A 72,089-nucleotide genomic window follows, 5' to 3' on the forward strand; every position below is an offset into this window, starting at 1 on the left:
GCACGACTCCTGCCAGGACGCAAACGCCTGCCTGCAGCTGGTGATGTGGAAAGTCCGAGAGCGCGCCGGGATCCAGCGAGGCCACCCGTCCGCCTCTCCCGCCGCCCTGGCCTGTCCTCAGACCCAGGCCTCTTCCACAACTGCGATCGCTCCCGAGAGCTAACCCAGTCCACCTGGCCGCAAAGCGACAGAAACCGAAGCAGCCGGTTTTGCAGGAGAGGGCAAAAAGCCAAGACTAACCCCGACCCCGACTCCCAGTCCCCCGGAGTCCCTGCCGCGGCCCCTCGCGACTGTCCCCATCCCTCTGCCCCTCCGAGACCTCTATCCTTCCACCAATCGCCTCCCCCAGCCCCGAGCCCCCACTCCCAGGCCCCCGAGTCCCTGCCGCGGTCCCTCGAGCCTGGCCCCATCCCTCTGCCCCTCCCAGACCTCTGTCCTTCTTCCACCGCTAGCCTCCCTCAGCCCACCTGGACTTCCATGATCTCTGAGAACAAAGCCAGCCCCCTGGCCCCCCAGCCTCCTGCCAGTCTTCCCTCCTGGGCGTCTTCCTCTTCTCTGGGGCTTTCGGAACCTCCCCTCCCCCACCCGAGCTTTCCCCCACCCCCGGGGGCTGGCAAAGAATCAATGTCTCTAGGAATTTCAAAAAATAAAAGAATTTAAAAACAACGGAAAGGCATTTGCTCCTCCATGTGCCCTTACCTATTTTTCTGTAGAGGCACCACGCTGAGGTGGGTGAAGCACTTGGGCTCTGGAATTACACATCTGGCTTCAAATTCAACTTCCACCACTTACTGGCTTTGTCATATTGGACAAAGGACGTTTTTGTGCTTCTACGTATTTATCTTTAAAGCGTGATCATAAGGTCACGATAAGGCATGAATGAAGCAACACATGGCAGGCCTTGAAACAATCGCACATAGTAGGTATTCGATTCATGTTAACTATGTTTCCTTCTTAAAATGGCTTACATTGGGAAATCGTGAACACTGTATCATTAACCCTTGGAACAACCCAATGGGTAGGTAAATAAAGCTTAATTTTATACCTCAAGAAACCATGCGTCTTCACCTGCGCCAAATGCTCATGATTGTAAGGAGCACTGGTGGTTCGTTTATTATGTACTTGGTACTTTGCACCTATTAACCCAGTTAGTCCTCATAATAGTTGTGAGAGGGATAGCGTTCTTATCCCCATTTTACAGATGAGGAAACTGAAGCACAAGTGTTAAGCAGTTTATCTGAGGTATCCTAGCTACAAGTCAGGTGCGGTCAGCCTGGCTGCAGAGCCCTTGCTCTGTCCGCTGCACTACCTGACTTCCCAGGAGTATGTATGGTGAGAGTCAAAGTGGATTCTTCCACACAACCAACCAATTACAATGTCTGAATCAGTCAGGCGACTTCCAACTGGGCTCCAGGAGAGAAGGAATCATCACGCCTGTCTAAATCCATGTTCCCATTTTGAATCTTCAATGAGAGATGAGACGCTAAGTAGCTAGTTTTGGTGGAGTGGCTGATTTTACACGTGTTTGTGTGTGTGTGTGCGTGCGTGTGTGTGTGTGTGTATGTGCACCTAACTAAAGTAAACTGATAGTTTGAATGCTTACAGTACCATTAATTTAATTTGTATATGTGAGCCCCACACACCTATATACAAACACACCCTGATCCAGAACAATGACTTAGTGAAGAACGGGATTTCCACTCTGTCACACAAATTCAGGAAAGCACTGAAGTAGGGCATTTCTGATTGATTTTACCATTGCTGGAATTTTCCTTTACAACATAGACTCCTTCTGTGGAGATTCCATAAATAAAGTCTTTTTTTTTATTGTGCGATATTTCTTTTAATTTTCATAATTTATTTAAATTTTAAATTTTAATTTTAAGTTGAAAATAAAAATTATATGTTCATGTCGTTCAACATGAGGTTTCATATATGTATACGTTGTGGAATGACAAAATGGAGCTAATTAGCATACTCATTTCCTCACATACATATTTCATTGTGATGAGAACATGTTTACAATCTACACTTACAGCTGTTTTCAAGTATACAATGCTTAGTTATTAACTATAGTTATCATGCTGTTCAGTAGATCTCTAGAACTATTCCTATCTGAAACTTTATATTGTTTGACTAACATCTCCCCCATCCCTCCTGGGCCCCTGCCTCGGGTAACCACCATTCTGCTCTCTACAAGCATGAGTTCAATTTTGTTAGATTCCACGTAGAAGTGAGATCATGCAGCATTTGTCTTTCTGTGCTTGCTCTTTACAACTTTGTCACGTATTTATTCATCTTTCCAGACAAGGTCTCACTCTGTCACCCTGGCTGGAGTACAGTGACACAAACACGGCTCACCATGGCCTCCACCTCCCGCGGTCAAGAGATCCTCCCACTTCAGCCTCCTGAGTAGCTAATACCACAGGCGTCCACACCACACCTGGCTAATTGTTGTATTTTTTCTAGAGATGGGCTTCCTCCATGTTGCCCAGGTTGATCGCCAACTCCTGGGCTCAAGTGCTCCACCTGTCTTGGCATGCCAAAGAACCGGGATTAGAGGCATGAGCCACCGTGCCCGGCCTCGGCTTTATTACACTCAGTATAACATCGTCTAGGCTCATTGATGTTACAAATGACATGTTTCCCTTCTTTTTTTTTAAATAGCATTCTATTGGATGTGTATGTCTTTTTTTTTTTTTTTTTTTTTTTTGACAGAGTTTCCCTCCCGTCGCCCGGACAGGAGTGCAGTGGCATGATGTTGGCTCACTACATCCTCTGCCTCCCAGGTGCAAGCTGATCTGGGCACAATGGTGTTCATAGCCACTGCAGGATTCATCTTCAACATCTTCTCATCTCTTCTTAAAACAAGCTGTACCTTCGTCAACAGCTGATTTCTTCGGGGGACTCTCCTTATAAGCTTTACATAAAACATCAATGAATTCTTCATTCCTCCACCCAAGCTTCACCGTAAATTTGATGTTTGTTTTTGCTGCCATTTTAGCGGAATTCGTGTTGCTCTGATAGGAGGCCTTTTCAGTGGGTGTCTCATCCTTCTTAGTGCCTCATAGTGGATCTGGTCCAGAAAGGTTATAACAAGTTAGTATAAGTTTGTTTTAGTGTAAAACAACTGAAATCCATGCAGAGATTTTTCACAACGTCCATTTTCTGTGAACCTTTTGAAGACCCCCTGTGTTAAACGTTGGCCAGGTCCTTGGAGAGAAGTGGATGCCGTCCACTTCCTGTCCTCAAATTGCCCACAGTGCAGGAGTGCACAGAGCAGGGAAAGGCCACCCCAGAGAGGTCCTGCCCTCCAGCGTGCAGCAGACTGCCGGCCCAATCCTGACTCCCTGGTGTGCTGTGTGGGCCAGAGCAAGTTGATGAACCTCCCTGAAGCTCAGTTTACTCCTATGTAGCTCAGAACCAGTAGCCATGATAGGACTGCTTGGCAGGGACGGTTAATTAACTCAGGAAAAGCAACCTAGCTCCAAGGGTAGCAACCAGGAGTTCCAGTTGATTCCATCCGCAGACCCTCTGAGGCGTTCCCAAGCTGCGGTGTGGTGGAATATTAATTGGGTTTAGAGTGATTGGATTGAAGTGCCAATCTAATCAAGGAGAAGTCCCGCCCAAAGGGCAAAAAGCCAAGACTAACCCCGACCCCGACTCCCAGTCCCCCGGAGTACCTACCGCGGCCCCTCGCGACTGCCCCCATCCCTCTGCCACTCCCAGACCTCTATCCTTCCACCAATCGCCTCCCCCAGCCCCGAGCCCCCACTCCCAGGCCCCCGAGTCCCTGCCGCGGTCCCTCGAGCCTGGCCCCATCCCTCTGCCCCTCCCAGACCTCTGTCCTTCTTCCACCGCTAGCCTCCCTCAGCCCACCTGGACTTCCATGATCTCTGAGAACAAAGCCAGCCCCCTGGCCCCCCAGCCTCCTGCCAGTCTTCCCTCCTGGGCGTCTTCCTCTTCTCTGGGGCTTTCGGAACCTCCCCTCCCCCACCCGAGCTTTCCCCCACCCCCAGGGGCAGGCACAGAATCAATGTCTCTAGGAATTTCAAATGTAAAAATAAAAGAATTTAAAAACAACGGAAAGGCATTTGCTCCTCCATGTGCGCTTACCTGTTTTTCTGTAGAGGCACCACGCTGAGGTGGGTGAAGCACTTGGGCTCTGGAATTACACATCTGGCTTCAAATTCAACTTACACCACTTACTGGCTTTGTCATATTCGACAAAAGACGTCTTTGTGAGTCTACGTTTTTTCTTTAATGTGTAATCATAATTGTCACGGTGAGGAATGAATGAAGCAACACATGGCAAGCGTTGAAACAATCGCACATAGTAGGTATTCGATTCATGTTAACTCTGTTTCCTTCTTATAATAGCTTATAATGGGAATTCGTGAACACTGTATCATTAATCCTTGGAACAACCCAATGGGTAGGTAAATAAAGCTTAATTTTATACCTCAAGAAACCATGCGTCTTCACCTGCGCCAAATGCTCATGATTGTAAGGAGCACTGGTGGTTCGTTTATTATGTACTTGGTACTTTGCACCTATTAAGCCAGTTAGTCCTCTTAATAGTTGTGAGAGGAATAGCGTTCTTATCCCCATTTTACAGATGAGGAAACTGAAGCACAAGTGTTAAGCAGTTTATCCGAGGTATCCTAGCTACAAGACAGGTGCAGTCAGCCTGGCTGCAGAGCCCTTGCTCTGTCCGCTGCACTACCTGACTTCCCAGGAGTATGTATGGTGAGAGTCAAAGTGGATTCTTCCACACAACCAACCAATTACAATGTCTGAATCAGTCAGGCGACTTCCAACTGGGCTCCAGGAGAGAAGGAATCATCACACCTCTCTAAATCCATGTTCCCATTTTGAATCTTCAATGAGAGACGAGACACTAAGTAGCTAGTTTTGGTGGAGTGGCTGATTTTACACGTGTTTGTGTGTGTGTGTGTGTGTGCGTGCGTGCGTGTGTGTGTGTGTGTGTCTGTGTACCTCACTAAAGTAAACTGATAGTTTGAATGCTTACAGTACCATTAATTTAATTTGTATATGTGAGCCCCCACACACCTATATACAAACACACCCTGTTCCAGAACAATGACTTAGTGAAGAACTGGATTTCCACTCTGTCACACAAACTGAGGAAAGCACTGAAGTAGGGCATTTCTGATTGATTTTACCGTTGCTGGAATTTTCTTTTCCTTTATAACATAGACTCCTTCTTTGGAGATTTCAAAAATAAAATATTTTTTTTTATTGTATGTTATTTCTTTTAATTTTCATAATTTATTTAAACTTAATTTTAAGTTGAAAATAAAAATTATATATGTTCATGGCATTCAACGTGAGGTTTCATATATGTATACATTGTGGAATGACAAAATGGAGCTAATTAGCATACTCATTTCCTCACATACATATTTCATTGTGATGAGAACATGTTTACAATCTACACTTACAGCTGTTTTCAAGTATACAATGCTTAGGTATTAACTATAGTTGTCATGCTGTTCAGTAGATCTCTAGAACTATTCCTATCTGAAATTTATTATTGTTTGACTAACATCTCCCGAGTCCCTCCACGGCCCCTGCCTCTGGTAACCACCTTTCTGCTCTCTACAAGCATGAGTTCAATTTTGTTAGATTCCACGTAGAAGTGAGATCATGCAGCATTTGTCTTTCTGTCTTTGCTCTTTACAACTTTGTCACGTATTTATTCACCTTTCCAGAGGGGGTCTCACTCTGTCACCCAGGCTGGAGTACAGTGACACAAACACGGCTCACCATGGCCTCCACCTCCCGCAGTCAAGAGATCCTCCCACTTCAGCCTCCTGAGTAGCTAATACCACAGGCGTCCACACCACACCTGGCTAATTGTTGTATTTTTCTAGAGATGGGCTTCCTCCATGTTGCCCAGGTTGATCGCCAACTCCTGGGCTCAAGTGCTCCACATGTCTTGGCATGCCAAAGAACCGGGATTAGAGGCATGAGCCACCGTGCCCGGCCTCGGCTTTATTTCACTCAGTATAACATCGTCTAGGCTCATTCATGTTACAAATGACATGTTCACCTTCCTTTTTTTTAAATAGCATTCTATTGGATGTGTATGTTTTTTTTTTTTTTTTTTTTTAACAGAGTTTCCCTCCCGTCGCCCGGACAGGAGTGCAGTGGCATGATGTTGGCTCACTACATCCTCTGCCTCCCGGGTGCAAGCTGATCTGGGCACAATGGTGTTCATAGCCACTGCAGGATTCATCTTCAACATCTTCTCATCTCTTCTTAAAACAAGCTGTACCTTCGTCAACAGCTGATTTCTTCGGGGGACTCTCCTTATAAGCTTTACATAAAACATCAATGAATTCTTCATTCCTCCACCCAAGCTTCACCGTAAATTTGATGTTTGTTTTTGCTGCCATTTTAGCGGAATTCGTGTTGCTCTGATAGGAGGCCTTTTCAGTGGGTGTCTCATCCTTCTTAGTGCCTCAGAGTGGATCTGGTCCAGAAAGGTTATAACAAGTTAGTATAAGTTTGTTTTAGTGTAAAACAACTGAAATCCATGCAGAGATTTTTCACAACGTCCATTTTCTGTGAACCTTTTGAAGACCCCCTGTGTTAAACGTTGGCCAGGTCCTTGGAGAGAAGTGGATGCCGTCCACTTCCTGTCCTCAAATTGCCCACAGTGCAGGAGTGCACAGAGCAGGGAAAGGCCACCCCAGAGAGGTCCTGCCCTCCAGCGTGCAGCAGACTGCCGGCCCAATCCTGACTCCCTGGTGTGCTGTGTGGGCCAGAGCAAGTTGATGAACCTCCCTGAAGCTCAGTTTACTCCTATGTAGCTCAGAACCAGTAGCCATGATAGGACTGCTTGGCAGGGACGGTTAATTAACTCAGGAAAAGCAACCTAGCTCCAAGGGTAGCAACCAGGAGTTCCAGTTGATTCCATCCGCAGACCCTCTGAGGCGTTCCCAAGCTGCGGTGTGGTGGAATATTAATTGGGTTTAGAGTGATTGGATTGAAGTGCCAATCTAATCAAGGAGAAGTCCCGCCCAAAGGGCAAAAAGCCAAGACTAACCCCGACCCCGACTCCCAGTCCCCCGGAGTACCTACCGCGGCCCCTCGCGACTGCCCCCATCCCTCTGCCACTCCCAGACCTCTATCCTTCCACCAATCGCCTCCCCCAGCCCCGAGCCCCCACTCCCAGGCCCCCGAGTCCCTGCCGCGGTCCCTCGAGCCTGGCCCCATCCCTCTGCCCCTCCCAGACCTCTGTCCTTCTTCCACCGCTAGCCTCCCTCAGCCCACCTGGACTTCCATGATCTCTGAGAACAAAGCCAGCCCCCTGGCCCCCCAGCCTCCTGCCAGTCTTCCCTCCTGGGCGTCTTCCTCTTCTCTGGGGCTTTCGGAACCTCCCCTCCCCCACCCGAGCTTTCCCCCACCCCCAGGGGCAGGCACAGAATCAATGTCTCTAGGAATTTCAAATGTAAAAATAAAAGAATTTAAAAACAACGGAAAGGCATTTGCTCCTCCATGTGCGCTTACCTGTTTTTCTGTAGAGGCACCACGCTGAGGTGGGTGAAGCACTTGGGCTCTGGAATTACACATCTGGCTTCAAATTCAACTTACACCACTTACTGGCTTTGTCATATTCGACAAAAGACGTCTTTGTGAGTCTACGTTTTTTCTTTAATGTGTAATCATAATTGTCACGGTGAGGAATGAATGAAGCAACACATGGCAAGCGTTGAAACAATCGCACATAGTAGGTATTCGATTCATGTTAACTCTGTTTCCTTCTTATAATAGCTTATAATGGGAATTCGTGAACACTGTATCATTAATCCTTGGAACAACCCAATGGGTAGGTAAATAAAGCTTAATTTTATACCTCAAGAAACCATGCGTCTTCACCTGCGCCAAATGCTCATGATTGTAAGGAGCACTGGTGGTTCGTTTATTATGTACTTGGTACTTTGCACCTATTAAGCCAGTTAGTCCTCTTAATAGTTGTGAGAGGAATAGCGTTCTTATCCCCATTTTACAGATGAGGAAACTGAAGCACAAGTGTTAAGCAGTTTATCCGAGGTATCCTAGCTACAAGACAGGTGCAGTCAGCCTGGCTGCAGAGCCCTTGCTCTGTCCGCTGCACTACCTGACTTCCCAGGAGTATGTATGGTGAGAGTCAAAGTGGATTCTTCCACACAACCAACCAATTACAATGTCTGAATCAGTCAGGCGACTTCCAACTGGGCTCCAGGAGAGAAGGAATCATCACACCTCTCTAAATCCATGTTCCCATTTTGAATCTTCAATGAGAGACGAGACACTAAGTAGCTAGTTTTGGTGGAGTGGCTGATTTTACACGTGTTTGTGTGTGTGTGTGTGTGTGCGTGCGTGCGTGTGTGTGTGTGTGTGTGTCTGTGTACCTCACTAAAGTAAACTGATAGTTTGAATGCTTACAGTACCATTAATTTAATTTGTATATGTGAGCCCCCACACACCTATATACAAACACACCCTGTTCCAGAACAATGACTTAGTGAAGAACTGGATTTCCACTCTGTCACACAAACTGAGGAAAGCACTGAAGTAGGGCATTTCTGATTGATTTTACCGTTGCTGGAATTTTCTTTTCCTTTATAACATAGACTCCTTCTTTGGAGATTTCAAAAATAAAATATTTTTTTTTATTGTATGTTATTTCTTTTAATTTTCATAATTTATTTAAACTTAATTTTAAGTTGAAAATAAAAATTATATATGTTCATGGCATTCAACGTGAGGTTTCATATATGTATACATTGTGGAATGACAAAATGGAGCTAATTAGCATACTCATTTCCTCACATACATATTTCATTGTGATGAGAACATGTTTACAATCTACACTTACAGCTGTTTTCAAGTATACAATGCTTAGTTATTAACTATAGTTGTCATGCTGTTCAGTAGATCTCTAGAACTATTCCTATCTGAAATTTTGTATTGTTTGACTAACATCTCCCGAGTCCCTCCACGGCCCCTGCCTCTGGTAACCACCTTTCTGCTCTCTACAAGCATGAGTTCAATTTTGTTAGATTCCACGTAGAAGTGAGATCATGCAGCATTTGTCTTTCTGTCTTTGCTCTTTACAACTTTGTCACGTATTTATTCACCTTTCCAGAGGGGGTCTCACTCTGTCACCCAGGCTGGAGTACAGTGACACAAACACGGCTCACCATGGCCTCCACCTCCCGCGGTCAAGAGATCCTCCCACTTCAGCCTCCTGAGTAGCTAATACCACAGGCGTCCACACCACACCTGGCTAATTGTTGTATTTTTTCTAGAGATGGGCTTCCTCCATGTTGCCCAGGTTGATCGCCAACTCCTGGGCTCAAGTGCTCCACCTGTCTTGGCATGCCAAAGAACCGGGATTAGAGGCATGAGCCACCGTGCCCGGCCTCGGCTTTATTTCACTCAGTATAACATCGTCTAGGCTCATTCATGTTACAAATGACATGTTCACCTTCCTTTTTTTTAAATAGCATTCTATTGGATGTGTATGTTTTTTTTTTTTTGTTTTTTTTTTTTAACAGAGTTTCCCTCCCGTCGCCCGGACAGGAGTGCAGTGGCATGATGTTGGCTCACTACATCCTCTGCCTCCCGGGTGCAAGCTGATCTGGGCACAATGGTGTTCATAGCCACTGCAGGATTCATCTTCAACATCTTCTCATCTCTTCTTAAAACAAGCTGTACCTTCGTCAACAGCTGATTTCTTCGGGGGACTCTCCTTATAAGCTTTACATAAAACATCAATGAATTCTTCATTCCTCCACCCAAGCTTCACCGTAAATTTGATGTTTGTTTTTGCTGCCATTTTAGCGGAATTCGTGTTGCTCTGATAGGAGGCCTTTTCAGTGGGTGTCTCATCCTTCTTAGTGCCTCAGAGTGGATCTGGTCCAGAAAGGTTATAACAAGTTAGTATAAGTTTGTTTTAGTGTAAAACAACTGAAATCCATGCAGAGATTTTTCACAACGTCCATTTTCTGTGAACCTTTTGAAGACCCCCTGTGTTAAACGTTGGCCAGGTCCTTGGAGAGAAGTGGATGCCGTCCACTTCCTGTCCTCAAATTGCCCACAGTGCAGGAGTGCACAGAGCAGGGAAAGGCCACCCCAGAGAGGTCCTGCCCTCCAGCGTGCAGCAGACTGCCGGCCCAATCCTGACTCCCTGGTGTGCTGTGTGGGCCAGAGCAAGTTGATGAACCTCCCTGAAGCTCAGTTTACTCCTATGTAGCTCAGAACCAGTAGCCATGATAGGACTGCTTGGCAGGGACGGTTAATTAACTCAGGAAAAGCAACCTAGCTCCAAGGGTAGCAACCAGGAGTTCCAGTTGATTCCATCCGCAGACCCTCTGAGGCGTTCCCAAGCTGCGGTGTGGTGGAATATTAATTGGGTTTAGAGTGATTGGATTGAAGTGCCAATCTAATCAAGGAGAAGTCCCGCCCAAAGGGCAAAAAGCCAAGACTAACCCCGACCCCGACTCCCAGTCCCCCGGAGTACCTACCGCGGCCCCTCGCGACTGCCCCCATCCCTCTGCCACTCCCAGACCTCTATCCTTCCACCAATCGCCTCCCCCAGCCCCGAGCCCCCACTCCCAGGCCCCCGAGTCCCTGCCGCGGTCCCTCGAGCCTGGCCCCATCCCTCTGCCCCTCCCAGACCTCTGTCCTTCTTCCACCGCTAGCCTCCCTCAGCCCACCTGGACTTCCATGATCTCTGAGAACAAAGCCAGCCCCCTGGCCCCCCAGCCTCCTGCCAGTCTTCCCTCCTGGGCGTCTTCCTCTTCTCTGGGGCTTTCGGAACCTCCCCTCCCCCACCCGAGCTTTCCCCCACCCCCAGGGGCAGGCACAGAATCAATGTCTCTAGGAATTTCAAATGTAAAAATAAAAGAATTTAAAAACAACGGAAAGGCATTTGCTCCTCCATGTGCGCTTACCTGTTTTTCTGTAGAGGCACCACGCTGAGGTGGGTGAAGCACTTGGGCTCTGGAATTACACATCTGGCTTCAAATTCAACTTACACCACTTACTGGCTTTGTCATATTCGACAAAAGACGTCTTTGTGAGTCTACGTTTTTTCTTTAATGTGTAATCATAATTGTCACGGTGAGGAATGAATGAAGCAACACATGGCAAGCGTTGAAACAATCGCACATAGTAGGTATTCGATTCATGTTAACTCTGTTTCCTTCTTATAATAGCTTATAATGGGAATTCGTGAACACTGTATCATTAATCCTTGGAACAACCCAATGGGTAGGTAAATAAAGCTTAATTTTATACCTCAAGAAACCATGCGTCTTCACCTGCGCCAAATGCTCATGATTGTAAGGAGCACTGGTGGTTCGTTTATTATGTACTTGGTACTTTGCACCTATTAAGCCAGTTAGTCCTCTTAATAGTTGTGAGAGGAATAGCGTTCTTATCCCCATTTTACAGATGAGGAAACTGAAGCACAAGTGTTAAGCAGTTTATCCGAGGTATCCTAGCTACAAGACAGGTGCAGTCAGCCTGGCTGCAGAGCCCTTGCTCTGTCCGCTGCACTACCTGACTTCCCAGGAGTATGTATGGTGAGAGTCAAAGTGGATTCTTCCACACAACCAACCAATTACAATGTCTGAATCAGTCAGGCGACTTCCAACTGGGCTCCAGGAGAGAAGGAATCATCACACCTCTCTAAATCCATGTTCCCATTTTGAATCTTCAATGAGAGACGAGACACTAAGTAGCTAGTTTTGGTGGAGTGGCTGATTTTACACGTGTTTGTGTGTGTGTGTGTGTGTGCGTGCGTGCGTGTGTGTGTGTGTGTGTGTCTGTGTACCTCACTAAAGTAAACTGATAGTTTGAATGCTTACAGTACCATTAATTTAATTTGTATATGTGAGCCCCCACACACCTATATACAAACACACCCTGTTCCAGAACAATGACTTAGTGAAGAACTGGATTTCCACTCTGTCACACAAACTGAGGAAAGCACTGAAGTAGGGCATTTCTGATTGATTTTACCGTTGCTGGAATTTTCTTTTCCTTTATAACATAGACTCCTTCTTTGGAGATTTCAAAAATAAAATATTTTTTTTTATTGTATGTTATTTCTTTTAATTTTCATAATTTATTTAAACTTAATTTTAAGTTGAAAATAAAAATTATATATGTTCATGGCATTCAACGTGAGGTTTCATATATGTATACATTGTGGAATGACAAAATGGAGCTAATTAGCATACTCATTTCCTCACATACATATTTCATTGTGATGAGAACATGTTTACAATCTACACTTACAGCTGTTTTCAAGTATACAATGCTTAGTTATTAACTATAGTTGTCATGCTGTTCAGTAGATCTCTAGAACTATTCCTATCTGAAATTTTGTATTGTTTGACTAACATCTCCCGAGTCCCTCCACGGCCCCTGCCTCTGGTAACCACCTTTCTGCTCTCTACAAGCATGAGTTCAATTTTGTTAGATTCCACGTAGAAGTGAGATCATGCAGCATTTGTCTTTCTGTCTTTGCTCTTTACAACTTTGTCACGTATTTATTCACCTTTCCAGAGGGGGTCTCACTCTGTCACCCAGGCTGGAGTACAGTGACACAAACACGGCTCACCATGGCCTCCACCTCCCGCGGTCAAGAGATCCTCCCACTTCAGCCTCCTGAGTAGCTAATACCACAGGCGTCCACACCACACCTGGCTAATTGTTGTATTTTTTCTAGAGATGGGCTTCCTCCATGTTGCCCAGGTTGATCGCCAACTCCTGGGCTCAAGTGCTCCACCTGTCTTGGCATGCCAAAGAACCGGGATTAGAGGCATGAGCCACCGTGCCCGGCCTCGGCTTTATTTCACTCAGTATAACATCGTCTAGGCTCATTCATGTTACAAATGACATGTTCACCTTCCTTTTTTTTAAATAGCATTCTATTGGATGTGTATGTTTTTTTTTGTTTGTTTTTTTTTTTTAACAGAGTTTCCCTCCCGTCGCCCGGACAGGAGTGCAGTGGCATGATGTTGGCTCACTACATCCTCTGCCTCCCGGGTGCAAGCTGATCTGGGCACAATGGTGTTCATAGCCACTGCAGGATTCATCTTCAACATCTTCTCATCTCTTCTTAAAACAAGCTGTACCTTCGTCAACAGCTGATTTCTTCGGGGGACTCTCCTTATAAGCTTTACATAAAACATCAATGAATTCTTCATTCCTCCACCCAAGCTTCACCGTAAATTTGGTTTGTTTTTGCTGCCATTTTAGCGGAATTCGTGTTGCTCTGATAGGAGTCCTTTTCAGTGGGTGTCTCATCCTTCTTAGTGCCTCAGAGTGGATCTGGTCCAGAAAGGTTATAACAAGTTAGTATAAGTTTTAGTGTAAAACAACTGAAATCCATGCAGAGATTTTTCACAATGTCCATTTTCTGTGAACCTTTTGAAGACCCCCTGTGTTGAACGTTGGCCATGTCCTTGGAGAGAATTGGATGCCGTCCACTTCCTGTCCTCAAATTGCCCACAGTGCAGGAGTGCACAGAGCAGGGAAAGGCCACCCCAGCGAGGTCCTGCCCTCCAACGTGCAGCAGACTGCCGGCCCAATCCTGACTCCCTGGTGTGCTGTGTGGGCCAGAGCAAGTTGACGAACCTCCCTGAAGCTCAGTTTACTCCTATGTAGCTCAGAACCAGTAGCCATGATAGGACTGCTTGGCAGGGACGGTTAATTAACTCAGGAAAAGCAACCTAGCTCCAAGGGTAGCAACCAGGAGTTCCAGTTGATTCCATCCGCAGACCCTCTGAGGCGTTCCCAAGCTGCGGTGTGGTGGAATATTAATTGGGTTTAGAGTGATTGGATTGAAGTGCCAATCTAATCAAGGAGAAGTCCCGCCCAAAGGGCAAAAAGCCAAGACTAACCCCGACCCCGACTCCCAGTCCCCCGGAGTACCTACCGCGGCCCCTCGCGACTGCCCCCATCCCTCTGCCACTCCCAGACCTCTATCCTTCCACCAATCGCCTCCCCCAGCCCCGAGCCCCCACTCCCAGGCCCCCGAGTCCCTGCCGCGGTCCCTCGAGCCTGGCCCCATCCCTCTGCCCCTCCCAGACCTCTGTCCTTCTTCCACCGCTAGCCTCCCTCAGCCCACCTGGACTTCCATGATCTCTGAGAACAAAGCCAGCCCCCTGGCCCCCCAGCCTCCTGCCAGTCTTCCCTCCTGGGCGTCTTCCTCTTCTCTGGGGCTTTCGGAACCTCCCCTCCCCCACCCGAGCTTTCCCCCACCCCCAGGGGCAGGCACAGAATCAATGTCTCTAGGAATTTCAAATGTAAAAATAAAAGAATTTAAAAACAACGGAAAGGCATTTGCTCCTCCATGTGCGCTTACCTGTTTTTCTGTAGAGGCACCACGCTGAGGTGGGTGAAGCACTTGGGCTCTGGAATTACACATCTGGCTTCAAATTCAACTTACACCACTTACTGGCTTTGTCATATTCGACAAAAGACGTCTTTGTGAGTCTACGTTTTTTCTTTAATGTGTAATCATAATTGTCACGGTGAGGAATGAATGAAGCAACACATGGCAAGCGTTGAAACAATCGCACATAGTAGGTATTCGATTCATGTTAACTCTGTTTCCTTCTTATAATAGCTTATAATGGGAATTCGTGAACACTGTATCATTAATCCTTGGAACAACCCAATGGGTAGGTAAATAAAGCTTAATTTTATACCTCAAGAAACCATGCGTCTTCACCTGCGCCAAATGCTCATGATTGTAAGGAGCACTGGTGGTTCGTTTATTATGTACTTGGTACTTTGCACCTATTAAGCCAGTTAGTCCTCTTAATAGTTGTGAGAGGAATAGCGTTCTTATCCCCATTTTACAGATGAGGAAACTGAAGCACAAGTGTTAAGCAGTTTATCCGAGGTATCCTAGCTACAAGACAGGTGCAGTCAGCCTGGCTGCAGAGCCCTTGCTCTGTCCGCTGCACTACCTGACTTCCCAGGAGTATGTATGGTGAGAGTCAAAGTGGATTCTTCCACACAACCAACCAATTACAATGTCTGAATCAGTCAGGCGACTTCCAACTGGGCTCCAGGAGAGAAGGAATCATCACACCTCTCTAAATCCATGTTCCCATTTTGAATCTTCAATGAGAGACGAGACACTAAGTAGCTAGTTTTGGTGGAGTGGCTGATTTTACACGTGTTTGTGTGTGTGTGTGTGTGTGCGTGCGTGCGTGTGTGTGTGTGTGTGTGTCTGTGTACCTCACTAAAGTAAACTGATAGTTTGAATGCTTACAGTACCATTAATTTAATTTGTATATGTGAGCCCCCACACACCTATATACAAACACACCCTGTTCCAGAACAATGACTTAGTGAAGAACTGGATTTCCACTCTGTCACACAAACTGAGGAAAGCACTGAAGTAGGGCATTTCTGATTGATTTTACCGTTGCTGGAATTTTCTTTTCCTTTATAACATAGACTCCTTCTTTGGAGATTTCAAAAATAAAATATTTTTTTTTATTGTATGTTATTTCTTTTAATTTTCATAATTTATTTAAACTTAATTTTAAGTTGAAAATAAAAATTATATATGTTCATGGCATTCAACGTGAGGTTTCATATATGTATACATTGTGGAATGACAAAATGGAGCTAATTAGCATACTCATTTCCTCACATACATATTTCATTGTGATGAGAACATGTTTACAATCTACACTTACAGCTGTTTTCAAGTATACAATGCTTAGTTATTAACTATAGTTGTCATGCTGTTCAGTAGATCTCTAGAACTATTCCTATCTGAAATTTTGTATTGTTTGACTAACATCTCCCGAGTCCCTCCACGGCCCCTGCCTCTGGTAACCACCTTTCTGCTCTCTACAAGCATGAGTTCAATTTTGTTAGATTCCACGTAGAAGTGAGATCATGCAGCATTTGTCTTTCTGTCTTTGCTCTTTACAACTTTGTCACGTATTTATTCACCTTTCCAGAGGGGGTCTCACTCTGTCACCCAGGCTGGAGTACAGTGACACAAACACGGCTCACCATGGCCTCCACCTCCCGCGGTCAAGAGATCCTCCCACTTCAGCCTCCTGAGTAGCTAATACCACAGGCGTCCACACCACACCTGGCTAATTGTTGTATTTTTTCTAGAGATGGGCTTCCTCCATGTTGCCCAGGTTGATCGCCAACTCCTGGGCTCAAGTGCTCCACCTGTCTTGGCATGCCAAAGAACCGGGATTAGAGGCATGAGCCACCGTGCCCGGCCTCGGCTTTATTTCACTCAGTATAACATCGTCTAGGCTCATTCATGTTACAAATGACATGTTCACCTTCCTTTTTTTTAAATAGCATTCTATTGGATGTGTATGTTTTTTTTTTTTTGTTTTTTTTTTTTAACAGAGTTTCCCTCCCGTCGCCCGGACAGGAGTGCAGTGGCATGATGTTGGCTCACTACATCCTCTGCCTCCCGGGTGCAAGCTGATCTGGGCACAATGGTGTTCATAGCCACTGCAGGATTCATCTTCAACATCTTCTCATCTCTTCTTAAAACAAGCTGTACCTTCGTCAACAGCTGATTTCTTCGGGGGACTCTCCTTATAAGCTTTACATAAAACATCAATGAATTCTTCATTCCTCCACCCAAGCTTCACCGTAAATTTGGTTTGTTTTTGCTGCCATTTTAGCGGAATTCGTGTTGCTCTGATAGGAGTCCTTTTCAGTGGGTGTCTCATCCTTCTTAGTGCCTCAGAGTGGATCTGGTCCAGAAAGGTTATAACAAGTTAGTATAAGTTTTAGTGTAAAACAACTGAAATCCATGCAGAGATTTTTCACAATGTCCATTTTCTGTGAACCTTTTGAAGACCCCCTGTGTTGAACGTTGGCCATGTCCTTGGAGAGAATTGGATGCCGTCCACTTCCTGTCCTCAAATTGCCCACAGTGCAGGAGTGCACAGAGCAGGGAAAGGCCACCCCAGCGAGGTCCTGCCCTCCAACGTGCAGCAGACTGCCGGCCCAATCCTGACTCCCTGGTGTGCTGTGTGGGCCAGAGCAAGTTGACGAACCTCCCTGAAGCTCAGTTTACTCCTATGTAGCTCAGAACCAGTAGCCATGATAGGACTGCTTGGCAGGGACGGTTAATTAACTCAGGAAAAGCAACCTAGCTCCAAGGGTAGCAACCAGGAGTTCCAGTTGATTCCATCCGCAGACCCTCTGAGGCGTTCCCAAGCTGCGGTGTGGTGGAATATTAATTGGGTTTAGAGTGATTGGATTGAAGTGCCAATCTAATCAAGGAGAAGTCCCGCCCAAAGGGCAAAAAGCCAAGACTAACCCCGACCCCGACTCCCAGTCCCCCGGAGTACCTACCGCGGCCCCTCGCGACTGCCCCCATCCCTCTGCCACTCCCAGACCTCTATCCTTCCACCAATCGCCTCCCCCAGCCCCGAGCCCCCACTCCCAGGCCCCCGAGTCCCTGCCGCGGTCCCTCGAGCCTGGCCCCATCCCTCTGCCCCTCCCAGACCTCTGTCCTTCTTCCACCGCTAGCCTCCCTCAGCCCACCTGGACTTCCATGATCTCTCAGAACAAAGCCAGCCCCCTGGCCCCCCAGCCTCCTGCCAGTCTTCCCTCCTGGGCGTCTTCCTCTTCTCTGGGGCTTTCGGAACCTCCCCTCCCCCACCCGAGCTTTCCCCCACCCCCAGGGGCAGGCACAGAATCAATGTCTCTAGGAATTTCAAATGTAAAAATAAAAGAATTTAAAAACAACGGAAAGGCATTTGCTCCTCCATGTGCGCTTACCTGTTTTTCTGTAGAGGCACCACGCTGAGGTGGGTGAAGCACTTGGGCTCTGGAATTACACATCTGGTTTCAAATTCAACTTACACCACTTACTGGCTTTGTCATATTCGACAAAAGACGTCTTTGTGAGTCTACGTTTTTTCTTTAATGTGTAATCATAATTGTCACGGTGAGGAATGAATGAAGCAACACATGGCAAGCGTTGAAACAATCGCACATAGTAGGTATTCGATTCATGTTAACTCTGTTTCCTTCTTATAATAGCTTATAATGGGAATTCGTGAACACTGTATCATTAATCCTTGGAACAACCCAATGGGTAGGTAAATAAAGCTTAATTTTATACCTCAAGAAACCATGCGTCTTCACCTGCGCCAAATGCTCATGATTGTAAGGAGCACTGGTGGTTCGTTTATTATGTACTTGGTACTTTGCACCTATTAAGCCAGTTAGTCCTCTTAATAGTTGTGAGAGGAATAGCGTTCTTATCCCCATTTTACAGATGAGGAAACTGAAGCACAAGTGTTAAGCAGTTTATCCGAGGTATCCTAGCTACAAGACAGGTGCAGTCAGCCTGGCTGCAGAGCCCTTGCTCTGTCCGCTGCACTACCTGACTTCCCAGGAGTATGTATGGTGAGAGTCAAAGTGGATTCTTCCACACAACCAACCAATTACAATGTCTGAATCAGTCAGGCGACTTCCAACTGGGCTCCAGGAGAGAAGGAATCATCACACCTCTCTAAATCCATGTTCCCATTTTGAATCTTCAATGAGAGACGAGACACTAAGTAGCTAGTTTTGGTGGAGTGGCTGATTTTACACGTGTTTGTGTGTGTGTGTGTGTGTGCGTGCGTGCGTGTGTGTGTGTGTGTGTCTGTGTACCTCACTAAAGTAAACTGATAGTTTGAATGCTTACAGTACCATTAATTTAATTTGTATATGTGAGCCCCCACACACCTATATACAAACACACCCTGTTCCAGAACAATGACTTAGTGAAGAACTGGATTTCCACTCTGTCACACAAACTGAGGAAAGCACTGAAGTAGGGCATTTCTGATTGATTTTACCGTTGCTGGAATTTTCTTTTCCTTTATAACATAGACTCCTTCTTTGGAGATTTCAAAAATAAAATATTTTTTTTTATTGTATGTTATTTCTTTTAATTTTCATAATTTATTTAAACTTAATTTTAAGTTGAAAATAAAAATTATATATGTTCATGGCATTCAACGTGAGGTTTCATATATGTATACATTGTGGAATGACAAAATGGAGCTAATTAGCATACTCATTTCCTCACATACATATTTCATTGTGATGAGAACATGTTTACAATCTACACTTACAGCTGTTTTCAAGTATACAATGCTTAGGTATTAACTATAGTTGTCATGCTGTTCAGTAGATCTCTAGAACTATTCCTATCTGAAATTTATTATTGTTTGACTAACATCTCCCGAGTCCCTCCACGGCCCCTGCCTCTGGTAACCACCTTTCTGCTCTCTACAAGCATGAGTTCAATTTTGTTAGATTCCACGTAGAAGTGAGATCATGCAGCATTTGTCTTTCTGTCTTTGCTCTTTACAACTTTGTCACGTATTTATTCACCTTTCCAGAGGGGGTCTCACTCTGTCACCCAGGCTGGAGTACAGTGACACAAACACGGCTCACCATGGCCTCCACCTCCCGCAGTCAAGAGATCCTCCCACTTCAGCCTCCTGAGTAGCTAATACCACAGGCGTCCACACCACACCTGGCTAATTGTTGTATTTTTCTAGAGATGGGCTTCCTCCATGTTGCCCAGGTTGATCGCCAACTCCTGGGCTCAAGTGCTCCACATGTCTTGGCATGCCAAAGAACCGGGATTAGAGGCATGAGCCACCGTGCCCGGCCTCGGCTTTATTTCACTCAGTATAACATCGTCTAGGCTCATTCATGTTACAAATGACATGTTCACCTTCCTTTTTTTTAAATAGCATTCTATTGGATGTGTATGTTTTTTTTTTTTTTTTTTTTTTTTAACAGAGTTTCCCTCCCGTCGCCCGGACAGGAGTGCAGTGGCATGATGTTGGCTCACTACATCCTCTGCCTCCCGGGTGCAAGCTGATCTGGGCACAATGGTGTTCATAGCCACTGCAGGATTCATCTTCAACATCTTCTCATCTCTTCTTAAAACAAGCTGTACCTTCGTCAACAGCTGATTTCTTCGGGGGACTCTCCTTATAAGCTTTACATAAAACATCAATGAATTCTTCATTCCTCCACCCAAGCTTCACCGTAAATTTGATGTTTGTTTTTGCTGCCATTTTAGCGGAATTCGTGTTGCTCTGATAGGAGGCCTTTTCAGTGGGTGTCTCATCCTTCTTAGTGCCTCAGAGTGGATCTGGTCCAGAAAGGTTATAACAAGTTAGTATAAGTTTGTTTTAGTGTAAAACAACTGAAATCCATGCAGAGATTTTTCACAACGTCCATTTTCTGTGAACCTTTTGAAGACCCCCTGTGTTAAACGTTGGCCAGGTCCTTGGAGAGAAGTGGATGCCGTCCACTTCCTGTCCTCAAATTGCCCACAGTGCAGGAGTGCACAGAGCAGGGAAAGGCCACCCCAGCGAGGTCCTGCCCTCCAACGTGCAGCAGACTGCCGGCCCAATCCTGACTCCCTGGTGTGCTGTGTGGGCCAGAGCAAGTTGACGAACCTCCCTGAAGCTCAGTTTACTCCTATGTAGCTCAGAACCAGTAGCCATGATAGGACTGCTTGGCAGGGACGGTTAATTAACTCAGGAAAAGCAACCTAGCTCCAAGGGTAGCAACCAGGAGTTCCAGTTGATTCCATCCGCAGACCCTCTGAGGCGTTCCCAAGCTGCGGTGTGGTGGAATATTAATTGGGTTTAGAGTGATTGGATTGAAGTGCCAATCTAATCAAGGAGAAGTCCCGCCCAAAGGGCAAAAAGCCAAGACTAACCCCGACCCCGACTCCCAGTCCCCCGGAGTACCTACCGCGGCCCCTCGCGACTGCCCCCATCCCTCTGCCCCTCCCAGACCTCTATCCTTCCACCAATCGCCTCCCCCAGCCCCGAGCCCCCACTCCCAGGCCCCCGAGTCCCTGCCGCGGTCCCTCGAGCCTGGCCCCATCCCTCTGCCCCTCCCAGACCTCTGTCCTTCTTCCACCGCTAGCCTCCCTCAGCCCACCTGGACTTCCATGATCTCTGAGAACAAAGCCAGCCCCCTGGCCCCCCAGCCTCCTGCCAGTCTTCCCTCCTGGGCGTCTTCCTCTTCTCTGGGGCTTTCGGAACCTCCCCTCCCCCACCCGAGCTTTCCCCCACCCCCAGGGGCAGGCACAGAATCAATGTCTCTAGGAATTTCAAATGTAAAAATAAAAGAATTTAAAAACAACGGAAAGGCATTTGCTCCTCCATGTGCCCTTACCTGTTTTTCTGTAGAGGCACCACGCTGAGGTGGGTGAAGCACTTGGGCTCTGGAATTACACATCTGGCTTCAAATTCAACTTACACCACTTACTGGCTTTGTCATATTCGACAAAAGACGTCTTTGTGCGTCTACGTTTTTTCTTTAATGTGTAATCATAATTGTCACGGTGAGGAATGAATGAAGCAACACATGGCAAGCCTTGAAACAATCGCACATAGTAGGTACTCCATTCAAGTTAACTCTGTTTCCTTCTTATAATAGCTTATAATGGGAATTCGTGAACACTGTATCATTAATCCTTGGAACAACCCAATGGGTAGGTAAATAAAGCTTAATTTTATACCTCAAGAAACCATGCGTCTTCACCTGCGCCAAATGCTCATGATTGTAAGGAGCACTGGTGGTTCGTTTATTATGTACTTGGTACTTTGCACCTATTAAGCCAGTTAGTCCTCTTATAGTTGTGAGAGGAATAGCGTTCTTATCCCCATTTTACAGATGAGGAAACTGAAGCACAAGTGTTAAGCAGTTTATCCGAGGTATCCTAGCTACAAGACAGGTGCAGTCAGCCTGGCTGCAGAGCCCTTGCTCTGTCCGCTGCACTACCTGACTTCCCAGGAGTATGTATGGTGAGAGTCAAAGTGGATTCTTCCACACAACCAACCAATTACAATGTCTGAATCAGTCAGGCGACTTCCAACTGGGCTCCAGGAGAGAAGGAATCATCACACCTCTCTAAATCCATGTTCCCATTTTGAATCTTCAATGAGAGACGAGACACTAAGTAGCTAGTTTTGGTGGAGTGGCTGATTTTACACGTGTTTGTGTGTGTGTGTGTGTGTGCGTGCGTGCGTGTGTGTGTGTGTGTGTGTCTGTGTACCTCACTAAAGTAAACTGATAGTTTGAATGCTTACAGTACCATTAATTTAATTTGTATATGTGAGCCCCCACACACCTATATACAAACACACCCTGTTCCAGAACAATGACTTAGTGAAGAACTGGATTTCCACTCTGTCACACAAACTGAGGAAAGCACTGAAGTAGGGCATTTCTGATTGATTTTACCATTGCTGGAATTTTCTTTTCCTTTATAACATAGACTCCTTCTTTGGAGATTTCAAAAATAAAATATTTTTTTTATTGTATGTTATTTCTTTTAATTTTCATAATTTATTTAAACTTAATTTTAAGTTGAAAATAAAAATTATATATGTTCATGGCATTCAACGTGAGGTTTCATATATGTATACATTGTGGAATGACAAAATGGAGCTAATTAGCATACTCATTTCCTCACATACATATTTCATTGTGATGAGAACATGTTTACAATCTACACTTACAGCTGTTTTCAAGTATACAATGCTTAGTTATTAACTATAGTTGTCATGCTGTTCAGTAGATCTCTAGAACTATTCCTATCTGAAATTTTGTATTGTTTGACTAACATCTCCCGAGTCCCTCCACGGCCCCTGCCTCTGGTAACCACCTTTCTGCTCTCTACAAGCATGAGTTCAATTTTGTTAGATTCCACGTAGAAGTGAGATCATGCAGCATTTGTCTTTCTGTCTTTGCTCTTTACAACTTTGTCACGTATTTATTCACCTTTCCAGAGGGGGTCTCACTCTGTCACCCAGGCTGGAGTACAGTGACACAAACACGGCTCACCATGGCCTCCACCTCCCGCGGTCAAGAGATCCTCCCACTTCAGCCTCCTGAGTAGCTAATACCACAGGCGTCCACACCACACCTGGCTAATTGTTGTATTTTTTCTAGAGATGGGCTTCCTCCATGTTGCCCAGGTTGATCGCCAACTCCTGGGCTCAAGTGCTCCACATGTCTTGGCATGCCAAAGAACCGGGATTAGAGGCATGAGCCACCGTGCCCGGCCTCGGCTTTATTTCACTCAGTATAACATCGTCTAGGCTCATTCATGTTACAAATGACATGTTCACCTTCCTTTTTTTAAAATAGCATTCTATTGGATGTGTATGTTTTTTTTTTTTTTTTTTTTTAACAGAGTTTCCCTCCCGTCGCCCGGACAGGAGTGCAGTGGCATGATGTTGGCTCACTACATCCTCTGCCTCCCGGGTGCAAGCTGATCTGGGCACAATGGTGTTCATAGCCACTGCAGGATTCATCTTCAACATCTTCTCATCTCTTCTTAAAACAAGCTGTACCTTCGTCAACAGCTGATTTCTTCGGGGGACTCTCCTTATAAGCTTTACATAAAACATCAATGAATTCTTCATTCCTCCACCCAAGCTTCACCGTAAATTTGGTTTGTTTTTGCTGCCATTTTAGCGGAATTCGTGTTGCTCTGATAGGAGTCCTTTTCAGTGGGTGTCTCATCCTTCTTAGTGCCTCAGAGTGGATCTGGTCCAGAAAGGTTATAACAAGTTAGTATAAGTTTTAGTGTAAAACAACTGAAATCCATGCAGAGATTTTTCACAATGTCCATTTTCTGTGAACCTTTTGAAGACCCCCTGTGTTGAACGTTGGCCATGTCCTTGGAGAGAATTGGATGCCGTCCACTTCCTGTCCTCAAATTGCCCACAGTGCAGGAGTGCACAGAGCAGGGAAAGGCCACCCCAGCGAGGTCCTGCCCTCCAACGTGCAGCAGACTGCCGGCCCAATCCTGACTCCCTGGTGTGCTGTGTGGGCCAGAGCAAGTTGACGAACCTCCCTGAAGCTCAGTTTACTCCTATGTAGCTCAGAACCAGTAGCCATGATAGGACTGCTTGGCAGGGACGGTTAATTAACTCAGGAAAAGCAACCTAGCTCCAAGGGTAGCAACCAGGAGTTCCAGTTGATTCCATCCGCAGACCCTCTGAGGCGTTCCCACGCTGCGGTGTGGTGGAAAATTAATTGGGTTTAGTGTGATTGGATTGAAGTGCCAATCTAATCAAGAGGAAGTCCCGCCCACTCTGCCCTGTGCCTATATAAAGGCGAGGCGCGGCGGCCGCGGCACTCACTGAAGCCCGCGAGTCCGCAGAGCAGCAGAGCCAGGCCAGTGCTCCAGAAGGCAGCAAGATGTTGAGAGCCACAGCTCCTTGCTGGTTCCCACCCGGATATCCAGAAGCTAAGAAGGTGGCCGAGGAGCTGGCCCTCGAGGCTCTAGAGCTCCCACTGCCCTCTCATCAGCCTGCCCGGAACTTCGGGCTCTGGGTGCCCCAGATGTACAACCAGGCCTCAGCGCTTGTGGGGATCCAGGCGGAGCCTCAGAATAGCGGTCCGGCCGTGGCCCCAGAGTGGCCCAAGATGGTGACGGAGGCGTGGTACTTCCCTGCGCAGAGGGCATCGGCCTGCCAGCCGCCAGCCGCCCCAAGGCTGACAGAGAGGCCCCCCGCAGTCCGCATCTCAGCCCCCAGGGAGAGGAAGAGGATCGCCCACTTTCCCAGCCCTTGCTTGGACACAGGTCCCACAGATGCCAAGAGAACCCTGGCGGCCAGCAGCCACCAACGCTCCGATGGCTCCAAGGTCGGCACACAGCCATGGAAGACGCACAACAGGTCAGGGATGGCATACAGGACCTCCACCACCGACAGCTCTAAGCGAATCGCCCATCGTCCATCCTTACGGAGTCTGAAGAAACCCATCCTCCTCCGAAAGTCTGGGTGCCGAGTCCCCACCGTCATCCGCCGAGGCTATCTCCAACTGCTCACCAAAGAGTGTCTCCAGTTCTGCGCCTCCGAGCAGGAGGCGAAGGAGAAGGCGCTGAACGAGGAGAAGGTGGCCCACGACCGCAGCCCCAACAAGAACGTCTACCTGAATGTGGTGCTGAACGCCCTCAAGAGACTGAAGGGCCTGACCCCCAGCTCCATGCCCGGCCTCAGCAGGACCGCTCTGTACAGCCGCCTCCAGGACTTCCTGCTCACTCGGGAGCAGCTCAAGGAGAACGGCTACCCCTTCCCGCACCCCGAGCGGCCCGGAGGCGCCGTCCTCTTCACTGCCCAGCGGAAGGGGCCAGGCGACTCCTCCCGCAGGGTCTGCTGCCGCTGTGGCACCGAGTACCTGGTGTCCCCTTCGGGCCGCTGTGTACGCGACCAGGTGTGTTACTACCACTGGGGGAGGGTCCGCTCCAGCCAAGTGGCCGGAGGCCGGCTTACCCAGTACACCTGCTGTGCAGCCGCTCCTGGCTCCGTGGGCTGCCAGGTGGCAAAGCAGCACGTGCGGGACGGCCGCAAGGAGAGCCTGGATGGCTTCGTGAAGACCTTCAAGAAAGAGTTTTCCAGAGACGCTTATCCCGGAATCTACGCCTTGGACTGTGAGATGTGCTACACCACGCACGGCCTAGAGCTGACCCGTGTCACCGTGGTGGACGCCGACATGCGGGTGGTGTACGACACCTTCGTCAAGCCCGACAACGAGATCGTGGACTACAACACCAGGTTTTCCGGCGTGACCGAGGCCGACGTCGCCCAGACCAGCATCACGTTGCCGAAAGTCCAAGCCATCCTGCTGAGCTTTTTCAGCGCCCAAACCATCCTCATCGGGCACAGCCTGGAGAGCGACCTGCTGGCCCTGAAGCTGATCCACAGCACCGTGGTGGACACGGCGGTGCTCTTCCCGCACTACCGGGGTTTCCCCTACAAGCGCTCCCTAAGGAATCTCACGGCCGACTACCTCGGACAGATCATCCAGGACAGCCAGGACGGGCACGACTCCTGCCAGGACGCAAACGCCTGCCTGCAGCTGGTGATGTGGAAAGTCCGAGAGCGCGCCGGGATCCAGCGAGGCCACCCGTCCGCCTCTCCCGCCGCCCTGGCCTGTCCTCAGACCCAGGCCTCTTCCACAACTGCGATCGCTCCCGAGAGCTAACCCAGTCCACCTGGCCGCAAAGCGACAGAAACCGAAGCAGCCGGTTTTGCAGGAGAGGGCAAAAAGCCAAGACTAACCCCGACCCCGACTCCCAGTCCCCCGGAGTCCCTGCCGCGGCCCCTCGCGACTGTCCCCATCCCTCTGCCCCTCCGAGACCTCTATCCTTCCACCAATCGCCTCCCCCAGCCCCGAGCCCCCACTCCCAGGCCCCCGAGTCCCTGCCGCGGTCCCTCGCGCCTGGCCCCATCCCTCTGCCCCTCCCAGACCTCTGTCCTTCTTCCACCGCTAGCCTCCCTCAGCCCACCTGGACTTCCATGATCTCTGAGAACAAAGCCAGCCCCCTGGCCCCCCAGCCTCCTGCCAGTCTTCCCTCCTGGGCGTCTTCCTCTTCTCTGGGGCTTTCGGAACCTCCCCTCCCCCACCCGAGCTTTCCCCCACCCCCGGGGGCTGGCAAAGAATCAATGTCTCTAGGAATTTCAAAAAATAAAAGAATTTAAAAACAACGGAAAGGCATTTGCTCCTCCATGTGCCCTTACCTATTTTTCTGTAGAGGCACCACGCTGAGGTGGGTGAAGCACTTGGGCTCTGGAATTACACATCTGGCTTCAAATTCAACTTCCACCACTTACTGGCTTTGTCATATTGGACAAAGGACGTTTTTGTGCTTCTACGTATTTATCTTTAAAGCGTGATCATAAGGTCACGATAAGGCATGAATGAAGCAACACATGGCAGGCCTTGAAACAATCGCACATAGTAGGTATTCGATTCATGTTAACTATGTTTCCTTCTTAAAATGGCTTACATTGGGAAATCGTGAACACTGTATCATTAACCCTTGGAACAACCCAATGGGTAGGTAAATAAAGCTTAATTTTATACCTCAAGAAACCATGCGTCTTCACCTGCGCCAAATGCTCATGATTGTAAGGAGCACTGGTGGTTCGTTTATTATGTACTTGGTACTTTGCACCTATTAACCCAGTTAGTCCTCATAATAGTTGTGAGAGGGATAGCGTTCTTATCCCCATTTTACAGATGAGGAAACTGAAGCACAAGTGTTAAGCAGTTTATCTGAGGTATCCTAGCTACAAGTCAGGTGCGGTCAGCCTGGCTGCAGAGCCCTTGCTCTGTCCGCTGCACTACCTGACTTCCCAGGAGTATGTATGGTGAGAGTCAAAGTGGATTCTTCCACACAACCAACCAATTACAATGTCTGAATCAGTCAGGCGACTTCCAACTGGGCTCCAGGAGAGAAGGAATCATCACGCCTGTCTAAATCCATGTTCCCATTTTGAATCTTCAATGAGAGATGAGACGCTAAGTAGCTAGTTTTGGTGGAGTGGCTGATTTTACACGTGTTTGTGTGTGTGTGTGCGTGCGTGTGTGTGTGTGTGTGTCTGTGCACCTAACTAAAGTAAACTGATAGTTTGAATGCTTACAGTACCATTAATTTAATTTGTATATGTGAGCCCCCACACACCTATATACAAACACACCCTGTTCCAGAACAATGACTTAGTGAAGAACTGGATTTCCACTCTGTCACACAAACTGAGGAAAGCACTGAAGTAGGGCATTTCTGATTGATTTTACCGTTGCTGGAATTTTCTTTTCCTTTATAACATAGACTCCTTCTTTGGAGATTTCAAAAATAAAATATTTTTTTTTATTGTATGTTATTTCTTTTAATTTTCATAATTTATTTAAACTTAATTTTAAGTTGAAAATAAAAATTATATATGTTCATGGCATTCAACGTGAGGTTTCATATATGTATACATTGTGGAATGACAAAATGGAGCTAATTAGCATACTCATTTCCTCACATACATATTTCATTGTGATGAGAACATGTTTACAATCTACACTTACAGCTGTTTTCAAGTATACAATGCTTAGTTATTAACTATAGTTGTCATGCTGTTCAGTAGATCTCTAGAACTATTCCTATCTGAAATTTATTATTGTTTGACTAACATCTCCCGAGTCCCTCCACGGCCCCTGCCTCTGGTAACCACCTTTCTGCTCTCTACAAGCATGAGTTCAATTTTGTTAGATTCCACGTAGAAGTGAGATCATGCAGCATTTGTCTTTCTGTCTTTGCTCTTTACAACTTTGTCACGTATTTATTCACCTTTCCAGAGGGGGTCTCACTCTGTCACCCAGGCTGGAGTACAGTGACACAAACACGGCTCACCATGGCCTCCACCTCCCGCGGTCAAGAGATCCTCCCACTTCAGCCTCCTGAGTAGCTAATACCACAGGCGTCCACACCACACCTGGCTAATTGTTGTATTTTTTCTAGAGATGGGCTTCCTCCATGTTGCCCAGGTTGATCGCCAACTCCTGGGCTCAAGTGCTCCACCTGTCTTGGCATGCCAAAGAACCGGGATTAGAGGCATGAGCCACCGTGCCCGGCCTCGGCTTTATTTCACTCAGTATAACATCGTCTAGGCTCATTCATGTTACAAATGACATGTTCACCTTCCTTTTTTTTAAATAGCATTCTATTGGATGTGTATGTTTTTTTTTTTTTGTTTTTTTTTTTTAACAGAGTTTCCCTCCCGTCGCCCGGACAGGAGTGCAGTGGCATGATGTTGGCTCACTACATCCTCTGCCTCCCGGGTGCAAGCTGATCTGGGCACAATGGTGTTCATAGCCACTGCAGGATTCATCTTCAACATCTTCTCATCTCTTCTTAAAACAAGCTGTACCTTCGTCAACAGCTGATTTCTTCGGGGGACTCTCCTTATAAGCTTTACATAAAACATCAATGAATTCTTCATTCCTCCACCCAAGCTTCACCGTAAATTTGGTTTGTTTTTGCTGCCATTTTAGCGGAATTCGTGTTGCTCTGATAGGAGTCCTTTTCAGTGGGTGTCTCATCCTTCTTAGTGCCTCAGAGTGGATCTGGTCCAGAAAGGTTATAACAAGTTAGTATAAGTTTTAGTGTAAAACAACTGAAATCCATGCAGAGATTTTTCACAATGTCCATTTTCTGTGAACCTTTTGAAGACCCCCTGTGTTGAACGTTGGCCATGTCCTTGGAGAGAATTGGATGCCGTCCACTTCCTGTCCTCAAATTGCCCACAGTGCAGGAGTGCACAGAGCAGGGAAAGGCCACCCCAGCGAGGTCCTGCCCTCCAACGTGCAGCAGACTGCCGGCCCAATCCTGACTCCCTGGTGTGCTGTGTGGGCCAGAGCAAGTTGACGAACCTCCCTGAAGCTCAGTTTACTCCTATGTAGCTCAGAACCAGTAGCCATGATAGGACTGCTTGGCAGGGACGGTTAATTAACTCAGGAAAAGCAACCTAGCTCCAAGGGTAGCAACCAGGAGTTCCAGTTGATTCCATCCGCAGACCCTCTGAGGCGTTCCCAAGCTGCGGTGTGGTGGAATATTAATTGGGTTTAGAGTGATTGGATTGAAGTGCCAATCTAATCAAGGAGAAGTCCCGCCCAAAGGGCAAAAAGCCAAGACTAACCCCGACCCCGACTCCCAGTCCCCCGGAGTACCTACCGCGGCCCCTCGCGACTGCCCCCATCCCTCTGCCACTCCCAGACCTCTATCCTTCCACCAATCGCCTCCCCCAGCCCCGAGCCCCCACTCCCAGGCCCCCGAGTCCCTGCCGCAGTCCCTCGAGCCTGGCCCCATCCCTCTGCCCCTCCCAGACCTCTGTCCTTCTTCCACCGCTAGCCTCCCTCAGCCCACCTGGACTTCCATGATCTCTGAGAACAAAGCCAGCCCCCTGGCCCCCCAGCCTCCTGCCAGTCTTCCCTCCTGGGCGTCTTCCTCTTCTCTGGGGCTTTCGGAACCTCCCCTCCCCCACCCGAGCTTTCCCCCACCCCCAGGGGCAGGCACAGAATCAATGTCTCTAGGAATTTCAAATGTAAAAATAAAAGAATTTAAAAACAACGGAAAGGCATTTGCTCCTCCATGTGCGCTTACCTGTTTTTCTGTAGAGGCACCACGCTGAGGTGGGTGAAGCACTTGGGCTCTGGAATTACACATCTGGCTTCAAATTCAACTTACACCACTTACTGGCTTTGTCATATTCGACAAAAGACGTCTTTGTGCGTCTACGTTTTTTCTTTAATGTGTAATCATAATTGTCACGGTGAGGAATGAATGAAGCAACACATGGCAAGCGTTGAAACAATCGCACATAGTAGGTATTCGATTCATGTTAACTCTGTTTCCTTCTTATAATAGCTTATAATGGGAATTCGTGAACACTGTATCATTAATCCTTGGAACAACCCAATGGGTAGGTAAATAAAGCTTAATTTTATACCTCAAGAAACCATGCGTCTTCACCTGCGCCAAATGCTCATGATTGTAAGGAGCACTGGTGGTTCGTTTATTATGTACTTGGTACTTTGCACCTATTAAGCCAGTTAGTCCTCTTAATAGTTGTGAGAGGAATAGCGTTCTTATCCCCATTTTACAGATGAGGAAACTGAAGCACAAGTGTTAAGCAGTTTATCCGAGGTATCCTAGCTACAAGACAGGTGCAGTCAGCCTGGCTGCAGAGCCCTTGCTCTGTCCGCTGCACTACCTGACTTCCCAGGAGTATGTATGGTGAGAGTCAAAGTGGATTCTTCCACACAACCAACCAATTACAATGTCTGAATCAGTCAGGCGACTTCCAACTGGGCTCCAGGAGAGAAGGAATCATCACACCTCTCTAAATCCATGTTCCCATTTTGAATCTTCAATGAGAGACGAGACACTAAGTAGCTAGTTTTGGTGGAGTGGCTGATTTTACACGTGTTTGTGTGTGTGTGTGTGTGTGCGTGCGTGCGTGTGTGTGTGTGTGTGTGTGTCTGTGTACCTCACTAAAGTAAACTGATAGTTTGAATGCTTACAGTACCATTAATTTAATTTGTATATGTGAGCCCCCACACACCTATATACAAACACACCCTGTTCCAGAACAATGACTTAGTGAAGAACTGGATTTCCACTCTGTCACACAAACTGAGGAAAGCACTGAAGTAGGGCATTTCTGATTGATTTTACCATTGCTGGAATTTTCTTTTCCTTTATAACATAGACTCCTTCTTTGGAGATTTCAAAAATAAAATATTTTTTTTTATTGTATGTTATTTCTTTTAATTTTCATAATTTATTTAAACTTAATTTTAAGTTGAAAATAAAAATTATATATGTTCATGGCATTCAACGTGAGGTTTCATATATGTATACATTGTGGAATGACAAAATGGAGCTAATTAGCATACTCATTTCCTCACATACATATTTCATTGTGATGAGAACATGTTTACAATCTACACTTACAGCTGTTTTCAAGTATACAATGCTTAGTTATTAACTATAGTTGTCATGCTGTTCAGTAGATCTCTAGAACTATTCCTATCTGAAATTTATTATTGTTTGACTAACATCTCCCGAGTCCCTCCACGGCCCCTGCCTCTGGTAACCACCTTTCTGCTCTCTACAAGCATGAGTTCAATTTTGTTAGATTCCACGTAGAAGTGAGATCATGCAGCATTTGTCTTTCTGTCTTTGCTCTTTACAACTTTGTCACGTATTTATTCACCTTTCCAGAGGGGGTCTCACTCTGTCACCCAGGCTGGAGTACAGTGACACAAACACGGCTCACCATGGCCTCCACCTCCCGCAGTCAAGAGATCCTCCCACTTCAGCCTCCTGAGTAGCTAATACCACAGGCGTCCACACCACACCTGGCTAATTGTTGTATTTTTCTAGAGATGGGCTTCCTCCATGTTGCCCAGGTTGATCGCCAACTCCTGGGCTCAAGTGCTCCACATGTCTTGGCATGCCAAAGAACCGGGATTAGAGGCATGAGCCACCGTGCCCGGCCTCGGCTTTATTTCACTCAGTATAACATCGTCTAGGCTCATTCATGTTACAAATGACATGTTCACCTTCCTTTTTTTTAAATAGCATTCTATTGGATGTGTATGTTTTTTTTTTTTTTTTTTTTAACAGAGTTTCCCTCCCGTCGCCCGGACAGGAGTGCAGTGGCATGATGTTGGCTCACTACATCCTCTGCCTCCCGGGTGCAAGCTGATCTGGGCACAATGGTGTTCATAGCCACTGCAGGATTCATCTTCAACATCTTCTCATCTCTTCTTAAAACAAGCTGTACCTTCGTCAACAGCTGATTTCTTCGGGGGACTCTCCTTATAAGCTTTACATAAAACATCAATGAATTCTTCATTCCTCCACCCAAGCTTCACCGTAAATTTGGTTTGTTTTTGCTGCCATTTTAGCGGAATTCGTGTTGCTCTGATAGGAGTCCTTTTCAGTGGGTGTCTCATCCTTCTTAGTGCCTCAGAGTGGATCTGGTCCAGAAAGGTTATAACAAGTTAGTAGAAGTTTTAGTGTAAAACAACTGAAATCCATGCAGAGATTTTTCACAATGTCCATTTTCTGTGAACCTTTTGAAGACCCCCTGTGTTGAACGTTGGCCATGTCCTTGGAGAGAATTGGATGCCGTCCACTTCCTGTCCTCAAATTGCCCACAGTGCAGGAGTGCACAGAGCAGGGAAAGGCCACCCCAGCGAGGTCCTGCCCTCCAACGTGCAGCAGACTGCCGGCCCAATCCTGACTCCCTGGTGTGCTGTGTGGGCCAGAGCAAGTTGACGAACCTCCCTGAAGCTCAGTTTACTCCTATGTAGCTCAGAACCAGTAGCCATGATAGGACTGCTTGGCAGGGACGGTTAATTAACTCAGGAAAAGCAACCTAGCTCCAAGGGTAGCAACCAGGAGTTCCAGTTGATTCCATCCGCAGACCCTCTGAGGCGTTCCCACGCTGCGGTGTGGTGGAAAATTAATTGGGTTTAGTGTGATTGGATTGAAGTGCCAATCTAATCAAGAGGAAGTCCCGCCCACTCTGCCCTGTGCCTATATAAAGGCGAGGCGCGGCGGCCGCGGCACTCACTGAAGCCCGCGAGTCCGCAGAGCAGCAGAGCCAGGCCAGTGCTCCAGAAGGCAGCAAGATGTTGAGAGCCACAGCTCCTTGCTGGTTCCCACCCGGATATCCAGAAGCTAAGAAGGTGGCCGAGGAGCTGGCCCTCGAGGCTCTAGAGCTCCCACTGCCCTCTCATCAGCCTGCCCGGAACTTCGGGCTCTGGGTGCCCCAGATGTACAACCAGGCCTCAGCGCTTGTGGGGATCCAGGCGGAGCCTCAGAATAGCGGTCCGGCCGTGGCCCCAGAGTGGCCCAAGATGGTGACGGAGGCGTGGTACTTCCCTGCGCAGAGGGCATCGGCCTGCCAGCCGCCAGCCGCCCCAAGGCTGACAGAGAGGCCCCCCGCAGTCCGCATCTCAGCCCCCAGGGAGAGGAAGAGGATCGCCCACTTTCCCAGCCCTTGCTTGGACACAGGTCCCACAGATGCCAAGAGAACCCTGGCGGCCAGCAGCCACCAACGCTCCGATGGCTCCAAGGTCGGCACACAGCCATGGAAGACGCACAACAGGTCAGGGATGGCATACAGGACCTCCACCACCGACAGCTCTAAGCGAATCGCCCATCGTCCATCCTTACGGAGTCTGAAGAAACCCATCCTCCTCCGAAAGTCTGGGTGCCGAGTCCCCACCGTCATCCGCCGAGGCTATCTCCAACTGCTCACCAAAGAGTGTCTCCAGTTCTGCGCCTCCGAGCAGGAGGCGAAGGAGAAGGCGCTGAACGAGGAGAAGGTGGCCCACGACCGCAGCCCCAACAAGAACGTCTACCTGAATGTGGTGCTGAACGCCCTCAAGAGACTGAAGGGCCTGACCCCCAGCTCCATGCCCGGCCTCAGCAGGACCGCTCTGTACAGCCGCCTCCAGGACTTCCTGCTCACTCGGGAGCAGCTCAAGGAGAACGGCTACCCCTTCCCGCACCCCGAGCGGCCCGGAGGCGCCGTCCTCTTCACTGCCCAGGGGAAGGGGCCAGGCGACTCCTCCCGCAGGGTCTGCTGCCGCTGTGGCACCGAGTACCTGGTGTCCCCTTCGGGCCGCTGTGTACGCGACCAGGTGTGTTACTACCACTGGGGGAGGGTCCGCTCCAGCCAAGTGGCCGGAGGCCGGCTTACCCAGTACACCTGCTGTGCAGCCGCTCCTGGCTCCGTGGGCTGCCAGGTGGCAAAGCAGCACGTGCGGGACGGCCGCAAGGAGAGCCTGGATGGCTTCGTGAAGACCTTCAAGAAAGAGTTTTCCAGAGACGCTTATCCCGGAATCTACGCCTTGGACTGTGAGATGTGCTACACCACGCACGGCCTAGAGCTGACCCGTGTCACCGTGGTGGACGCCGACATGCGGGTGGTGTACGACACCTTCGTCAAGCCCGACAACGAGATCGTGGACTACAACACCAGGTTTTCCGGCGTGACCGAGGCCGACGTCGCCCAGACCAGCATCACGTTGCCGAAAGTCCAAGCCATCCTGCTGAGCTTTTTCAGCGCCCAAACCATCCTCATCGGGCACAGCCTGGAGAGCGACCTGCTGGCCCTGAAGCTGATCCACAGCACCGTGGTGGACACGGCGGTGCTCTTCCCGCACTACCGGGGTTTCCCCTACAAGCGCTCCCTAAGGAATCTCACGGCCGACTACCTCGGACAGATCATCCAGGACAGCCAGGACGGGCACGACTCCTGCCAGGACGCAAACGCCTGCCTGCAGCTGGTGATGTGGAAAGTCCGAGAGCGCGCCGGGATCCAGCGAGGCCACCCGTCCGCCTCTCCCGCCGCCCTGGCCTGTCCTCAGACCCAGGCCTCTTCCACAACTGCGATCGCTCCCGAGAGCTAACCCAGTCCACCTGGCCGCAAAGCGACAGAAACCGAAGCAGCCGGTTTTGCAGGAGAGGGCAAAAAGCCAAGACTAACCCCGACCCCGACTCCCAGTCCCCCGGAGTCCCTGCCGCGGCCCCTCGCGACTGTCCCCATCCCTCTGCCCCTCCGAGACCTCTATCCTTCCACCAATCGCCTCCCCCAGCCCCGAGCCCCCACTCCCAGGCCCCCGAGTCCCTGCCGCGGTCCCTCGCGCCTGGCCCCATCCCTCTGCCCCTCCCAGACCTCTGTCCTTCTTCCACCGCTAGCCTCCCTCAGCCCACCTGGACTTCCATGATCTCTGAGAACAAAGCCAGCCCCCTGGCCCCCCAGCCTCCTGCCAGTCTTCCCTCCTGGGCGTCTTCCTCTTCTCTGGGGCTTTCGGAACCTCCCCTCCCCCACCCGAGCTTTCCCCCACCCCCGGGGGCTGGCAAAGAATCAATGTCTCTAGGAATTTCAAAAAATAAAAGAATTTAAAAACAACGGAAAGGCATTTGCTCCTCCATGTGCCCTTACCTATTTTTCTGTAGAGGCACCACGCTGAGGTGGGTGAAGCACTTGGGCTCTGGAATTACACATCTGGCTTCAAATTCAACTTCCACCACTTACTGGCTTTGTCATATTGGACAAAGGACGTTTTTGTGCTTCTACGTATTTATCTTTAAAGCGTGATCATAAGGTCACGATAAGGCATGAATGAAGCAACACATGGCAGGCCTTGAAACAATCGCACATAGTAGGTATTCGATTCATGTTAACTATGTTTCCTTCTTAAAATGGCTTACATTGGGAAATCGTGAACACTGTATCATTAACCCTTGGAACAACCCAATGGGTAGGTAAATAAAGCTTAATTTTATACCTCAAGAAACCATGCGTCTTCACCTGCGCCAAATGCTCATGATTGTAAGGAGCACTGGTGGTTCGTTTATTATGTACTTGGTACTTTGCACCTATTAACCCAGTTAGTCCTCATAATAGTTGTGAGAGGGATAGCGTTCTTATCCCCATTTTACAGATGAGGAAACTGAAGCACAAGTGTTAAGCAGTTTATCTGAGGTATCCTAGCTACAAGTCAGGTGCGGTCAGCCTGGCTGCAGAGCCCTTGCTCTGTCCGCTGCACTACCTGACTTCCCAGGAGTATGTATGGTGAGAGTCAAAGTGGATTCTTCCACACAACCAACCAATTACAATGTCTGAATCAGTCAGGCGACTTCCAACTGGGCTCCAGGAGAGAAGGAATCATCACGCCTGTCTAAATCCATGTTCCCATTTTGAATCTTCAATGAGAGATGAGACGCTAAGTAGCTAGTTTTGGTGGAGTGGCTGATTTTACACGTGTTTGTGTGTGTGTGTGCGTGCGTGTGTGTGTGTGTGTGTATGTGCACCTAACTAAAGTAAACTGATAGTTTGAATGCTTACAGTACCATTAATTTAATTTGTATATGTGAGCCCCACACACCTATATACAAACACACCCTGATCCAGAACAATGACTTAGTGAAGAACGGGATTTCCACTCTGTCACACAAATTCAGGAAAGCACTGAAGTAGGGCATTTCTGATTGATTTTACCATTGCTGGAATTTTCCTTTACAACATAGACTCCTTCTGTGGAGATTCCATAAATAAAGTCTTTTTTTTTTATTGTGCGATATTTCTTTTAATTTTCATAATTTATTTAAATTTTAAATTTTAATTTTAAGTTGAAAATAAAAATTATATGTTCATGTCGTTCAACATGAGGTTTCATATATGTATACGTTGTGGAATGACAAAATGGAGCTAATTAGCATACTCATTTCCTCACATACATATTTCATTGTGATGAGAACATGTTTACAATCTACACTTACAGCTGTTTTCAAGTATACAATGCTTAGTTATTAACTATAGTTATCATGCTGTTCAGTAGATCTCTAGAACTATTCCTATCTGAAACTTTATATTGTTTGACTAACATCTCCCCCATCCCTCCTGGGCCCCTGCCTCGGGTAACCACCATTCTGCTCTCTACAAGCATGAGTTCAATTTTGTTAGATTCCACGTAGAAGTGAGATCATGCAGCATTTGTCTTTCTGTGCTTGCTCTTTACAACTTTGTCACGTATTTATTCATCTTTCCAGACAAGGTCTCACTCTGTCACCCTGGCTGGAGTACAGTGACACAAACACGGCTCACCATGGCCTCCACCTCCCGCGGTCAAGAGATCCTCCCACTTCAGCCTCCTGAGTAGCTAATACCACAGGCGTCCACACCACACCTGGCTAATTGTTGTATTTTTTCTAGAGATGGGCTTCCTCCATGTTGCCCAGGTTGATCGCCAACTCCTGGGCTCAAGTGCTCCACCTGTCTTGGCATGCCAAAGAACCGGGATTAGAGGCATGAGCCACCGTGCCCGGCCTCGGCTTTATTTCACTCAGTATAACATCGTCTAGGCTCATTCATGTTACAAATGACATGTTTCCCTTCTTTTTTTTAAAATAGCATTCTATTGGATGTGTATGTCTTTTTTTTTTTTTTTTTTTTTTTTTTTTGACAGAGTTTCCCTCCCGTCGCCCGGACAGGAGTGCAGTGGCATGATGTTGGCTCACTACATCCTCTGCCTCCCAGGTGCAAGCTGATCTGGGCACAATGGTGTTCATAGCCACTGCAGGATTCATCTTCAACATCTTCTCATCTCTTCTTAAAACAAGCTGTACCTTCGTCAACAGCTGATTTCTTCGGGGGACTCTCCTTATAAGCTTTACATAAAACATCAATGAATTCTTCATTCCTCCACCCAAGCTTCACCGTAAATTTGATGTTTGTTTTTGCTGCCATTTTAGCGGAATTCGTGTTGCTCTGATAGGAGTCCTTTTCAGTGGGTGTCTCATCCTTCTTAGTGCCTCAGAGTGGATCTGGTTCAGAAAGGTTATAACAAGTTAGTATAAGTTTGTTTTAGTGTAAAACAACTGAAATCCATGCAGAGATTTTTCACAACGTCCATTTTCTGTGAACCTTTTGAAGACCCCCTGTGTTAAACGTTGGCCAGGTCCTTGGAGAGAAGTGGATGCCGTCCACTTCCTGTCCTCAAATTGCCCACAGTGCAGGAGTGCACAGAGCAGGGAAAGGCCACCCCAGAGAGGTCCTGCCCTCCAGCGTGCAGCAGACTGCCGGCCCAATCCTGACTCCCTGGTGTGCTGTGTGGGCCAGAGCAAGTTGACGAACCTCCCTGAAGCTCAGTTTACTCCTATGTAGCTCAGAACCAGTAGCCATGATAGGACTGCTTGGCAGGGACGGTTAATTAACTCAGGAAAAGCAACCTAGCTCCAAGGGTAGCAACCAGGAGTTCCAGTTGATTCCATCCGCAGACCCTCTGAGGCGTTCCCAAGCTGCGGTGTGGTGGAATATTAATTGGGTTTAGAGTGATTGGATTGAAGTGCCAATCTAATCAAGGAGAAGTCCCGCCCAAAGGGCAAAAAGCCAAGACTAACCCCGACCCCGACTCCCAGTCCCCCGGAGTACCTACCGCGGCCCCTCGCGACTGCCCCCATCCCTCTGCCCCTCCCAGACCTCTATCCTTCCACCAATCGCCTCCCCCAGCCCCGAGCCCCCACTCCCAGGCCCCCGAGTCCCTGCCGCGGTCCCTCGAGCCTGGCCCCATCCCTCTGCCCCTCCCAGACCTCTGTCCTTCTTCCACCGCTAGCCTCCCTCAGCCCACCTGGACTTCCATGATCTCTGAGAACAAAGCCAGCCCCCTGGCCCCCCAGCCTCCTGCCAGTCTTCCCTCCTGGGCGTCTTCCTCTTCTCTGGGGCTTTCGGAACCTCCCCTCCCCCACCCGAGCTTTCCCCCACCCCCAGGGGCAGGCACAGAATCAATGTCTCTAGGAATTTCAAATGTAAAAATAAAAGAATTTAAAAACAACGGAAAGGCATTTGCTCCTCCATGTGCGCTTACCTGTTTTTCTGTAGAGGCACCACGCTGAGGTGGGTGAAGCACTTGGGCTCTGGAATTACACATCTGGCTTCAAATTCAACTTACACCACTTACTGGCTTTGTCATATTCGACAAAAGACGTCTTTGTGAGTCTACGTTTTTTCTTTAATGTGTAATCATAATTGTCACGGTGAGGAATGAATGAAGCAACACATGGCAAGCGTTGAAACAATCGCACATAGTAGGTATTCGATTCATGTTAACTCTGTTTCCTTCTTATAATAGCTTATAATGGGAATTCGTGAACACTGTATCATTAATCCTTGGAACAACCCAATGGGTAGGTAAATAAAGCTTAATTTTATACCTCAAGAAACCATGCGTCTTCACCTGCGCCAAATGCTCATGATTGTAAGGAGCACTGGTGGTTCGTTTATTATGTACTTGGTACTTTGCACCTATTAAGCCAGTTAGTCCTCTTAATAGTTGTGAGAGGAATAGCGTTCTTATCCCCATTTTACAGATGAGGAAACTGAAGCACAAGTGTTAAGCAGTTTATCCGAGGTATCCTAGCTACAAGACAGGTGCAGTCAGTCTGGCTGCAGAGCCCTTGCTCTGTCCGCTGCACTACCTGACTTCCCAGGAGTATGTATGGTGAGAGTCAAAGTGGATTCTTCCACACAACCAACCAATTACAATGTCTGAATCAGTCAGGCGACTTCCAACTGGGCTCCAGGAGAGAAGGAATCATCACACCTCTCTAAATCCATGTTCCCATTTTGAATCTTCAATGAGAGACGAGACACTAAGTAGCTAGTTTTGGTGGAGTGGCTGATTTTACACGTGTTTGTGTGTGTGTGTGTGTGTGTGTGTGCGTGCGTGCGTGTGTGTGTGTGTGTGTCTGTGTACCTCACTAAAGTAAACTGATAGTTTGAATGCTTACAGTACCATTAATTTAATTTGTATATGTGAGCCCCCACACACCTATATACAAACACACCCTGTTCCAGAACAATGACTTAGTGAAGAACTGGATTTCCACTCTGTCACACAAACTGAGGAAAGCACTGAAGTAGGGCATTTCTGATTGATTTTACCGTTGCTGGAATTTTCTTTTCCTTTATAACATAGACTCCTTCTTTGGAGATTTCAAAAATAAAATATTTTTTTTTATTGTATGTTATTTCTTTTAATTTTCATAATTTATTTAAACTTAATTTTAAGTTGAAAATAAAAATTATATATGTTCATGGCATTCAACGTGAGGTTTCATATATGTATACATTGTGGAATGACAAAATGGAGCTAATTAGCATACTCATTTTCTCACATACATATTTCATTGTGATGAGAACATGTTTACAATCTACACTTACAGCTGTTTTCAAGTATACAATGCTTAGGTATTAACTATAGTTGTCATGCTGTTCAGTAGATCTCTAGAACTATTCCTATCTGAAATTTTGTATTGTTTGACTAACATCTCCCGAGTCCCTCCACGGCCCCTGCCTCTGGTAACCACCTTTCTGCTCTCTACAAGCATGAGTTCAATTTTGTTAGATTCCACGTAGAAGTGAGATCATGCAGCATTTGTCTTTCTGTCTTTGCTCTTTACAACTTTGTCACGTATTTATTCACCTTTCCAGAGGGGGTCTCACTCTGTCACCCAGGCTGGAGTACAGTGACACAAACACGGCTCACCATGGCCTCCACCTCCCGCGGTCAAGAGATCCTCCCACTTCAGCCTCCTGAGTAGCTAATACCACAGGCGTCCACACCACACCTGGCTAATTGTTGTATTTTTTCTAGAGATGGGCTTCCTCCATGTTGCCCAGGTTGATCGCCAACTCCTGGGCTCAAGTGCTCCACATGTCTTGGCATGCCAAAGAACCGGGATTAGAGGCATGAGCCACCGTGCCCGGCCTCGGCTTTATTTCACTCAGTATAACATCGTCTAGGCTCATTCATGTTACAAATGACATGTTCACCTTCCTTTTTTTTAAATAGCATTCTATTGGATGTGTATGTTTTTTTTTTTTTTTTTTTTTTTTTTTTTGACAGAGTTTCCCTCCCGTCGCCCGGACAGGAGTGCAGTGGCATGATGTTGGCTCACTACATCCTCTGCCTCCCGGGTGCAAGCTGATCTGGGCACAATGGTGTTCATAGCCACTGCAGGATTCATCTTCAACATCTTCTCATCTCTTCTTAAAACAAGCTGTACCTTCGTCAACAGCTGATTTCTTCGGGGGACTCTCCTTATAAGCTTTACATAAAACATCAATGAATTCTTCATTCCTCCACCCAAGCTTCACCGTAAATTTGATGTTTGTTTTTGCTGCCATTTTAGCGGAATTCGTGTTGCTCTGATAGGAGTCCTTTTCAGTGGGTGTCTCATGCTTCTTAGTGCCTCAGAGTGGATCTGGTTCAGAAAGGTTATAACAAGTTAGTATAAGTTTTAGTGTAAAACAACTGAAATCCATGCAGAGATTTTTCACAATGTCCATTTTCTGTGAACCTTTTGAAGACCCCCTGTGTTGAACGTTGGCCATGTCCTTGGAGAGAAGTGGATGCCGTCCACTTCCTGTCCTCAAATTGCCCACAGTGCAGGAGTGCACAGAGCAGGGAAAGGCCACCCCAGCGAGGTCCTGCCCTCCAACGTGCAGCAGACTGCCGGCCCAATCCTGACTCCCTGGTGTGCTGTGTGGGCCAGAGCAAGTTGACGAACCTCCCTGAAGCTCAGTTTACTCCTATGTAGCTCAGAACCAGTAGCCATGATAGGACTGCTTGGCAGGGACGGTTAATTAACTCAGGAAAAGCAACCTAGCTCCAAGGGTAGCAACCAGGAGTTCCAGTTGATTCCATCCGCAGACCCTCTGAGGCGTTCCCACGCTGCGGTGTGGTGGAAAATTAATTGGGTTTAGTGTGATTGGATTGAAGTGCCAATCTAATCAAGAGGAAGTCCCGCCCACTCTGCCCTGTGCCTATATAAAGGCGAGGCGCGGCGGCCGCGGCACTCACTGAAGCCCGCGAGTCCGCAGAGCAGCAGAGCCAGGCCAGTGCTCCAGAAGGCAGCAAGATGTTGAGAGCCACAGCTCCTTGCTGGTTCCCACCCGGATATCCAGAAGCTAAGAAGGTGGCCGAGGAGCTGGCCCTCGAGGCTCTAGAGCTCCCACTGCCCTCTCATCAGCCTGCCCGGAACTTCGGGCTCTGGGTGCCCCAGATGTACAACCAGGCCTCAGCGCTTGTGGGGATCCAGGCGGAGCCTCAGAATAGCGGTCCGGCCGTGGCCCCAGAGTGGCCCAAGATGGTGACGGAGGCGTGGTACTTCCCTGCGCAGAGGGCATCGGCCTGCCAGCCGCCAGCCGCCCCAAGGCTGACAGAGAGGCCCCCCGCAGTCCGCATCTCAGCCCCCAGGGAGAGGAAGAGGATCGCCCACTTTCCCAGCCCTTGCTTGGACACAGGTCCCACAGATGCCAAGAGAACCCTGGCGGCCAGCAGCCACCAACGCTCCGATGGCTCCAAGGTCGGCACACAGCCATGGAAGACGCACAACAGGTCAGGGATGGCATACAGGACCTCCACCACCGACAGCTCTAAGCGAATCGCCCATCGTCCATCCTTACGGAGTCTGAAGAAACCCATCCTCCTCCGAAAGTCTGGGTGCCGAGTCCCCACCGTCATCCGCCGAGGCTATCTCCAACTGCTCACCAAAGAGTGTCTCCAGTTCTGCGCCTCCGAGCAGGAGGCGAAGGAGAAGGCGCTGAACGAGGAGAAGGTGGCCCACGACCGCAGCCCCAACAAGAACGTCTACCTGAATGTGGTGCTGAACGCCCTCAAGAGACTGAAGGGCCTGACCCCCAGCTCCATGCCCGGCCTCAGCAGGACCGCTCTGTACAGCCGCCTCCAGGACTTCCTGCTCACTCGGGAGCAGCTCAAGGAGAACGGCTACCCCTTCCCGCACCCCGAGCGGCCCGGAGGCGCCGTCCTCTTCACTGCCCAGGGGAAGGGGCCAGGCGACTCCTCCCGCAGGGTCTGCTGCCGCTGTGGCACCGAGTACCTGGTGTCCCCTTCGGGCCGCTGTGTACGCGACCAGGTGTGTTACTACCACTGGGGGAGGGTCCGCTCCAGCCAAGTGGCCGGAGGCCGGCTTACCCAGTACACCTGCTGTGCAGCCGCTCCTGGCTCCGTGGGCTGCCAGGTGGCAAAGCAGCACGTGCGGGACGGCCGCAAGGAGAGCCTGGATGGCTTCGTGAAGACCTTCAAGAAAGAGTTTTCCAGAGACGCTTATCCCGGAATCTACGCCTTGGACTGTGAGATGTGCTACACCACGCACGGCCTAGAGCTGACCCGTGTCACCGTGGTGGACGCCGACATGCGGGTGGTGTACGACACCTTCGTCAAGCCCGACAACGAGATCGTGGACTACAACACCAGGTTTTCCGGCGTGACCGAGGCCGACGTCGCCCAGACCAGCATCACGTTGCCGAAAGTCCAAGCCATCCTGCTGAGCTTTTTCAGCGCCCAAACCATCCTCATCGGGCACAGCCTGGAGAGCGACCTGCTGGCCCTGAAGCTGATCCACAGCACCGTGGTGGACACGGCGGTGCTCTTCCCGCACTACCGGGGTTTCCCCTACAAGCGCTCCCTAAGGAATCTCACGGCCGACTACCTCGGACAGATCATCCAGGACAGCCAGGACGGGCACGACTCCTGCCAGGACGCAAACGCCTGCCTGCAGCTGGTGATGTGGAAAGTCCGAGAGCGCGCCGGGATCCAGCGAGGCCACCCGTCCGCCTCTCCCGCCGCCCTGGCCTGTCCTCAGACCCAGGCCTCTTCCACAACTGCGATCGCTCCCGAGAGCTAACCCAGTCCACCTGGCCGCAAAGCGACAGAAACCGAAGCAGCCGGTTTTGCAGGAGAGGGCAAAAAGCCAAGACTAACCCCGACCCCGACTCCCAGTCCCCCGGAGTCCCTGCCGCGGCCCCTCGCGACTGTCCCCATCCCTCTGCCCCTCCGAGACCTCTATCCTTCCACCAATCGCCTCCCCCAGCCCCGAGCCCCCACTCCCAGGCCCCCGAGTCCCTGCCGCGGTCCCTCGCGCCTGGCCCCATCCCTCTGCCCCTCCCAGACCTCTGTCCTTCTTCCACCGCTAGCCTCCCTCAGCCCACCTGGACTTCCATGATCTCTGAGAACAAAGCCAGCCCCCTGGCCCCCCAGCCTCCTGCCAGTCTTCCCTCCTGGGCGTCTTCCTCTTCTCTGGGGCTTTCGGGACCTCCCCTCCCCCACCCGAGCTTTCCCCCACCCCCGGGGGCTGGCAAAGAATCAATGTCTCTAGGAATTTCAAAAAATAAAAGAATTTAAAAACAACGGAAAGGCATTTGCTCCTCCATGTGCCCTTACCTATTTTTCTGTAGAGGCACCACGCTGAGGTGGGTGAAGCACTTGGGCTCTGGAATTACACATCTGGCTTCAAATTCAACTTCCACCACTTACTGGCTTTGTCATATTGGACAAAGGACGTTTTTGTGCTTCTACGTATTTATCTTTAAAGCGTGATCATAAGGTCACGATAAGGCATGAATGAAGCAACACATGGCAGGCCTTGAAACAATCGCACATAGTAGGTATTCGATTCATGTTAACTATGTTTCCTTCTTAAAATGGCTTACATTGGGAAATCGTGAACACTGTATCATTAACCCTTGGAACAACCCAATGGGTAGGTAAATAAAGCTTAATTTTATACCTCAAGAAACCATGCGTCTTCACCTGCGCCAAATGCTCATGATTGTAAGGAGCACTGGTGGTTCGTTTATTATGTACTTGGTACTTTGCACCTATTAACCCAGTTAGTCCTCATAATAGTTGTGAGAGGGATAGCGTTCTTATCCCCATTTTACAGATGAGGAAACTGAAGCACAAGTGTTAAGCAGTTTATCTGAGGTATCCTAGCTACAAGTCAGGTGCGGTCAGCCTGGCTGCAGAGCCCTTGCTCTGTCCGCTGCACTACCTGACTTTCCAGGAGTATGTATGGTGAGAGTCAAAGTGGATTCTTCCACACAACCAACCAATTACAATGTCTGAATCAGTCAGGCGACTTCCAACTGGGCTCCAGGAGAGAAGGAATCATCACGCCTGTCTAAATCCATGTTCCCATTTTGAATCTTCAATGAGAGATGAGACGCTAAGTAGCTAGTTTTGGTGGAGTGGCTGATTTTACACGTGTTTGTGTGTGTGTGTGCGTGCGTGTGTGTGTGTGTGTGTATGTGCACCTAACTAAAGTAAACTGATAGTTTGAATGCTTACAGTACCATTAATTTAATTTGTATATGTGAGCCCCACACACCTATATACAAACACACCCTGATCCAGAACAATGACTTAGTGAAGAACGGGATTTCCACTCTGTCACACAAATTCAGGAAAGCACTGAAGTAGGGCATTTCTGATTGATTTTACCATTGCTGGAATTTTCCTTTACAACATAGACTCCTTCTGTGGAGATTCCATAAATAAAGTCTTTTTTTTTATTGTGCGATATTTCTTTTAATTTTCATAATTTATTTAAATTTTAAATTTTAATTTTAAGTTGAAAATAAAAATTATATGTTCATGTCGTTCAACATGAGGTTTCATATATGTATACGTTGTGGAATGACAAAATGGAGCTAATTAGCATACTCATTTCCTCACATACATATTTCATTGTGATGAGAACATGTTTACAATCTACACTTACAGCTGTTTTCAAGTATACAATGCTTAGTTATTAACTATAGTTATCATGCTGTTCAGTAGATCTCTAGAACTATTCCTATCTGAAACTTTATATTGTTTGACTAACATCTCCCCCATCCCTCCTGGGCCCCTGCCTCGGGTAACCACCATTCTGCTCTCTACAAGCATGAGTTCAATTTTGTTAGATTCCACGTAGAAGTGAGATCATGCAGCATTTGTCTTTCTGTGCTTGCTCTTTACAACTTTGTCACGTATTTATTCATCTTTCCAGACAAGGTCTCACTCTGTCACCCTGGCTGGAGTACAGTGACACAAACACGGCTCACCATGGCCTCCACCTCCCGCGGTCAAGAGATCCTCCCACTTCAGCCTCCTGAGTAGCTAATACCACAGGCGTCCACACCACACCTGGCTAATTGTTGTATTTTTTCTAGAGATGGGCTTCCTCCATGTTGCCCAGGTTGATCGCCAACTCCTGGGCTCAAGTGCTCCACCTGTCTTGGCATGCCAAAGAACCGGGATTAGAGGCATGAGCCACCGTGCCCGGCCTCGGCTTTATTACACTCAGTATAACATCGTCTAGGCTCATTGATGTTACAAATGACATGTTTCCCTTCTTTTTTTTTAAATAGCATTCTATTGGATGTGTATGTCTTTTTTTTTTTTTTTTTTTTTTGACAGAGTTTCCCTCCCGTCGCCCGGACAGGAGTGCAGTGGCATGATGTTGGCTCACTACATCCTCTGCCTCCCAGGTGCAAGCTGATCTGGGCACAATGGTGTTCATAGCCACTGCAGGATTCATCTTCAACATCTTCTCATCTCTTCTTAAAACAAGCTGTACCTTCGTCAACAGCTGATTTCTTCGGGGGACTCTCCTTATAAGCTTTACATAAAACATCAATGAATTCTTCATTCCTCCACCCAAGCTTCACCGTAAATTTGATGTTTGTTTTTGCTGCCATTTTAGCGGAATTCGTGTTGCTCTGATAGGAGGCCTTTTCAGTGGGTGTCTCATCCTTCTTAGTGCCTCAGAGTGGATCTGGTTCAGAAAGGTTATAACAAGTTAGTATAAGTTTGTTTTAGTGTAAAACAACTGAAATCCATGCAGAGATTTTTCACAACGTCCATTTTCTGTGAACCTTTTGAAGACCCCCTGTGTTAAACGTTGGCCAGGTCCTTGGAGAGAAGTGGATGCCGTCCACTTCCTGTCCTCAAATTGCCCACAGTGCAGGAGTGCACAGAGCAGGGAAAGGCCACCCCAGAGAGGTCCTGCCCTCCAGCGTGCAGCAGACTGCCGGCCCAATCCTGACTCCCTGGTGTGCTGTGTGGGCCAGAGCAAGTTGACGAACCTCCCTGAAGCTCAGTTTACTCCTATGTAGCTCAGAACCAGTAGCCATGATAGGACTGCTTGGCAGGGACGGTTAATTAACTCAGGAAAAGCAACCTAGCTCCAAGGGTAGCAACCAGGAGTTCCAGTTGATTCCATCCGCAGACCCTCTGAGGCGTTCCCAAGCTGCGGTGTGGTGGAATATTAATTGGGTTTAGAGTGATTGGATTGAAGTGCCAATCTAATCAAGGAGAAGTCCCGCCCAAAGGGCAAAAAGCCAAGACTAACCCCGACCCCGACTCCCAGTCCCCCGGAGTACCTACCGCGGCCCCTCGCGACTGCCCCCATCCCTCTGCCCCTCCCAGACCTCTATCCTTCCACCAATCGCCTCCCCCAGCCCCGAGCCCCCACTCCCAGGCCCCCGAGTCCCTGCCGCGGTCCCTCGAGCCTGGCCCCATCCCTCTGCCCCTCCCAGACCTCTGTCCTTCTTCCACCGCTAGCCTCCCTCAGCCCACCTGGACTTCCATGATCTCTGAGAACAAAGCCAGCCCCCTGGCCCCCCAGCCTCCTGCCAGTCTTCCCTCCTGGGCGTCTTCCTCTTCTCTGGGGCTTTCGGAACCTCCCCTCCCCCACCCGAGCTTTCCCCCACCCCCAGGGGCAGGCACAGAATCAATGTCTCTAGGAATTTCAAATGTAAAAATAAAAGAATTTAAAAACAACGGAAAGGCATTTGCTCCTCCATGTGCGCTTACCTGTTTTTCTGTAGAGGCACCACGCTGAGGTGGGTGAAGCACTTGGGCTCTGGAATTACACATCTGGCTTCAAATTCAACTTACACCACTTACTGGCTTTGTCATATTCGACAAAAGACGTCTTTGTGAGTCTACGTTTTTTCTTTAATGTGTAATCATAATTGTCACGGTGAGGAATGAATGAAGCAACACATGGCAAGCCTTGAAACAATCGCACATAGTAGGTACTCCATTCATGTTAACTCTGTTTCCTTCTTATAATAGCTTATAATGGGAATTCGTGAACACTGTATCATTAATCCTTGGAACAACCCAATGGGTAGGTAAATAAAGCTTAATTTTATACCTCAAGAAACCATGCGTCTTCACCTGCGCCAAATGCTCATGATTGTAAGGAGCACTGGTGGTTCGTTTATTATGTACTTGGTACTTTGCACCTATTAAGCCAGTTAGTCCTCTTAATAGTTGTGAGAGGAATAGCGTTCTTATCCCCATTTTACAGATGAGGAAACTGAAGCACAAGTGTTAAGCAGTTTATCCGAGGTATCCTAGCTACAAGACAGGTGCAGTCAGCCTGGCTGCAGAGCCCTTGCTCTGTCCGCTGCACTACCTGACTTCCCAGGAGTATGTATGGTGAGAGTCAAAGTGGATTCTTCCACACAACCAACCAATTACAATGTCTGAATCAGTCAGGCGACTTCCAACTGGGCTCCAGGAGAGAAGGAATCATCACACCTCTCTAAATCCATGTTCCCATTTTGAATCTTCAATGAGAGACGAGACACTAAGTAGCTAGTTTTGGTGGAGTGGCTGATTTTACACGTGTTTGTGTGTGTGTGTGTGTGTGTGTGTGCGTGCGTGCGTGTGTGTGTGTGTGTGTCTGTGTACCTCACTAAAGTAAACTGATAGTTTGAATGCTTACAGTACCATTAATTTAATTTGTATATGTGAGCCCCCACACACCTATATACAAACACACCCTGTTCCAGAACAATGACTTAGTGAAGAACTGGATTTCCACTCTGTCACACAAACTGAGGAAAGCACTGAAGTAGGGCATTTCTGATTGATTTTACCGTTGCTGGAATTTTCTTTTCCTTTATAACATAGACTCCTTCTTTGGAGATTTCAAAAATAAAATATTTTTTTTTATTGTATGTTATTTCTTTTAATTTTCATAATTTATTTAAACTTAATTTTAAGTTGAAAATAAAAATTATATATGTTCATGGCATTCAACGTGAGGTTTCATATATGTATACATTGTGGAATGACAAAATGGAGCTAATTAGCATACTCATTTTCTCACATACATATTTCATTGTGATGAGAACATGTTTACAATCTACACTTACAGCCGTTTTCAAGTATACAATGCTTAGGTATTAACTATAGTTGTCATGCTGTTCAGTAGATCTCTAGAACTATTCCTATCTGAAATTTTGTATTGTTTGACTAACATCTCCCGAGTCCCTCCACGGCCCCTGCCTCTGGTAACCACCTTTCTGCTCTCTACAAGCATGAGTTCAATTTTGTTAGATTCCACGTAGAAGTGAGATCATGCAGCATTTGTCTTTCTGTCTTTGCTCTTTACAACTTTGTCACGTATTTATTCACCTTTCCAGAGGGGGTCTCACTCTGTCACCCAGGCTGGAGTACAGTGACACAAACACGGCTCACCATGGCCTCCACCTCCCGCGGTCAAGAGATCCTCCCACTTCAGCCTCCTGAGTAGCTAATACCACAGGCGTCCACACCACACCTGGCTAATTGTTGTATTTTTTCTAGAGATGGGCTTCCTCCATGTTGCCCAGGTTGATCGCCAACTCCTGGGCTCAAGTGCTCCACATGTCTTGGCATGCCAAAGAACCGGGATTAGAGGCATGAGCCACCGTGCCCGGCCTCGGCTTTATTTCACTCAGTATAACATCGTCTAGGCTCATTCATGTTACAAATGACATGTTCACCTTCCTTTTTTTTAAATAGCATTCTATTGGATGTGTATGTTTTTTTTTTTTTTTTTTTTTTTTTTTTTGACAGAGTTTCCCTCCCGTCGCCCGGACAGGAGTGCAGTGGCATGATGTTGGCTCACTACATCCTCTGCCTCCCGGGTGCAAGCTGATCTGGGCACAATGGTGTTCATAGCCACTGCAGGATTCATCTTCAACATCTTCTCATCTCTTCTTAAAACAAGCTGTACCTTCGTCAACAGCTGATTTCTTCGGGGGACTCTCCTTATAAGCTTTACATAAAACATCAATGAATTCTTCATTCCTCCACCCAAGCTTCACCGTAAATTTGATGTTTGTTTTTGCTGCCATTTTAGCGGAATTCGTGTTGCTCTGATAGGAGTCCTTTTCAGTGGGTGTCTCATGCTTCTTAGTGCCTCAGAGTGGATCTGGTTCAGAAAGGTTATAACAAGTTAGTATAAGTTTTAGTGTAAAACAACTGAAATCCATGCAGAGATTTTTCACAATGTCCATTTTCTGTGAACCTTTTGAAGACCCCCTGTGTTGAACGTTGGCCATGTCCTTGGAGAGAAGTGGATGCCGTCCACTTCCTGTCCTCAAATTGCCCACAGTGCAGGAGTGCACAGAGCAGGGAAAGGCCACCCCAGCGAGGTCCTGCCCTCCAACGTGCAGCAGACTGCCGGCCCAATCCTGACTCCCTGGTGTGCTGTGTGGGCCAGAGCAAGTTGACGAACCTCCCTGAAGCTCAGTTTACTCCTATGTAGCTCAGAACCAGTAGCCATGATAGGACTGCTTGGCAGGGACGGTTAATTAACTCAGGAAAAGCAACCTAGCTCCAAGGGTAGCAACCAGGAGTTCCAGTTGATTCCATCCGCAGACCCTCTGAGGCGTTCCCACGCTGCGGTGTGGTGGAAAATTAATTGGGTTTAGTGTGATTGGATTGAAGTGCCAATCTAATCAAGAGGAAGTCCCGCCCACTCTGCCCTGTGCCTATATAAAGGCGAGGCGCGGCGGCCGCGGCACTCACTGAAGCCCGCGAGTCCGCAGAGCAGCAGAGCCAGGCCAGTGCTCCAGAAGGCAGCAAGATGTTGAGAGCCACAGCTCCTTGCTGGTTCCCACCCGGATATCCAGAAGCTAAGAAGGTGGCCGAGGAGCTGGCCCTCGAGGCTCTAGAGCTCCCACTGCCCTCTCATCAGCCTGCCCGGAACTTCGGGCTCTGGGTGCCCCAGATGTACAACCAGGCCTCAGCGCTTGTGGGGATCCAGGCGGAGCCTCAGAATAGCGGTCCGGCCGTGGCCCCAGAGTGGCCCAAGATGGTGACGGAGGCGTGGTACTTCCCTGCGCAGAGGGCATCGGCCTGCCAGCCGCCAGCCGCCCCAAGGCTGACAGAGAGGCCCCCCGCAGTCCGCATCTCAGCCCCCAGGGAGAGGAAGAGGATCGCCCACTTTCCCAGCCCTTGCTTGGACACAGGTCCCACAGATGCCAAGAGAACCCTGGCGGCCAGCAGCCACCAACGCTCCGATGGCTCCAAGGTCGGCACACAGCCATGGAAGACGCACAACAGGTCAGGGATGGCATACAGGACCTCCACCACCGACAGCTCTAAGCGAATCGCCCATCGTCCATCCTTACGGAGTCTGAAGAAACCCATCCTCCTCCGAAAGTCTGGGTGCCGAGTCCCCACCGTCATCCGCCGAGGCTATCTCCAACTGCTCACCAAAGAGTGTCTCCAGTTCTGCGCCTCCGAGCAGGAGGCGAAGGAGAAGGCGCTGAACGAGGAGAAGGTGGCCCACGACCGCAGCCCCAACAAGAACGTCTACCTGAATGTGGTGCTGAACGCCCTCAAGAGACTGAAGGGCCTGACCCCCAGCTCCATGCCCGGCCTCAGCAGGACCGCTCTGTACAGCCGCCTCCAGGACTTCCTGCTCACTCGGGAGCAGCTCAAGGAGAACGGCTACCCCTTCCCGCACCCCGAGCGGCCCGGAGGCGCCGTCCTCTTCACTGCCCAGGGGAAGGGGCCAGGCGACTCCTCCCGCAGGGTCTGCTGCCGCTGTGGCACCGAGTACCTGGTGTCCCCTTCGGGCCGCTGTGTACGCGACCAGGTGTGTTACTACCACTGGGGGAGGGTCCGCTCCAGCCAAGTGGCCGGAGGCCGGCTTACCCAGTACACCTGCTGTGCAGCCGCTCCTGGCTCCGTGGGCTGCCAGGTGGCAAAGCAGCACGTGCGGGACGGCCGCAAGGAGAGCCTGGATGGCTTCGTGAAGACCTTCAAGAAAGAGTTTTCCAGAGACGCTTATCCCGGAATCTACGCCTTGGACTGTGAGATGTGCTACACCACGCACGGCCTAGAGCTGACCCGTGTCACCGTGGTGGACGCCGACATGCGGGTGGTGTACGACACCTTCGTCAAGCCCGACAACGAGATCGTGGACTACAACACCAGGTTTTCCGGCGTGACCGAGGCCGACGTCGCCCAGACCAGCATCACGTTGCCGAAAGTCCAAGCCATCCTGCTGAGCTTTTTCAGCGCCCAAACCCTCCTCATCGGGCACAGCCTGGAGAGCGACCTGCTGGCCCTGAAGCTGATCCACAGCACCGTGGTGGACACGGCGGTGCTCTTCCCGCACTACCGGGGTTTCCCCTACAAGCGCTCCCTAAGGAATCTCACGGCCGACTACCTCGGACAGATCATCCAGGACAGCCAGGACGGGCACGACTCCTGCCAGGACGCAAACGCCTGCCTGCAGCTGGTGATGTGGAAAGTCCGAGAGCGCGCCGGGATCCAGCGAGGCCACCCGTCCGCCTCTCCCGCCGCCCTGGCCTGTCCTCAGACCCAGGCCTCTTCCACAACTGCGATCGCTCCCGAGAGCTAACCCAGTCCACCTGGCCGCAAAGCGACAGAAACCGAAGCAGCCGGTTTTGCAGGAGAGGGCAAAAAGCCAAGACTAACCCCGACCCCGACTCCCAGTCCCCCGGAGTCCCTGCCGCGGCCCCTCGCGACTGTCCCCATCCCTCTGCCCCTCCGAGACCTCTATCCTTCCACCAATCGCCTCCCCCAGCCCCGAGCCCCCACTCCCAGGCCCCCGAGTCCCTGCCGCGGTCCCTCGCGCCTGGCCCCATCCCTCTGCCCCTCCCAGACCTCTGTCCTTCTTCCACCGCTAGCCTCCCTCAGCCCACCTGGACTTCCATGATCTCTGAGAACAAAGCCAGCCCCCTGGCCCCCCAGCCTCCTGCCAGTCTTCCCTCCTGGGCGTCTTCCTCTTCTCTGGGGCTTTCGGAACCTCCCCTCCCCCACCCGAGCTTTCCCCCACCCCCGGGGGCTGGCAAAGAATCAATGTCTCTAGGAATTTCAAAAAATAAAAGAATTTAAAAACAACGGAAAGGCATTTGCTCCTCCATGTGCCCTTACCTATTTTTCTGTAGAGGCACCACGCTGAGGTGGGTGAAGCACTTGGGCTCTGGAATTACACATCTGGCTTCAAATTCAACTTCCACCACTTACTGGCTTTGTCATATTGGACAAAGGACGTTTTTGTGCTTCTACGTATTTATCTTTAAAGCGTGATCATAAGGTCACGATAAGGCATGAATGAAGCAACACATGGCAGGCCTTGAAACAATCGCACATAGTAGGTATTCGATTCATGTTAACTATGTTTCCTTCTTAAAATGGCTTACATTGGGAAATCGTGAACACTGTATCATTAACCCTTGGAACAACCCAATGGGTAGGTAAATAAAGCTTAATTTTATACCTCAAGAAACCATGCGTCTTCACCTGCGCCAAATGCTCATGATTGTAAGGAGCACTGGTGGTTCGTTTATTATGTACTTGGTACTTTGCACCTATTAACCCAGTTAGTCCTCATAATAGTTGTGAGAGGGATAGCGTTCTTATCCCCATTTTACAGATGAGGAAACTGAAGCACAAGTGTTAAGCAGTTTATCTGAGGTATCCTAGCTACAAGTCAGGTGCGGTCAGCCTGGCTGCAGAGCCCTTGCTCTGTCCGCTGCACTACCTGACTTCCCAGGAGTATGTATGGTGAGAGTCAAAGTGGATTCTTCCACACAACCAACCAATTACAATGTCTGAATCAGTCAGGCGACTTCCAACTGGGCTCCAGGAGAGAAGGAATCATCACGCCTGTCTAAATCCATGTTCCCATTTTGAATCTTCAATGAGAGATGAGACGCTAAGTAGCTAGTTTTGGTGGAGTGGCTGATTTTACACGTGTTTGTGTGTGTGTGTGCGTGCGTGTGTGTGTGTGTGTGTATGTGCACCTAACTAAAGTAAACTGATAGTTTGAATGCTTACAGTACCATTAATTTAATTTGTATATGTGAGCCCCACACACCTATATACAAACACACCCTGATCCAGAACAATGACTTAGTGAAGAACGGGATTTCCACTCTGTCACACAAATTCAGGAAAGCACTGAAGTAGGGCATTTCTGATTGATTTTACCATTGCTGGAATTTTCCTTTACAACATAGACTCCTTCTGTGGAGATTCCATAAATAAAGTCTTTTTTTTTATTGTGCGATATTTCTTTTAATTTTCATAATTTATTTAAATTTTAAATTTTAATTTTAAGTTGAAAATAAAAATTATATGTTCATGTCGTTCAACATGAGGTTTCATATATGTATACGTTGTGGAATGACAAAATGGAGCTAATTAGCATACTCATTTCCTCACATACATATTTCATTGTGATGAGAACATGTTTACAATCTACACTTACAGCTGTTTTCAAGTATACAATGCTTAGTTATTAACTATAGTTATCATGCTGTTCAGTAGATCTCTAGAACTATTCCTATCTGAAACTTTATATTGTTTGACTAACATCTCCCCCATCCCTCCTGGGCCCCTGCCTCGGGTAACCACCATTCTGCTCTCTACAAGCATGAGTTCAATTTTGTTAGATTCCACGTAGAAGTGAGATCATGCAGCATTTGTCTTTCTGTGCTTGCTCTTTACAACTTTGTCACGTATTTATTCATCTTTCCAGACAAGGTCTCACTCTGTCACCCTGGCTGGAGTACAGTGACACAAACACGGCTCACCATGGCCTCCACCTCCCGCGGTCAAGAGATCCTCCCACTTCAGCCTCCTGAGTAGCTAATACCACAGGCGTCCACACCACACCTGGCTAATTGTTGTATTTTTTCTAGAGATGGGCTTCCTCCATGTTGCCCAGGTTGATCGCCAACTCCTGGGCTCAAGTGCTCCACCTGTCTTGGCATGCCAAAGAACCGGGATTAGAGGCATGAGCCACCGTGCCCGGCCTCGGCTTTATTTCACTCAGTATAACATCGTCTAGGCTCATTCATGTTACAAATGACATGTTTCCCTTCTTTTTTTTAAAATAGCATTCTATTGGATGTGTATGTCTTTTTTTTTTTTTTTTTTTTTTTTTTTTGACAGAGTTTCCCTCCCGTCGCCCGGACAGGAGTGCAGTGGCATGATGTTGGCTCACTACATCCTCTGCCTCCCAGGTGCAAGCTGATCTGGGCACAATGGTGTTCATAGCCACTGCAGGATTCATCTTCAACATCTTCTCATCTCTTCTTAAAACAAGCTGTACCTTCGTCAACAGCTGATTTCTTCGGGGGACTCTCCTTATAAGCTTTACATAAAACATCAATGAATTCTTCATTCCTCCACCCAAGCTTCACCGTAAATTTGATGTTTGTTTTTGCTGCCATTTTAGCGGAATTCGTGTTGCTCTGATAGGAGGCCTTTTCAGTGGGTGTCTCATCCTTCTTAGTGCCTCAGAGTGGATCTGGTTCAGAAAGGTTATAACAAGTTAGTATAAGTTTGTTTTAGTGTAAAACAACTGAAATCCATGCAGAGATTTTTCACAACGTCCATTTTCTGTGAACCTTTTGAAGACCCCCTGTGTTAAACGTTGGCCAGGTCCTTGGAGAGAAGTGGATGCCGTCCACTTCCTGTCCTCAAATTGCCCACAGTGCAGGAGTGCACAGAGCAGGGAAAGGCCACCCCAGAGAGGTCCTGCCCTCCAGCGTGCAGCAGACTGCCGGCCCAATCCTGACTCCCTGGTGTGCTGTGTGGGCCAGAGCAAGTTGACGAACCTCCCTGAAGCTCAGTTTACTCCTATGTAGCTCAGAACCAGTAGCCATGATAGGACTGCTTGGCAGGGACGGTTAATTAACTCAGGAAAAGCAACCTAGCTCCAAGGGTAGCAACCAGGAGTTCCAGTTGATTCCATCCGCAGACCCTCTGAGGCGTTCCCAAGCTGCGGTGTGGTGGAATATTAATTGGGTTTAGAGTGATTGGATTGAAGTGCCAATCTAATCAAGGAGAAGTCCCGCCCAAAGGGCAAAAAGCCAAGACTAACCCCGACCCCGACTCCCAGTCCCCCGGAGTACCTACCGCGGCCCCTCGCGACTGCCCCCATCCCTCTGCCACTCCCAGACCTCTATCCTTCCACCAATCGCCTCCCCCAGCCCCGAGCCCCCACTCCCAGGCCCCCGAGTCCCTGCCGCGGTCCCTCGAGCCTGGCCCCATCCCTCTGCCCCTCCCAGACCTCTGTCCTTCTTCCACCGCTAGCCTCCCTCAGCCCACCTGGACTTCCATGATCTCTGAGAACAAAGCCAGCCCCCTGGCCCCCCAGCCTCCTGCCAGTCTTCCCTCCTGGGCGTCTTCCTCTTCTCTGGGGCTTTCGGAACCTCCCCTCCCCCACCCGAGCTTTCCCCCACCCCCGGGGGCTGGCAAAGAATCAATGTCTCTAGGAATTTCAAAAAATAAAAGAATTTAAAAACAACGGAAAGGCATTTGCTCCTCCATGTGCCCTTACCTATTTTTCTGTAGAGGCACCACGCTGAGGTGGGTGAAGCACTTGGGCTCTGGAATTACACATCTGGCTTCAAATTCAACTTCCACCACTTACTGGCTTTGTCATATTGGACAAAGGACGTTTTTGTGCTTCTACGTATTTATCTTTAAAGCGTGATCATAAGGTCACGATAAGGCATGAATGAAGCAACACATGGCAGGCCTTGAAACAATCGCACATAGTAGGTATTCGATTCATGTTAACTATGTTTCCTTCTTAAAATGGCTTACATTGGGAAATCGTGAACACTGTATCATTAACCCTTGGAACAACCCAATGGGTAGGTAAATAAAGCTTAATTTTATACCTCAAGAAACCATGCGTCTTCACCTGCGCCAAATGCTCATGATTGTAAGGAGCACTGGTGGTTCGTTTATTATGTACTTGGTACTTTGCACCTATTAACCCAGTTAGTCCTCTTAATAGTTGTGAGAGGGATAGCGTTCTTATCCCCATTTTACAGATGAGGAAACTGAAGCACAAGTGTTAAGCAGTTTATCTGAGGTATCCTAGCTACAAGTCAGGTGCAGTCAGCCTGGCTGCAGAGCCCTTGCTCTGTCCGCTGCACTACCTGACTTCCCAGGAGTATGTATGGTGAGAGTCAAAGTGGATTCTTACACACAACCAACCAATTACAATGTCTGAATCAGTCAGGCGACTTCCAACTGGGCTCCAGGAGAGAAGGAATCATCACGCCTGTCTAAATCCATGTTCCCATTTTGAATCTTCAATGAGAGATGAGACGCTAAGTAGCTAGTTTTGGTGGAGTGGCTGATTTTACACGTGTTTGTGTGTGTGTGTGCGTGCGTGTGTGTGTGTGTGTGTGTATGTGCACCTAACTAAAGTAAACTGATAGTTTGAATGCTTACAGTACCATTAATTTAATTTGTATATGTGAGCCCCACACACCTATATACAAACACACCCTGATCCAGAACAATGACTTAGTGAAGAACGGGATTTCCACTCTGTCACACAAATTCAGGAAAGCACTGAAGTAGGGCATTTCTGATTGATTTTACCATTGCTGGAATTTTCCTTTACAACATAGACTCCTTCTGTGGAGATTCCATAAATAAAAGCCTTTTTTTTATTGTGCGTTATTTCTTTTAATTTTCATAATTTATTTAAATTTTAAATTATTATGATAAGTTGAAAATAAAGATCATATATGTTTATGGCTTCATATATGTATACATTGTGGAATGACAAAATGGAGCTAATTAGCATACTCATTTCCTCACATACATATTTCATTGTGATGAGAACATGTTTACAATCTACACTTACAGCTCTTTTCAAGTATACAATGCTTAGTTATTAACTATAGTTGTCATGCTGTTCAGTAGATCTCTAGAACTATTCCTATCTGAAATTTTGTATTGTTTGACTAACATCTCCCCCATTCCTCCTCAGCCCCTGCCTCGGGTAACCACCATTCTGCTCTCTACACGCATGAGTTCAATTTTGTTAGATTCCACGTAGAAGTGAGATCATGCAACATTTGTCTTTCTGTGCTTGCTCTTTTAAACTTTATTATGTATGTATTCGTTTTTCTAGACAGGGTCTCACTCTGTCACCCAGGCTGGAGTACATTGACACAAACATGGCTCACCACGGCCTCCACCTCCCGCAGTCAAGAGATCCTCCTACCTCAGCCGCCTGAGTAGCTAATACCACAGGTGTCCAACACCACACCTGGCTAATTGTTGTATTTTTTCTAGAGATGGGGTTTCACCATTGTTGCCCAGGTTGATGTCGAACTCCTGAGCTCAAGTGCTCCACCTGTCTTAGCATCCCAAGGAACTGAGATTAGAGGCATGATCGACCGTGCCCAGCCTCTTTATTTCACTCAGTATAACATCGTCTAGGCTCACTAATGTTGTAAATGACATGCTTTCTTTCTTTTATTTTAAGGATGAATAGCATTCTTTTAGTATGTATGCCCTTTTTTTTTGAGGCAAAGTTTCACTATCGTCACCCATGCTGGAGTGCAGTGGCATAATACTGGCTCACTACAACCTCTGCCTCCCAGTTTCAAGGGATCCTCCTGCCTCAACTGAGAGTAGAGGCATGTACCACTATGCCTGGCTAATTTTGTGTTTCTAGTACAGATGGGGTTTCACCATGTTGACCAGGCTGATCTTGAACTCGTGACCTCAACTGTTCCACCAGGCTTGGCTTCCCAATGTGCTGGGATTACAGGTGTGAACCACTGCGCTGGACCTTATTGTGGTTTTAATTTGCAACACGGAACTTTTACGAGAGACTTTACAAATTAGTTGGTTTGAAGGCCTTAATGGAGAATTGGGGAAACATCAGGAAAAAAACAATATACTCAGAAGAGAATACTTTACAGCACCCAAGAGAAGTCAAACATCTGTAGTAAGCATAGAAATGCAATTAAAATGTAAATGAGGCACTATTTTTAATCACTGGATTTTTAAAAAACACTATCCCCAATTCTGACAACTGTGTGGTATTTTGAGGCACCATTAAATTGATAAAATATGTATTTGAAATAGATATCGATATATATCGATTGTCATTGATACCTTCATATCCTTTGATTGATGAATATCAAGTTTATATAATCTGTCTAAGTACATTGTCCAAAAGAACCTGAATCAAATGTACAAAAACATTACTACTCCATTATTATTTTTTATTTTTTACTATACTTGAAGTTCTAGGGCACGTGTGCACACTGTGCAGGCTTGTTACATAGGTATACATATGCCGTGCTGGCTGCTGTACCCATCATCTCATCATTTACATTAGGGATTTCTCCCAATGCTATCCCTTCCCCCGCCCTCCACCCCATGACAGACCCCGGTGTGTGATGTTCCCCACCCTGTATCCAAGAGTTCTCATTGTTCAGTTCCCACCTATGAGTGAGAACATGGGGTATCTGGTTCTCTGTCCTTGTGACAGTTTGCTCAGAATGATGGTTTCTAGCTGCATCCATGCCCCTGCAAAGGACATGAACTTATCCTTTTTTATGGCTGCATAGTATTCCATGGTGTATATATGCCACATTTTCTCAATCCAGTTTATCTTTGATGAACATTTGGGTTGGTTTCAAGTATTTGCTATTGTGAATAGTGCCACAATAATCATACGTATGCATGTGTCTTTATAGTAGCATGATTTCTAATATTTTGGGTATATACCCAGTATTGGGATCAATTGGTATTTCTGACTCTAGATCCTTGAGGAATCGCCAGACTGTCTTCCAGAATGGTTGAACTAGTTTACACTCCCACCAACCCAGGCAAACAGGGTCTGGAGTAGACCTCCAGCAAACTAAAAAGATCTACAGCTGAGGAACCTGACTGTTAGAAGGTAAACTCAAAAACAGAAAAAGGAATAGCATCAACATCAAGAAAAAGGACATCCACACCAAAACCCCAGCTGTAGGTCACCAACATCAAATACCAAACATAGATAAAACCACAAAGATGGAGAGAAACCAGAGCAGAAAAGCTGAAAATTCTCAAATCCAGACTGCCTCTTCTCCTCCAAAGGATCGCAGCTCCTTGCCAGCAACGGAACGAAGCTGGATGGAGAATGACGAGCTGACAGAAGTAGGCTTCAGAAGGTTGGTCATAAAAGTCTTTCTAATATGAGTCTGCAGTGATTTCTTCAATCTAAACTTGTAACAAACCTTTAGAGAACACATTTTAGGCTAAGGGATGCTGTCCATAGTAGTTGTTTAAACATCTGAATAACTTTAAAATTATTTTACAGCTGGGCACAGTGGCTGAGGCCTGTGATCCCAGCACTTTGGGAGGCAGAGGCGAGTGGATCATACAAGATCGCACCACTGCACTCCAGCCTGAGTGACAGCGTGAGACTTCATCTCAAAAAAACAAAAACAAACAAACACAAATTATTTTACATGTAAAAAGCTGAACTAAGATTCCAAAGGATAAATTAATCATTCAATCATCTAAGCAACCAGTTTAAAGGTAAATTAATCATGCAAATTACCAGCTTGATGGTAATTGAATGATTCAAATGACTAGTTCATTTTAGTTATGCACACACAGACATATATATATAAAATATCCAACATAGATATAAAATATCTAACAGTATCAGTCAATCCAACATTTATTTTCTGCCTTTTGTAGGTATCAAGCACAGGAGTTGGCAGGGCACACACTTTCAACTGATTCAAGCACAGTACTTCACACTCGTGTGTGTGAGCACGCACATACACACACACCATAATTGTTCCAAGTGGTGAGCCTGTGATGCAAGCTGGCCAATCAGAATTTCCCCTAGGGCTTTTCCAACTAACGATAGGAGGAAGAAGTGTCTTTTACTATTAGCTAATGGAACTTATTAGTATATGAACTCAGAAGTGTGTCTCATTTCTTAGAAAGTGAGAAGAAGGGCTCATGGAGAAGCCCACTGAGCTAACGCGGCTGACATACAGGAAGATGTGAAAAGGAGCATGATTGCACTCTGGTGACCTTGAAGTTCCTGGTGATAGAGTTCTCTAAAGCCACTGCTGCACCTTTCTCTCTCAAATCGGCTCAACCAATTTCCCCTTTCTGTTTATTTAAGTTCCTGTTAAGATCTGGGAACTTGCTTCCTGTAAATACAAAGGAGTAGTACAAATGCCATCCTCCATGGCACTCGGTGTTAGAGAGAGCTCTTGCAGTCACTGTTGCTGGGCTGTAGACTGACACATTCTTTTCTTTTCTTTTTTGGTGGCAATTTGGTAGAACATACCAAATTTTACAACCAACATTTACACAGGCAAAAACACTTTGGCCTAGACATTCCACACTTAAGAACCTCCGCTATAGAAATATTAACACACTTGATAAAGGATATACAAGAAAGATGTACACTGAGGTACTTTTGTACTAGCCAGAAATCAGTGGCAACCAAACTACCAATAGAGAAATGCTGAAAATAACTTATGGCTCACCTACCATGGAGTGCTTTGCACATAAATAATAAGCTGTCTACATATGGAAGGATGAGCATGACATGTTATTGGAGAAAAAAATCAAATTGCAAAGCTAGAATCCAATTCTGGTGACAACAAGCTAGAATTAAATAAGTATACAGGTATTGTATATGTTTTTTGTTTTGTTTTGTTTTTGAGAGACAGTCTCCCTCCGTCACCCAGGCTGGAGTTCAGTGGTACGATCTCGGCTCATTGCAACCTCCACCTCCTGGGTTCAAGGGATTCTCCTGTCTCAGCCTACTGAGTAGTTGGGACTACAGGTGCCTGCCACCACACCCAGATAAGTTTTGTATTTTTAGTAGACATGGGGTTTCACCATGTTGGCCAGGCTGGTCTTGAACTCCTGACCTCAAATGATCCACCGACATTGGCCTCCCCAAATGGTGGGATTACAGTCGTGAGCCACCGTGCCTGGCCTGTGTATGTTTATATGCGCATGAGAACTCTGCAAGCATACATGCAAAGTTGTTAAAGTGGTAAGGCCTAAAGTGTGTGAACAAGAGTGAGCAAAGGGGATAATTTTACTTTAAATTTAAATTTATAGATCTCTGCATTGTTTGTATTCAAGTTGTGTGTATTACCTTGTTAGTTTTTAAAAGCAATTTTGCAAAGATAGAATTCTATCTACTGTGTCACACCTTAGAAGAGAAACTCTTTAGAAAAGGGAGAGGGTATAAATAAGCAGAGATCGTAAGGTTTGGCTTCGGCTCCAACTCTACCATGTTTTGTCACTTGGAATAAATAGATCCATCTCTCTGTCCTTGTTCATGCATCTGAAAAATGAGATATTTGAGTTATATGGGCATTAAGTCCATATATGGCCCACATTAGGTACACATGCCCAATTTAGGAACACAGGTCCTTTTTGTTTTATGATACACAAACACAATTTTGAATTTAGAATGACATTTGGAATACACACATTAAACAAAAATGTATGAGCATTAAACAGGTCTTAATTATAATATAGTGACCACACTTTTACCCAGAGAGATTTACTTATATTTATCTTTTTTCTCCAAATTAACATTGCCATTGTTGCTGCTGAAATGATTGCTATGCTACCTTTTATTACTATGTTACCTTTTTATTACTATTTTACATAAGTAAAATCAAAGCCTGTAACACCTTCACTTGCCTTATATTTTGATTCTCCCTGTATGGGTGAAGGTTGTATAGTGGAATTTCTATTAAGGAAGGAGGTTCACTTCCCTGATGAAGCAGGGAAGTGAACAGCAGCTTTCTTTCTATTTACCGATGAGCTTCTAGATCTACCAGGAGATCCAATACACTGAAGGTGAAACCCTAGTTTATGGAATTTCCTTGTTTTAATCAGGCCTAATAAGAAGGCCAGAGGCAAGCTGAATCACGTCTACAGGTCTTCCTTCGGTCTGTACCTTCTTTTCCCCTGGGGCAATGTGAATACCCTTAGGCAGAGCACGTACTCTGTCCCCCCATACCCTCAGGTTGAGCTCAGTTCTCACCTACAGCAAAACACTTCACAGGTTACTGTGTCTGTCTGGTTTCATAACTCCTTAGCAAGTGTTTAAATCACCTGTAGAGTAACAAAGTGGGATTCCCACCCTGGGGAGGAGACACACTGCCAGTTTCTTCATGCTTAGTCATAAGAACAAGTAAATGCAATGATCTTGGGTCTTATTCAAACACACAGTCACTTTGAAACAGATGTAACAATCTTAGATCAGGTTATATAAGTCTGTAAATTCACCTTTCCACTTAACTCACTTTCCCTTTTCATGCATTGTGATTATAAAGTAAGTACTTTTCTAAATAGAACACTGTGTTAGAACAAATACTAATTTTATCAGATAAACAACTGTTTCTTAGAAGTCACTTACTACCTTGTATAAAGAGGTATCTTTTTGCAAGGAGGTGTCATATACTAAACAGCAAAATTTCTAGAGTATCACCATCACAGCTAACTCAATGGCTAGGCATTTGGAGTAGTCCAGAAAGCCTGGTCGAATAGCCTAATGAATAAATACAATGTCTGGCTAATTCTAAATTTGAACTGTGAAGGAAAAAAACAGTGACTGACACATAATTTAAACGAGTCATTTTTGTTCACAATTTGAGGTTGATTGAAACTGCCAGAGTGTAAACCACACAAATGCAAAGGTTTTCCTCCCGTTTGTCTGCTGGTGGATCCTAAGTGCCTGAGAATGGGAACTACCTATCCCCACCTGCACTGCCACACACAGTTTACTGGAAATATTAACATGACTTGACTAGTCCACTGTCTTCATTAGCATAACTTTGTCACTCCAGGAGACTCTTGCCCAGGCACATAACTTGATTATTCTAAACTGTTATATCATGATCCTTACCCAATTCTAATCTAGTCTTCTCCTCTCCCTAACATTGAAAGACCCTCTTTCAACCAAACTTTTAATTCTCAACAAATCTGACCTTGCCTGTGTAATCAGAGACACAACCGCTACTTGGTAGAGCTGCCATTGTCCCATATCAATAAACTCAAGAAACTCAGCTTGGTCTCATTCGTGGGTTGTGTCAGTAATATATCGGGATCCAGCATTAAACATGTTGAGAACAGCATTGGGCACAGAGTAGGCACTTGATAAATACCTGTTGAATGAGTGAGTGGATGCTATGTAGTCAGATTTGAAGGGATTTTAAAAGCCCTATTAAGTCTACATCAGAAGGGAGTTAGCCCATGTAAATGCCCATTGGCAGCACAGTTGACTCTGGGAGGAGAGACACGTTACACTATAAGTATTAACATGCTACTGGTGACTCCATAGCTAGAGTTGGCATGTTTACCATATTTTTTTAAATTAAATTACTCTTTTTGAGTTGGAGTCAAGGAGTATAAGTCAATGGTTCATGAAAAAGCAGGAGGTGAGTGTTTTTTGACCTACCCTTGTTAGAAAATGGCTGAGGTGACATGAAGGAATCATAGTTTACACATCAATGGAAAATGTCTGTCTGCTCATTTACCTCAGATTTCCGTAGGTGGCATTTTGGTACCTTTACTATTCTTTTCCAGATAAAACACGTTTTCCTGGAGGGTTTTCTAAGCTCACATACAGCCTTCCTTGTTTTATCTGTTAAGACAGTGAGAAGTCGTCTTATCTGATTTTACACAGCTCTCATTCTCAATGGTAATTTAACTCATAGCTATAAGCAGCCGGCCAGTAAAATTCCCAACTGAATGTATTATTTAACAGAGGGGAAAGAAAATAAGACTAAAGCCATTTTATAATAAATAATTTAAATATGGAAAAGGTCCACGGCACACTGACCTGGAATATCAATAGGGAGCAATATGTAAGAATTATTTCAGAAAGACTTATTTTAGGTGCTAAATTAGAATTTAACATTAACCTCAAATGCAAGAGCAAGCCCTTTCAGTTTTCCAATATTCCAAGGTAAGACAGTCAGACAGGTCTGTTTCGGGTTTTGGGCATTTTTTGTTTTTGTTTTTCTTTCTTTCTTTCTTTCTTTTTTTTTTGAGACAGAGTCTCATTCCTGTCAACCAGGTTAGAGTGCAATGGTGTGATCTTGGCTCACTGCAACCTCCATCTCCTGGTTTCAAGTGATTCTCCTGCCTCAGCCTCTGAAATAGCTGGGACTACAGGTGCCTGCCACTATGCCCAGCTACTTTTTGAATTTTAATGGAGATGGAGTTTCACCATGTTGGCCAGGTTGGTCTCAAACTCCTGACCTCAGCTGATCTGCCCGCCTTAGCCTCCCAAAGTACTGGGATTACAGGCGTAAGCCACTGCGTCCGGCCTTTTTTGTTTTTCTTTTAGATTTTACTGGCAGAATATATAAAGCCCAAAGAATTTAATCCAAATAATCCAAACTTCTGTATTGCATTCATTCTCCCAAGCCATTCAAGACTGAAATACAAAATAATACATGTGAACAATTGTTTTTTTCTTTCCTTCAAAGGAACAAAAAATGTCCTGGCATTTATGAGGATTCTGAAAAACATCTTAAATATAAGATAAATGTTTGGGAGGTGGTGACAGAAAGGAGACGACTTTAGGCCAAGACAGTTCACTGAAGCTTCTGAAAATTATATTCTTTTCTGGGCAGAAGGCAGGGTCACTGATCAGTTACAACTTCATTACTATATTGGTAAAAGACCTTTGTTGTCTCTGAAAGTGTCTGCATTTGGGACATCGTCACAAAGTAGACAAACTTTCAAGAGGCCAAGCCTCAAGGGAGATTCCAGAAGCTGCTCCTGCTTCCCAGCCTCCAGAGAAACCCAAATCTCCAGAAGCAAATGATGATGCTAGACCTTATAAAAAATTAGTTCTAAATAATATCATCTGTACTTGCTCAAACAGTACTGTTTGAAAAACAAATCTCTGGCATGAGTTCTAAACCTAGTGTATGTTTCAGCAATTGGTTTATCTTTCTTTTTCATTCCATTTTTTCTCAGTCTCCATAAGCAAATATCCCTTTTTTCTATTCCTTTGTTTATAAAGCTACCTCTTAAACAACTTCTTTTACTACTTTCTCTTTTGTTAAACTTTCTCTTTCTTTCTTTCTTTCTTTCTTTCTTTCTTTCTTTCTTTTTCTTTTTCTTTTTTTTTTTTTTTGTGTGTGTGTGACAGAGTCTCGCTCTGTCGCCCAGGCTGGAGTGCAGTGGCTTGATCTCGGCTCACTGCAACCTCCGCCTCCGGGGTTCAAGCGAGTCTCCTGCCTCAGTCTCCCGAGTATCTGAGATTACAGGCACGCACCACCACGCCCAACTAATTTTTGTGTATTTTTAGTAGAGAAGGGGTTTCACCACATTGACCAGGCTGGTCTCAAACTCTTGACCTCAAGTGATTCACCCGCCTCAGCCTCCCAAAGTGCTAGGATTACAGGCATGAGTCACCACGCCTGGTCATACATTCTTGTGAATTTTTCTAACTTCCATTGCTAATTAATATGCAGGTGCCCGGCGAGAGTTTTTTGTTGTTGTTGTTTCCCAGACATAGTTTTGCTTTTGTTGTCCAGGTTGGAGTGCAATGGGGCAATCTCGGCTCACCGCAACCTCTGCCTCCCGGGTTCAAGCAATTCTCCTGCCTCAGCCTTCCGAGTAGCTGGGATTACAGGCATGTGCCACCACAACCCGCTAATTTTGTATTTTTAGTAGAGAGAGATTTCTCCATGTTGATCAGGATGGTCTCGAACCCCTGACCTCAGGTGATCCACCCGCCTCAGCCTCCCATAGTGCTGGGATTACAGGCATGAGCCACTGCACCTGGCCCTAAAACTTTCTGTGTTTCTGTTTATTCAGTCTTTTCCACTCTCTCCCTCTCTCTGCCTTTAGCTCCCATATCCTATGAAATAATAAAAATGGCAAATATGTCTGTATTGCTAATTAGGCATTGAAATTGTACTAACCTAGCCTTATTTAATCTGCATAGCAACAGCATGTAGGAACTATTTACAAGCCTAATTTATAGTTTACAGTTTGAGGGCCGTCAAGTGACCTGCCCAAGATGGAACAGGGTCTGGCGAAACAATGATAACTCAGATGTGCCTGATAACAACTCCTAACCATAATGCTAAACTGCGGACTTCACAGTTACTTTTGCCTCTGAGACTTTCTGCATAATGCATGGCAGCCAGAACCTACATCTTAAAGAATATTTTATATAAATCATTACTATAATTATAACTTGGAAGAAAACTATAGGGGACAAGCAAATGCATTCAGTAAACTTTGTGACTGCAAGAAAATTAAGCCCACAGATCATTGTTGCAAAACAAAACAACATTATTAAATTATTACCGCTTTGGAACTGCCTGTTTGTGGCAAAAGATTAAGCTGCCTCAAAATTTCCTATGGCAGTCTCACAGCTGTTACCATTTAAATATCCTTAGAATTTATAAGAGTTTGATAGGGGAACAATGAAACCTCAAACTTGGTTTCTATTACCATTAAAGAAAAATCTACCAAAAGAAGCAAACTATTCTATCCCATCACCATCTTGAAGCACAAAAGGCCACATGTCACCTTGAAAAGCTGATTTCAAACAGAATTGACTGACTAGTTCTCTGCTTGCATTTGTAAACATCTAGAGAGTACAACCAGAAGGGAGATTTCTTTTCATTCTAGAAGGACAATTTTTTGCTAGTTGATGGGTTATAGTTGGCCTTTAATATGTGAGAATGAGAGATGAAGAAGGGAAGAAATATGCCATTGTCTCTATAGGATTTATTTTAAAGTGGAAGGAAGGAAGGAAGGAAGGAAGGAAGGAAGGAAGGAAGGAAGGAAGGAAGGAAGGAATGGAGGGAGGGGGGACAGGGAGGGAGGACAGGGAGGGAGGGAGGGAGGGAGGGAGGAAGGACAGGGAGGGAGGGAGAAAGGTCAGGGAGGGAGGGATGAAGGGCAAGGAGGGAGGAAGGAAGGGCAGAGAGGGAGACAGTGAGGGAAGGAGGAAAGGAGGAACAAACAAGAAATACCTAAATAGCACTAGATAGTGAAGGAATAGAGCAATGGGACATTTGTATGAAACATTTTGTGAAGAAAATGCAGATTCTAGGTTGAACAGTTCTCTAAAGAGACCTACAAAATGTGACAAATGTCCTTAAGTTGTATACTTTGTTGACAACTAGAAAATAGTAACATGTCTCTATTTGTAGATCTTACAAGGTCTAGCTAAAATGGGCAATGATAAGATGAAAGTCACAATAAGATTCAGATGGAATTACAATTTAATGAATGAATGTTTCATAATGATCACAATGTTTGTTATTTTATTTCTACAATATTTCCAAGGGATTGTGAGACAGAAAGAGAATCGTGAGAATCTCTGGAATCTTTATATTTGAAATTTCACCTTCAGATAAAAATTTGCAGAAGGAATAAATACTCCATTAGGTATTCCCGCTTTGTCACTAATAGACTGGGACCTTAGGAAAGACATTCAACATTTCTGGGGCCCTTTTCAACCACCATGATCTTGTGCTACAAACCCTCCTTTTTTTTTTTTTTTTTTTTTTTGAGACAGGGTCCTCTGTCACCCCCGACTACAGTGGCACCATCTTGGCCCACTGCAACCTCCACACACCAGGCTGAAGCAATCCTCCCTCCTGAGCCTCTGGAGTAGCTGGGACCACAGGCATGCACTACCATGCCGGGCTATTTTTATTTTTTTTGTATTTTTGGTAGAGACAGTGTCACACTATATTGCCCAGGCTAGTCTCCAACTCCTGAGCTCAAGTCATCTGCCTGCCTCTGCCTCCCAAAGTGCTGGGATTACAGGTGTAAACTACCATGCCCAGTCTACAGTCCCCACTTTTCACCAGGTAGGATGGTCAGTGCTTCACACCAGCATCACAGAATCACTTCCTGGAGAAGGCTCGTGCATCCAGCTTAACCACATCTGCCCAGCTGGGCTCTACCTTCAGGCTGAAAGAATAGACTGTGTGGCAAATTTTCGTGGCTAAAAACATTGCCATTTTCTTCACAGACAATCTTCTATATCAATTCTCAAATGTTTTGGTTTTAGAAACTTGTTTACTAAAAAAATTACTAAGAATCCCATAGATTTTGATTTATGTGGGTTATAGTTGTCAAGATTTATCTTCCTTGAAATCACTCAGAAAAACTTAAAACTTATTTATTTGCTTAAAACAATAACAAACCATTACATATAATGTATCTTTATGAAAAATAAATATACGTTATAAACAAAAAACAATCTAGTAAGAGAATGTAAAGGAAATTTTGACAAATTCTTTAGTGTCCAACTGAACGGGTCTGTTGCAACATCACATGTGTAGCCTTCAGAAAACTCCACTGTAAACTCATGAAAGAATGAGAATGATAAAAGAATACAACTTCTTAGTATCATTACAAAAATGCTTTAGACCTACCAGAGCTTTTGAAAGAGTTTCAGAAAACCCAAGGAATTCCAGACTCCACTTTATAACTGCTGTTCTATATGATATAGTTAGTCTAAATTGAAGAAGATTTTATATATAATTATAAAGGGTTATATAGTTATATCCATTATGAAAATAGCTTAGTAAACATTTTTTGTAACTCATCCTGAAAATAATAATAAAACAATATTTAATACTTATAAAGTACTCCCTTATATCAAGCTCTGTGGGAAGAGCTTTACAAATGTTATTTCACTTAATCCTCAAAAGATTGTGCCACTAATGAATTACTGTCCCATTTAACACGTGAAGAGACCGAGCCTTGAAGAGTGTAAGTAATTTGCCCAAGGCCACATCATTAGCAGACTTGATACTTAGCCTTTGAGCATAGGTACTGACTTCAGGCCACACAAGATCCTAATGAAGACATCTTATTGTGCCTTCAGAAAAGGTTGCTCAGCACTGAAAATAATTATCTCACTTAATCCTTGCAAAAACTCTGTGAGAATCACTTTATAATCCTGTTTTTACTGATGGGCAAATAGAGCCAAGCTGCACAGTTGGCTTCCAGTAGGAACGACCTTGTTGGCCTGTACACATCCTGTGCCACTAGTCTTTGGTCTCCAGCGTGAATTGGTCTAATCTAGAGAATGTTCGGTGCAGGTCCCAGGTTGTGGGGAGAAAACAGCACTTATTTTTATCTTTATCTTAGAAATGAGAAAGTAATCGGCTTTAAAAGTATTGAATACATAGATTGATGTTTGTCCTTCATTGGACTGTGAGCACTTAAGATGTGAGAAGCATCCTGAGGACAGAGCAGGTGGCTCTCAACAGAGGGTTATTACTCTTATGGCAGATGATGAGTGTCCAGTCAAGGAGCTTTATGGATTTACTATTTTTTGTTTTAGATAAAATAATACTTATAGAATGGACATGCGGTTTAAAAAGATTTCTGATAAAAAACAGAACAAAATAAAAATCAAAATGAAGCAAATACTACTAATTCAGATTCAAACAAGAAAGAAAACAGTAGACTTGACCCTTTCCTTAAACTTATTGCCATCTTTTATCAGCAATACTACAGGATTTTTTCAAAAATCAGTTTAACCAGTACTAGAAATGAGTCGGCCCAAATATTTGAAATGATCAAGAGACTATCTGGACTTTGGATTTTCGTCCATCATAGTTAGTTACGAATCTCAGGAAGTAAATGTTGTGCAAATGAAAACATAAAACCATCATGATTAGGAAGATATTATAAGATATCATGTATCTCATCTTTAAATTTTTTTGCAATTTCTTTTCTTGATGTACATTTATAATATAGACAGCATATTAGTAGGATAGTAGCGGAATATAGTTTATTAGTAATAAATATACATATTCACTGAGTTGCTATTCATCACGCCTGTAATTCCAGCACTTTGGGAGGCCGAGGCGGGTGGATCACGAGGTCAGGAGATCAAGACCATCCTGGCTAACATGGTGAAACCCTGTCTCTACTGAAAATACCAAAAAAAAAAAAAATTAGCCGGGCATGGTGACGGATGCCTGTAGTCCCAGCTACTCGGGAGGCTGAGGCAGAAGAATGGTGTGAACCCAGGAGGTGGAGCATGCAGTGAGCCGAGATCACGCCACTGCACTCCAGCCTGGGCGACCGAGCAACACTTTGTCTCAAAAAAAAAAAAAAAAAAGGTTCCTATTTATAGAAGGCCTTGATCAAAATGTTTTGGCAAATCCTGCCCTATGTTGAATTAAATGGTACCTAGCTCCATAATGAAACTCCAGATTCTTTCCAGCTCTAATATTCTATAATTCTGATTTTTGTGTCAAAGGTCTGAATTAAGGGTGGAAGGAAAAAACCAAAACTCTATTTCACACAATTTGTTATTGTAACACATGGAAATATGGGAAATTATTTTCTGTTGAGAGCCAATATACTAATAGGGCATTACTTGTCCAACAGCTAAGTGCCTCCCTCATATAATCCAAGTTTACTGATTGTTAAATGACTTCCTAGCCCTTTTTAATATAATGTATTTGTTGTATTCTAAGTGCCTACTATCCCATTTCTCACTTTGTGCTTGTTAAAAACACCCTAAATTTCCCATAGAAACCATCCTTCCCCAACAGTTCAGTCCTAAGGCTTGGGGAAAGGCATGTTTTATATGCCTAAGTCAAGTGGCACCTAACAACATAACTCAACTCAGGTCAATGAGGAGACTGAAATGCTACTGCCTTTTTACGTGGGTGGATAGAGGGCTGCAGCTGCTGTCAGATGTCTTATTACTACATGGACTCTTAAGATTGAAGCCTGGAGAGAAAAGCAGGGCAAGGGGATGGAAAAAGACCCCAACCAATGCAGTTTCTACAAAATTAGTACTTTTTGACTTTTTAATTGAGTGTTACTTAAGCTTACTAACATGTTCTCAAGGCTGCTCTTCATAAATGATCCAAAACTGACTAACATTAAAATCTTTAAGAAAGTATTAATAAAGTATTTTCTTCCTCGAGGTTCAGGTTTTTATTCCCAGTAGGAATACATTTATGGCAAGATGTTTCTGGGACATAAAATCTTCAGACTGGTCTCTTATGGAGACGGAAGTTTCTGTGTGACTTTCTTGGATTTCTTTTTTGTCACTCACATGGACAGCAACTATATAAACTGTTACATTCCTCTCTAAGGGTAAAGAAAGGGTAAGAAAATTATATTGCAAACCAAATCTAAACTGAAAAATAGCAAGAAAGTTAAGTAACAAGCAGAACCATAGAAAAACCAAGCAT

General features: G+C 46.5%; 2 protein-coding genes and 3 pseudogenes across 3 annotated transcripts; all 5 read left to right on the forward strand.

The window, feature by feature from the left end:
- LOC100423594 (exonuclease GOR pseudogene) overlaps positions 1-452 on the forward strand; it is a 2,077-nt pseudogene extending 1,625 nt beyond the window's left edge.
- A 23,833-nt stretch (positions 453-24,285) lies between these two features.
- Positions 24,286-26,362, forward strand: LOC144330581 (exonuclease GOR pseudogene; annotated as a pseudogene).
- A 6,701-nt stretch (positions 26,363-33,063) lies between these two features.
- LOC106996153 (exonuclease GOR-like) lies at positions 33,064-35,140 on the forward strand. Its single transcript, XM_077942781.1, is given in 3 exon segments — positions 33,064-34,896; positions 34,899-34,932; positions 34,935-35,140. Coding segments are annotated over 3 exon segments (2,073 nt in total).
- Positions 35,141-40,823: 5,683 nt separating this feature from the next.
- LOC144330582 (exonuclease GOR-like) lies at positions 40,824-43,943 on the forward strand. The gene is given in 3 exon segments (XM_077942782.1): positions 40,824-43,699; positions 43,702-43,735; positions 43,738-43,943. Coding segments are annotated over 3 exon segments (2,073 nt in total). The 5' UTR covers positions 40,824-41,866.
- Positions 43,944-49,619: 5,676 nt separating this feature from the next.
- On the forward strand, positions 49,620-52,739 carry LOC720371 (exonuclease GOR pseudogene; annotated as a pseudogene). The gene has a single exon (XR_013396864.1). The product of XR_013396864.1 is annotated as an exonuclease GOR pseudogene (transcript).
- The last annotated feature ends 19,350 nt before the right edge of the window (positions 52,740-72,089 follow it).

This window comes from Macaca mulatta, chromosome 8, assembly GCF_049350105.2.
Source record: "Macaca mulatta isolate MMU2019108-1 chromosome 8, T2T-MMU8v2.0, whole genome shotgun sequence".
Classification (NCBI taxonomy): Eukaryota; Metazoa; Chordata; class Mammalia; order Primates; family Cercopithecidae; genus Macaca; species Macaca mulatta.